We start from the raw sequence: 71,463 nt of genomic DNA, 5'->3' as shown, positions 1-71,463 counted from the left end.
TGCCGGTTAGTACGGATCTGGAGCCGTTATATTCATCCAACCAAATTAGGTGCAAGAATACAGAAATTAAATATTTATTATTATTATTATTATTAAATTATTATTAATAATGTTCATAGTTATATCAAATAATCTAGACAGGCACGCCCAGCACATGCATTTTGACGTCATTAACGATGGAATCGAGACTATACATAAATAATTTGTCAGTTTCAAAAGTTGTTTGAGTTGATAGAGTAAGTAAAAATTCGATCTTATAACTAATATTTTTTTGGGTGAGTTGTATATAATTTGCTTGTCACGATTTACATTAGTAACGTGGTTTGTAAACTATTATATTAATCTGATGATTACCAACGATTGCAACTTCTCACGTTATTAAAAAAATTCTAAAAAATAAAATAAACATGATGAACTCAATCATGTGTGTCTCCGATTATTTAGTTAACCTGCCGCTAGATAGATAGACGAATAATTAAGGTGATTTAATAAGCCATGCGTGAAATAATTGCACTAACTTATCAATATTCCAAAGTCAAAGTGTCACGCTTTGTATTTAAAGTATACAATAATTCACAAGTCCGCATCATGACTTCTCGTTTTTAAGTTTTTATTTTTCCTTCAAAGTCAAATTTGAATGCAATATCAGCTGTATTTGGTCATTTTCTCCTTCAATAATTTTATTTTTATTTTAAAAAAAACATTCATTCGAGAATTCTAATCATCTTTTTCTACGTATTTAATTTTTCTTTATATAAGCATTAGAAGTCAATTATTTGACAATCAAGTCGATTTTATATTAAAGTTTTAATGCGAAGAGATTTATATAACTCTTGATTATTTCAAAGTTACGAGAATTAACTGACTTTTATTCTAAAATTGGTTTTTGTTTAAAAAAATGTTGAATTTTTGAAATTGGATATTCCGAGCGAATATTATGAAAATTATCTATTCGACATCGATCACGAGCTCTATGTTCCAGGCCCCGCCTACTCCACATAAGAAGCATCTACTTGTGGAATCTAACTTGGCTAATCGGATTTTTTTTTTTTATTTCTTATATATTGATTATTTATCTATTTAATTATTAAAAGATCATAATTGTTGAGATGCAATAATTCTCTTTGCTAGCAGAACGATCGAACCATAACACTTGGGTTGTTGTGCGATTTAAAAGATTTGAGTTACACCATTATCACAAGATATAATTTTTGATAAAACAACAAGCGTTCAGTCCTACAATTATATCATAGTCAAGAAAGGAGATTGTTGGGGGAGTTACACTGTTATCACCAGTTAGTCAATTATATCTATTGGTAAAACGAAAAACCATAAAAAAATTTAATCGAGCAGCCATCCCCGTATTTTGTTAAAATTTTAGAGAAAAACAATACCCCTAGCTAAAAAATCCATTGGATCTAACGTTGGTTCCAAAAACACTCATATCCGACATATCGTGTCTCATTTGAATGGAATGATTTAATTTAGAAATACTTAAAAAAAATTAAAGTTACATCCATCTCGTGGTTATATGAAATTCATCACCTTATTATCGAAAAATATATATAGTCGAGTGAACATAGAATGCATTTGAAATTAATGTGAATTTCATCAAATATTTAATTTAAAAATCAATTAAATTAAGCTTATAATATCTCAATTGGCAACAATATATATCAGTTCAATCGATGCTACAACGAAAATATTAACTATATATTTCGTAAATCAAATGACTCACGTATATTAACCTAGAACGAACCACATGAAAAAAATATATATACACGTGTGACCCGTAAACTAACCACCTCTCATAACAGAGGAAAAACAAGCAGAGAGAAACAAAGAAATAATATTATTATATACTTAATTTGCTACTATATCCCTAAAAGGAAGTATAATGTTTAATTTAATATTATAAAGTTAAAATACCATACCCCATTTTTGTGTTAAAAAAAGCTCCACTCGTGGCAAGTTGCCCTGCACCATCGAATACGTGCCACTTTGAAGTGCTGGATTGCACCCAGCTGCAATATTTGGAGAATACGAATACTTTGAATAAGTAACTTTGATGGATAATTTTTGTCAATGTCAAAGTGGGACAAGTCACCCCCCTCTGATTTAGTGTGTGCATCGTCAAATTCAACATGCCAATTAGAGGGGAACTGAGGATGGGGAAAGAGACCGAACCTAAACTTGTTTTTCGTTTTATTATAACTCGGGTCGGACCATGGGAGGCATTTGTTATCATTGGATTTCGAACCAAGAATTTTTTTTTTGCGACCAACCATAACTTTGAGGCAAACATTGTTGCTTTATTCCTTCAGATAAATAACTTGCATTGCAGGCTTTAATGCACAACTTGACGAAAATGCACAACTTGTTCCTCACATGCATTATCCATCTTCAAAAGGGGGAAAAATAATTATCCCTTGCATGTCAAAAAATACTAAATATTAATAATCCATTCTATCATCCGGACACATGTTAATAATATTAATCTTATGTGTACTTATAATTAGAGTCACGCAATTATTACATTAATGCGAGAGACCTTAGATATAAACAATGTTTGATTCGTGGGATGATATTGAAGATACTTTACGAAAATAAAATTATTTAGAAAAACAAAATTTTAATTTTTTGAAGCCGCCGGCACTAAAAATAAGAGGTCTTTGGCTAAAAAAAAATGCTAATAAATAGTCGTCAGCTTAAAAAACACTGTGAATTATATCTAAATTATAAGAAAATTTCACGAATATATGCATTATCTTAAAACATGCATCTTGATCAATGAAAGAGTTTATTATTAAATTGGATTTAATTGACGCTTACATTTGCTTTTTCTCCTTTAATACAATAATTTATTAATTTGATTTGGAGGAGCTCATTCAATTCTCGTGGTGGAGTTTCCATGATTCATGCTTCTTTTTGCCGTGAAAGAATTAAACAAAGGCATGCAGGGCGGTGGAATATGGCTTGTTTTATACCCACAATCATTATATTTCTTTAATTGAATTTATATTAAAAAAAAATGTACGATATTTTTCTTTATTTTACCTAATAATTATTCTAACCCATGTCATATTAATAAAAAAATAAAAATATTCGTCTTTTTTTTAGTGAGAACGGAACCTAACAATCCAAAGTCGAATTAAACAACTAAGCTTTCAGCGTCAAAGTCCAATTGCCTTGTGGTGCCGGAAGCATTTTGTCAAGTATTTGACGTGCTTTGCTTGTAATTTGTAGCATATTATCGGAATAAAATGTAATATTCATTTACTTTTAAATTTTAGTCGAGGACAATAATTTTTGGGTTAGGAGAGCAATCGAAACAAGATATTTCAGTTGTTATACAATTTAAAGATTTGAGTCACATTATTACCAGCAGTAATAATTTTTATAAAGTGATAATCGTTTGATCTATTTCATTACTATTAATAATAATAATAATAATTATTATTATTATTATTATTAAGTAGGGGCGATTTCTTCCATTTAATTACATCCCTTGGGAAAGAAAGAATCTTATAATTTAGAGGGTGTTTGGGAGAGCTTTTAAGCTCTTAAAAATAGCTTTTAAGCTGTTTTAGAGCTTAAAAGCTCTCCAGATCTGTTTGGTAAATTTTTTTAGAAACAGCTTATAAGCTGTCAAAATAAGCTGTTTGACAACTTATAAGCTCTTTTTAAAAAAGTAAGGGGGAAGGTACTTTTTTCAAAAAGATCTTATTTTAACATTTTATCTCTCTAAAATATCCTTAAATATTTTAATAAATCTTCATCATATCCTCCACCAATTAAATATTAAAGATTATTTTTAAAAAAATATTCCAAATCACATAAATTTTTCTAAAATAAAATATTATAACAATTTTATTTTTTAATATATGTTTATTCTAAAACTATTTTCATATATGTATAACTCGAAACATTATTTTCATATAATTATGTCTTTTTTGGTAATTTCGACGATAAAAAGATCTTATAATACCAAACACATCAACATCTTTAAGTTATTTAAAATAAGTTTATCCAAACATTTTAACAGCTTATTTTTAAAATAAGTTCTAACAGCTTATAAGCTCGTAAAACAGCTTTTAAGCTCTAGGAGCTTATAAGCTCTTTTTAATAAGTTTAGCCAAACACCCTCTTAATATACATAACTTCAACGCTTTGACGATATTTGCATTTTACTTATTTCGTTATTGAGTATATAGCACATGATTAATTGATAACACTGAACTGATAATAGCTTAATATTTTTAGAAATCAAATCGATTAAATACGTTTTCATAATTTGTCATAATTATAAACATATGTGATAAACACACTACGATAATGAGAGTAACTATTTCACTTTAAAAAGGTTAAAAATTTCCTGTCAATATATATATATATTTCACTTAAAAATATTTAAAACATACCGAAGATAAATACTATTGATAGGTTACACCTACAAATTCAACTGGGCCTGAGCCCAATCATGAAGGTCCACTCCGAATATTTTTAAGGCCCAAGCTTATTTAAATATTATATATATTTAATTCAAGCAGGCCCTGAATTCTACAAAGGCCCATAAGAGGCTTAAGCCCGTGAAACTCTCCGAATATCTATAAATAGCTCAAGTCACTTCATTATTAAGGTACACACTTTCTTAAGCAATATATCGCTCTACTCTCGATTATTATTCCTTGAGTAATAACTGACTTGAGCGTCGGAGTGCCTTCGCCGGGAACCCTCCCGACTCCTCTGACTTTGTTTTGTGACGTAGGAACAACCCACTGAAGATCTCCATCGGGAACATACAAGGACTTACTGATACTCCGGACTTTGCGAAAGCAACGTGTCACATACAAGTGATTTTTGGCTACATCAGCTTGGCGCCGTCCGTGGGAACTGTTCATTACGTCATTGAGAACACATATTACTTCAAAAATGTCTCAAGGAAATATTAACAATGGAAACGCACCGCAGAGTATTACTCTCACCCGTGAAGACTTGACCGCGCTAATGGAAAACACAGCCGCACTCGCAGCAAAAGATGCAGTTGCTCAGTACCTAGAAACTCGCAAGCGCAAAAGCAGCAAGAAAAAGGCTCAGACTGAAGGCTCGTCATCTCTTGATCCTAATAACGGAGACCCAAATAAAGATAAATCTAAAGTGAATGATAAAGATCAAGGGGGGACCAAGAAAAATACTACTCAGAAAGACGGCGAAGCAAGTGTTCACACAGTTCATGACATTTCTGGCGAAAACAAGATCACTAATCCAGCTCGGAAGGATGGATCTCGCACACATGTAACTGGAGAGAATATTTCCGCAATTTTGCCGTCACGCCGAAGCCCCTTCACTGATGACATATTATCTGAAGCATTACCAAAGGGAGTCAAAATCCCCAGCTTACCTGAGTTCGATGGAACGAGTGACCCCCAAGACCATATTGACAAATTCTACGCGAAAGCGGATTTGTATGATATCACAGATGCTGCATACTGCAAAATTTTCCGAACAACATTATCAGGAAGAGCGCTCACATGGTTCAACAAGTTACCCTCCGGATCTATTGCCAATTTGGAGCAACTTACTGACTGCTTCATCCAGCAATTCTCAATTAACAAAAAATACCCAAAAACAGCAGCATATTTGTTCACAGTCATTCAAAAAGAAGGAGAATGTCTGAGGGACTATGTTCGGCGATTTACTCATGCGGTGCACGAAGTCTTACATGTGAACCATGATTTGTTAGCCGGAATAATGCAGCAAAACTTGCGTCATCGGAAGTTCAAGGAATCAATAGCGGGAAGGCCGCCCAAAAACCTAGAGGAATTACTGGAAAGAGCTGAGAAATACATTCGGGTTGAAGAATCTATTGAACCACACTACCTGAATAAAAGAAAGAGAGAAGAAGATAAACCAGATATTAGAAAGCGAGACGAGAAGCGAACAGCACAGAGCCCCCGTCTCCAGAATACACCCCTCAATGCACGTCTGACCGATATACTGGTAGTGGCTGAAAAACAAGGATTGTTGCGTCCCCCTCGCCCAATGCAGAATAACCCAAAGCGCCTACGTTCGGAAAAGTATTGTCATTTTCATAAAGATAAAGGCCATACTACAGAAGATTGCTTCAGTTTGCGAGCAGAAATTGAAAAACTCATAAAGCGCGGACATTTGGGAAATTTCGTGGACAAGTCCCGCGGTGAAAAACGAGATGACAGGCGTCAGGACGAACAACAAAAACATGACTACCAAAAGCGCCATGACGGAATTGGGAAACAGCATGAACGAGCGGATGAAAATTTGCCCTCGGGAGGGGTAATCGCCGTAATCACTGGGGGGCCTGCTTGTGGCGACTCGAACAATGCAAGAAAAGCTCTTCTGCGAGCAGCAAAAGGAACCAACAATTTATCCAGCCCCACATCCTTGTCAATATGTGAAGTTGAAACCATCCAAGATGGATTATCATTCAGTGACAAAGATCTGGAGAACCCTCGGGGTACCCATAATGATGCTTTAATCATCTCAGCCACAATCTCCAATTTTTGGGTAAAGAAAATTCTAGTGGATTCTGGAAGTTCGGCTGACATAATTTTTCATAATGCATTCGTAAAGTTGGGTATTAGTAATGCACAGTTAACTCCAGTCAACACTCCACTAGTCGGATTTTCCGGAGAAATAGTTGAAGCTTTGGGAGAGGTAACGCTTCCTCTATCCTTGGGTTCTTACCCCAAGCGGTCTACTAAAATGGTGAAATTCCTTGTGGTAAAAGCTTCATCTGCGTACAATGTGATATTGGGACGACCAAGTCTCGATATATTCCAAGCCATCGGATCGACATATCATATGAAGCTGAAGTTTCCGACTCCGGGAGGAGTAGGAGAAGCCCTTGGTGATCATCGTCTAGCTAGAGAGTGTCATGTAGTGACTCTGCGGGGTTCGTCAGAAAATCGGAAAAGACAAGTCTCTAGTGAGGAAAAACCATCAAAAACCCGGAAAACTTTTGCGTGAAAATGGAATACATTTGGTGGATGAAGAAGCTGAGAGCAAAGAGAGAATAAAAGCAACCGAAACTCTGAAACATGTGGCAATCATTCCAACTGATCCCAAGAAAACCCTAAAGATCGGGACCGAATTACCTCCTGAACTGGAAGAGAAGTTGAAAAATTTTCTTGGGCGCAATTTGGACGTGTTTGCTTGGGGTGATGAGCATCTGCCAGGAATACCTCATGAATATGCGCTTCATCACCTCCATGTTGATCCGAAAATGAGACCGGTGAAGCAAAAGAAAAGAGCATTTGGTCCAGAGAAAAATCGGCATATAGCCGCGGAAGTGGAGAAACTCTTAGTGGCAAAGTACATCAGGCCAGTTTCATACCCAGATTGGCTTGCAAATGTGGTTTTAGTACCAAAACCTGGAGGAAAGTGGCGTTTGTGTATAGATTTCACTGATCTCAACAAAGCATGCCCCAAAGATCCATTTCCACTCCCTCGAATTGACTTGTTAGTCGATTCGACAGCAGGATGCGAGCTGCTCACTTTTCTTGATGCATATCAAGGATACAATCAGATCGGCCTAGCGCCAGAGGACCAGGAAAAAGCAAGTTTCATCACCGATAGGGGAATTTATTGTTATGATGTAATGCCGTTTGGTTTGAAAAATGCTGGAGCTACCTATCAGCGTCTGGTAAATACCATGTTCGAACACTTGATCGGGCGAAACATGGAAGTTTATATAGATGACATGCTCGTCAAGAGTATTCAAGCATCTAATCATTTGGAAGATCTTGAGGAATGTTTCAGTATACTCAGAAAATACAGGATGAAACTTAATCCGGATAAATGCACTTTTGGTGTACGAGGAGGCAAATTTCTCGGTTATATGGTGTCAGAACGAGGAATAGAGGCCAACCCGGAAAAAATCAAAGCAATTTTAAACATGAATCCTCCGAAGAGTGTAAAAGGCATCCAAGAGTTGACAGGACGTTTGGCCGCCCTCAACCGATTTATCTCAAGATCTGCAGACAAGGGTTTACCATTTTTCAAAATGTTAAGGAGTGGGAAAGGTTTTCAATGGACAGAAGAGTGTCAGCAAGCATTTGACGAGTTGAAAGTACATCTGACCTCTCCGCCGTTGTTGGTAAAACCAAACGAAGGTGACACCCTGTTAATTTATCTGGCAATATCTGCGGAGGCGGTAAGTGCAGTATTGGTTTCTGAAGTAGGACGTGAGCACAAACCAGTTTATTATATCAGTCGAACTTTACACGGAGCAGAATTAAGATATACAAAGATCGAGAAACTGGCACTGGCTTTGGTAATTGCAGCGAGAAAATTACGTCCTTACTTTCACTCTCATCCAATAATTGTACTCACCAATCATCCTCTCAAACAAATTATCTCGAGTCCTGAAGCATCAGGAAGAATGGTTAAGTGGGCTGTTGAACTCAGCCAATATGGAATTGAATATCGCCCGCGTCCAGCGATTAAAGCACAAATTCTGGCTGATTTTCTAGTAGAAATGACAGTAACTCAAGAAGAGAGTTCCACCCAAACATGGATGGTTTATGTCGACGGGTCATCAACCTCTACAGGAAGCGGTGCAGGTATAGTTGTGGAGAGCCCACAGGGAGATAAATTTCAATATGCCGTCAAATTTCGATTCCCTGCAACGAATAATGAGGCAGAATATGAAGCTTTCATCATGGGAATTAAATTGGCCCTGTCAGTCGGAGCAAAGAGACTGACGATACACAGTGACTCCCAACTTATCGTCAGTCAGGTTAAGGGAAATTATGAAGCGAAGGAAGATAAAATGTTTGAATACCTCACTCAAGTAAACGAGCTTCTTTCGCGTTTAGACAGCTATGATATAAAGCAGATACCTAGAGGGGAAAATGAGTCAGCAGACCGCCTTGCCAAGTTAGCAAGCTCCTTGGCCAACATTGATAATAGGAAAATTACATTCCTAACTTATGGCAAGGAAGAAACTGATGGAAGTGATGTTACAGTCTTCTGTGCTGACAGCAAAGAGCCTAGTTGGAAAGATGAAATAATCGACTATTTAAAGCAAGAGAAACTACCTGCTAACCAAGTTGAAGCTCGAAAACTTAGAGTGAGAGCTGCTCGGTTCACGATCATTGACGGAGAACTGTACAAAAGAGGTTTCTCTTCACCTTACCTAAAGTGTCTAACGCCAGCTAAGGGAAACTATGTGCTCCGTGAAATTCATGAAGGAATATGTGGAAATCATTTAGCTGGCAGAGCTCTCGCGGGGAAAGCATTGCGCCAAGGGTACTTTTGGCCAACGATGAAGCAAGATGCTATGGAGTTAGCAAAACATTGTCATGCATGTCAAGAGCATGCTAACTTCCATCACCAGCCGGCTACAACCTTACAGCCCCTGGAAAGTCCTCTACCTTTTGCTCAATGGGGAATGGATTTGGTAGGTCCTTTTCCTCCTGCTACCGGACAAAGAAAATTTCTGATAGTAGCTGTGGATTATTTCACCAAATGGGTCGAAGCTGAACCATTGGCCAAAATATCCGAGAGAGATGTAATCAATTTCTTATGGAAGAATATAATATGCAGATTTGGCATTCCTCAAACCTTGGTTTCAGATAATGGAACTCAATTCTCTGGAGCGAAGATAAAAGACTGGTGCAGAGGACTCTCTATCAGGCAGTTCTTCACTTCTGTAGGGAATCCTCAAGCAAATGGGCAAACCGAGGTCACCAACCGGACCATTCTACAGCACCTCAAAACACGCCTAGGCAATGCCAAAGGAAAATGGGTGGATGAGTTGCCAAGTGTTCTATGGGCATATCGAACCACTCCACGCTCTTCAACTGGAGAATCTCCTTTCAACTTGGCCTACGGAGCGGAAGCTGTGGCTCCTGCCGAAATCGGAGAGCAATCATGGCGAGTGAAACAGTACACTCCATCTGGAAATGACCAAGCCCTCCGAATTTCATTGGACTTGGTGGATGAACTGAGAGATGGAGCTTCAACACGAGCCGAGAGATATCGAGCTTGTATGACTAAAGCATACAATGACAGAGTCAAACCAAGATCTTTCCAAGTAGGAGATCTTGTATTGAGAAAATCTGACATCTTAAAGTCTATGGGCAAGCTGGATCCGAAATGGGAAGGCCCCTACAAAGTAATTGAAATTGTGAAGATGGGAACATATCGCCTCAAACATTCAGATGGAAGAATACTTCTCAGGCCTTGGAACGTGGCCAACCTGAAGAAGTTTTATGCATAGACTGCAACTCTCGTCAATAATAGGCTAAATTTATCTTATGTTTTCATATTACAATTTTGTGATACATTGTTCAACTAATTTGATTATTGTTTTTATATAAACAGATTACTTTGTCGAAAGCATATCATATCTCCTCTCCTATACTAACGCTTACTTACGACATAAACGTCATAGACCCTAGCAATCATAAAAAATTCCCAACAGTAAGAGGCTTGGCCAGCCCCTTGGGACATTTGAACTTATGACGCTGTAAGAGGTCAGGACTACATAATAACATTATAAGTCCCGGGATACCTCACCACGCACCAAGTGGGTTTAGGAATTCCCCATGAGACAAAATCTTGGGAGATTGATCCCCTCCCAAGTACTCCATTGTTAAAGCGATAGTATTTTATTCATCAAACAAGTATGCAATAGCAACTTCAAAATGCAAAAGAGATATGATAATCGACAAATACTTACTTACTCAAAAAGAACAAAAAAAAAGTCTATGACTTTGACTCTGTCACAAAAAAAATTTTGCCCGAAAGTGGCAAGAAATAATAAAGCTAAACTGTTCCACGGTTTAGTCTCCATATAGCTCTGATACACACCGTCATTATTGGTTGTATAAGCTAAAAATTCGAACGCAAAGCTTCGATCATCTCCTCATCACCTAGACCTCCCAGTAAATCTCCTAAGGGAGGATCCGAGTCATCGTCAACTCGGGCAATACTAGGCTCCGGAATTTGGGGGTGAATCATCATAATAATTTCCTCTGGAACTAGTTGAGTTTTCCGTAGTTCTTTGCGGCAATCCACTACAACTTCATCATGAATAACGATCGCCCGCTGAATCACTTCATCTCTAAAATCTGTGGACTCTCGATAGCATTCAATTGCTTTTTCTCCGGTACTTCGCAAGAGATTCTTGCCTATTGACGAATTGAGAAAAGTTTCACCGGTCTCCGATTCATGGGAATATTTTCCCCTAAGTAGCTCCATATCCTTGCACATTGCATCATACTTTTTGGATTTCTCTTCAAGCTCCTTTTGCGATTTGAGAAAATCATCTCGGGCCTTAGCACCTTCCTCGCCGAGTCTTTTGCACTCTCCCCTTAATGACGCCAGCTCGTCATCAAATTTTCTCCCGGAATTTCGAGACCTCTCTTCTCGAAATTGAAAAGTTTGGGCAAGCGATAAAATCTGCAAAGACCCATAGATAAGGAGTATTGTTTACTACATAAAAATCATAACAAATATCAAACGTATAATAATATACCTGGAAGGCAGACGAGGCAAGAGACCGAGTTAATACTTCGGTAGGCTGAGGCAATAGATGCAACCTGTCATGATCTCCAATGAGATTAGCTCCGGTTCTCCAACCAATCTCTGGATCCTTCAAATCCCAAAAAGAACCAGCATTATTCTTGTGATTCACACCCTCCAAGAACAAGTGACGACCCTCATGAGTATCGGGAGGAACTGTTCGTTCATCCTCACGTCTTCTTTTTGGATTTATTCTACCATTAGCATTCTCCCTAGTACGGGTATCACGATCAGCATCATTTCTTCTACCACCATTCCTTCGGTCACGAGTGTCAGTATTTTTAGATGGAGGACCAGAACAATTGACACGGTCGGATGGCCCGGGAGAATTCCTCCTCCTTGGAATCCCTTGGGAATTGTGATTACCTCGATCCATTGGTGACTCTTTTCTCGATGTTTTTGACGGAGTTTTCTCGTTTTTCTCTATGCAAGCGCGAACCTCCGCCAAACTTAATTTGTCACCTACAAACAAACACAAAGAGAAGAGTGACAATGATCAGTAAATTTAATAAATTTTAAATTACCACGAGTAGAAGAATCCAAAGAAGACGCAAAATACAGTCATCAAAATTCAATTTGAACAAAGCATTACCGGCAGGAATCAAACTTTTTGGGTCAACCAACTCCTGGAAGAGGCCTAAGGAACGACATTTAAGTTGCAATTCACGGTGGATTTTGCTAAATATAATTTTCCTATGGCCCGGACTCCAAACTATGGGAACCTCCCAACCATAATCCCATACATAAACAAAATTTTTTCTCCAATCATTTTTTGGAGATGGACAACGAGATAAAAACTTACAATCTCCCCGAGGTAGAAAATAAGTATAGGAACCCGGCATGGAGCGACGCACCGAGAAAAGCGCATAGAATAAGTCTATAGTCGGTGACATTTTAATTTCACTCATTCTACGTAGAAAACACGTAAAGAGAAGAATCGCACTTGGTGTTAATTGACTTAAACCCACCCCGAGACTATCTACAATTTCTATCAAAAGGGCATGAGGAGGGAGCGAGAAACCAAAATTAAAGTACTCCAGATATACAGTAAAATATCCCGGAGGCGGTTCGTGGCAAAGATCTCCATTTTTGGGAATCTTAAGGATATTTTTAGAGGATAAGTCAAATTTTTTACTTGGACTTAAAATCTCCGACTCGTCCAAAAGACGCTCGCTCACTCCTCCCGGAGACTCTTCAGAACCACTATTATCGCAAGAATTCGGTTTTCTATCAATTTTTAAGCAAGGTGGTCTCGTCGTATCACGAGATACCACTGTGTTCAAATCACTCAAAGAATATAAACATTCGTCAATTTCATTGTCATCGCCAGATTCAGTTGGCGAGGAGGGATAAATTTCTCGGTTAGCAACCAACACCGAAAATACTTTACCCCGTGGAGGATGCCCTGAAATGATTTTTTTTTAGAAAAAATATATATATATAATAAAAATATATATTTTACCAAAAAATAATATTAATTAAATAATAATAAAGCAAGTAGTAGCGTCGATTACGTGGTAGTAGATTGTATATGTTTATTAATATGATTTGTATATATATATATATATATATATATATATATATATGGAATACATAAGCATAGAAATTACTTATTATTATTTTATTTTTAGGAATATTATATATATACCTATACGTATAGATATGTAACATGTGCATATTTATATACGATTGTATATGTGTGTATCCATCACAGACCGAGGTTCAACAACTTTACCCACCGTCCTCGGCTGGCCGCCGCGCAGCCTCCTTCTCCGGCGAGTTTCTCCGCCGCGCAGCCTCCTTCTCCGGCGAGTTTTCCGCCGCGCAGCCTCCTTCTCCGCGCATCCTTGGACAGCTCCGTCTCTCGCGGCCACGACATAGCTTCATCGAGCCAGACCAGAAAGTTTCTGCACTTCCCGTGTCTGGAGGTCGACGGCCATAGCCGGCTCACCACGTATCCATTCACGTCTGGCAGTCAAGCCCAGAATTTGGCTCTGTTCCTCGCCGGAAAAGCAGCCATGACTGGAACTCGATTGTGTAAACTCCATCACCACCGTCTCCAGCGAATTTTCCGTCGCTGCGTAGCCGTTTTCTTCATCATCGCTTGCCGCAACTCATCTTCGACGGCAACCTTCTTCCCGTCGAGCCAGATTTGGAAGGCATGGAAGCTCCTCCATGGCTGGACATCGACGGAAGCCCTCGATGGATCAACACGCAGCCATGGGTGGGATTCCACTTCGCGAACTCCGGAACCCTCCTGAGCAAAACCGCCACTTCGTTAACCACCGCCGGTCCGCCACCTGCATCTCCTCGGCAGCACCATTGCACCACCATCGCCTCTCCTGTATGTTGCCGCCCACTCGTCGTCTCGACGAAGAAGATGATAACCCATAGCCAGAGATGGAGTATCACACATATACGTGGAATATTGATACACATATACACATATATTCGATATATACATACGCACACAAAATCTGTTCAAAAAAAAAAAAAAAAAAAAACAAGAGGATTTTAAGGCCAACACGTGTAGGCACATTGATGGTTACCTGCCATGTGGATTTTTTTTTTTGTCCTTTGCTTATTTTCAATTGAACGTGACGAAACGTGCTGCAATCACAAATCAGAAAAATCAAATTGCGTTAGTAATTATGGTGAAACCATATTGCGGTGCTGAATTTATAATGACAGTAGTTGGTAGAGTCCTACTTGGTTTCTACTATTAATATTTTAGCAGAATTTTAATTCTATCCAATTACATGGGGATTATTATTATTCTACCAGAATTTTAATTCCACTACATCACAGTCCTGATAGGATTTCTCCATCATGGTTTCTCCATCCATGACCGGGCAGGTCGATGCCCGTAATTTTCGCATTGGCAAAAAATATTCGTTCTCGGCAATTAAATTTCTGACAATACTCCGATAAAAATTCTACTCTCGGACCTCCCACACACGCGACATGCCCGAGAGTGGGGGGCCTATGATAGGTTACACCTACAAATTCAACTGGGCCTGAGCCCAATCATGAAGGTCCACTCCGAATATTTTTAAGGCCCAAGCTTATTTAAATATTATATATATTTAATTCAAGCAGGCCCTGAATTCTACAAAGGCCCATAAGAGGCTTAAGCCCGTGAAACTCTCCGAATATCTATAAATAGCTCAAGTCACTTCATTATTAAGGTACACACTTTCTTAAGCAATATATCGCTCTACTCTCGATTATTATTCCTTGAGTAATAACTGACTTGAGCGTCGGAGTGCCTTCGCCGGGAACCCTCCCGGCTCCTCTGACTTTGTTTTGTGACGTAGGAACAACCCACTGAAGATCTCCATCGGGAACATACAAGGACTTACTGATACTCCGGACTTTGCGGAAGCAACGTGTCACATACAAGTGATTTTTGGCTACATCAACTATAAACATTTTGGTGTGAAGATAATCTTATGTAGAGTTTTTTATATCATGTAGAAAACCATTGATTTTATTTTTATTTTTAGTACATTCGACTTTTTGTGATGAAAGATTTATTTAAATTTAACCTAACTAACCTAGCTCAAATATATTTTTATTTTCTGTACATTCAACCGCTTTAGATGAAATATTTAACTTTAACCTAACTAACCTAGCTAAAGATCTCGTACTGTTTAGGAGATTTGAACTCAAGATCACTTGAAATCAAGATCACTAGAGACGTGGAGTTTCAGATTAGGAAAATGTTATGTGTACAAATGAGATTATAAATTTGATCACAAAGTGCAATTAGAAAAAATCTTTCAAAAATGTATTTAAAATAATTTTGTAATTACAAATGCAATTTGTAACTTAATTTATAATCCAATTTGTACATGTGGCTAGCATGATCCCTTCACGTTAATTATATATTGTAAACATAGTTAATGATAATAAGTAAAATGTTTTTTTTAAAAAAATATGAATAAACTTTTTGTTCAAAATGATTAAAGAAGTTGTACGATTAGTAGCTCGAGAGATAAAGAGATAAGGAAATTTAACCAATAATACGAGAGGTTTATATTTGAAGGGATAACTTGACGTAACTAAAAATTCGGGAGATTTTGATTTTAAAAAATAAATAAATAAAAATTCCGGAGATAAAAATGGATTTTTTTTTTAACGAAAACAGTCAACAATATCAGGATGAAAGAATAAATATTCTTTCCTAAAAAAAAAAAAAAGTCATGATTTACAATCGTCAATAACCAAATAGGCAAAGTATCGCCATTTAACCATTCTAAACCCAAATTTGCACTAAAAGCTCGACGCCCTAGAGAATGCGCTGCTCCATTCACCGCTCAGTCGCATGTGCTTAAGTGATAGGAAAATTGAGCAGGTTTCACGGGTTGTTATCGTTTATATATATATATTTGACTCAAATCATGAAAAAATATTATTTTTTATATTAAAATATTATTATTCATTATAAATATAGATTGAGTCGACCCTGTCTCATACGCGACATAATCTTTATGATACACAATACTTAATACTTAACATAAGTATAAACATTTATATATTTATGTTATTTTCCTTTTATGTTTATACAATGTGTGTAATGTGTATATTGACGATTAGTTTTAATTAAAGATTTAAAGTGAGCTTTTCTTCTTTCTGTTTTTTTTTTCTTTTTCAAATATTATATATTTTTATTTTTCCCCCAAATCTAAAATTATGTTATTTTTCTAAACAATATTTAAAATCTACAGATTAAATTTTAAAATCCATATATTTAAAAAATTATTTTATCTCATTTTTACTAAGACGATTTTACAAGGCAATTTTGTGAGACGAGGATCTTATTTGTTTTGATCCATTAAAAATTATTACTTTTATAACAAAAACAATATTTTTCATCGTACACATAAACTAAATCGATCTATCTCATGAAAGATCATGACTTTATGGATCAAACATGCATATGGTTGTTGTTGAGCATCCATGTTTTTTAGAAGTTCCAATATATTAAGATATTGTAAAGTGAAACTAGTGGCCATATATATATTTTATATATTTAAGTTACTAAGAAGTTTATACAGTAGAAGTCAAGTGTGTGTGGTTTTGGTAACATCCGTCATCCAGCGTATCGTGCTAAAATCGTTGTCTCTAAAAACAAATTTTGATTTTCCAATAAAAAGAGTTCGAGGCCATTTTCAATTTTCTTGCTTTGTCTATATATTCATTGCCTCTCGCCATTTGTTTAGATCACGGTACTCTTGCCAGTCCCCATTTCTCTTCCCCTCTGTTCTCCAAAAATCTCAACGACCCCAAGATTCAGATTTTAGGTACACGGACATCACTCATAAATCACTCGCTGTTAACTTTCAATTCGTGGGAGTTTTACGACAATGAATTAAAGGGCCATCCTTTTTCAAACGCAATCTTTTGCATGTGAATTGATTTTAAAACTTTCATGAAGCTGCTGTTTTCTCTCACTTTCTAATCCATATATGGTTCCTGTTTTCTGGGTCCTGATAAGGATTCTGTGGGCTTGTTCCATTGATTCAAGGTTGTGATTTTGGACACACTTTTGTTGCAGGGTTATTGAGAATTAAGATTTCAGACAGGGAGTTTAAGGATCAATGGCAAGAAATTTGGAGAAGATGGCTTCAATTGATGCCCAATTGAGGCTTTTGGTTCCTGGAAAAGTTTCGGAGGATGATAAACTTGTTGAGTATGATGCCTTGCTTTTGGATCGGTTTCTTGATATTCTTCAGGATTTGCATGGAGAGGATCTGAGAGAAACGGTATGAATTACTGTGATTATTGTCTTGTGGGATTGAGGCATTCATTTTTCTGGAGTTTAACGAGTATATGTTTAGATGTTGTTGTTAAAAATTAAATCTTGATGTTAGGATTAAGCACTAATGTCGTTGCTCAGTCTGAATTTTGGTGCATACTGCATACCCAACTCGAGATTCATGTGCTGCAAATATTATAATGTCCAAGCGTGGGTAAAGATTGAGTTCCAGGCTTTCCTAAAAAGCACAAGTATTGACATCCTTTAATATACTAACTTGCAACTTATCGATTCCTCAATCGGGACACTACCACTGTATTGAATCCTCCTGGAAGAGTTTGCTGATAAAAACTGAATTTTTGCACTAATTCTTGTGCCAATGTAATTATAATGTCTCTTGTAGAAATTGGGTTTCAATTGTACTCAAAGATGCCCATGTTGGTTGATCACAGGATGCTTCGTTACTCCAACTCCACCCTCACTGAGTAAAAGTGACTAATAGTGTTTGAACTGAGTAGAAACATAAATCTTTTACATCATTATTTGAATTTTATCGAATTTATGATTTATCTGTTACTGTTTTTTGATGGAAAGAAGAAGTAGTATGTTTAATTTCCATAATTATTTCAGGTGCAAGAATGTTATGAACTTTCTGCGGAGTATGAAGGCAAGCGTGATCCTAAAAAGTTGGAAGAACTTGGGAGTGTATTGACGAGTTTGGATCCTGGTGATTCAATTGTTATTGCAAAGGCTTTTTCTCATATGCTTAGCTTGGCCAACTTGGCTGAGGAGGTTCAAATTGCATATCGTCGAAGGAACAAGCTGAAAAAAGGAGATTATACGGATGAGAGCTCGGCGACTACTGAATCAGACATTGAAGAGACTCTCAAAAGACTTGTTGTTGATTTGAAGAAGTCTCCTCAAGAAGTTTTTGATGAATTGAAGAATCAAACTGTGGATCTGGTTTTCACTGCTCATCCAACTCAATCTGTCCGAAGATCATTGCTTCAGAAACATGGAAGGTCAGTTCTCTACTTACTGTGTGTTTTTTAACTGAATAGGTAGCTAAGTTTGGTCTTACTTTTTTGCCAAATTGTTCTCTTCCTTGCTTATGTGTTGACTTTCACTCGGCCAGGATTCGGAATTGCTTAGCTCAGTTGTATGCCAAAGATATTACACCTGATGATAAACAGGAGCTCGATGAGGCTTTACAGAGGGAGGTACGTATTGATTCTTTTTAACCCATATTTATACAGTGATATGTGCCGCGTATATTTCCGGATTCTTAATTTGTGATAACTGATAAAGCCCTTTCATTTGAATTCCTACGTTTTGCCTTGATGGACTTAATCTTGTTATAGTTAACCATCCACTCAAGTTAGTACAGATGAATTTACTGCATTTCCATCTTAGGTTCTGGGGTGATTGATATTGATGAATCAGAGGAAATGATTACTCGTTTCATAAAAATTTATTATATATTATAACGATTTGCGGTGCTTCGAATGTTTGGTGCAAATAACTAAATTACCTTACAAAAGGCTGGAAAAAGTGGAATTTTCCCCACAAAATTTAGTTCGTATTCTCTTCCGAGGGAACATATCCTCTCTGAACAAATCAACTGGTTGTCATTGTGTTTGTAGAATTCAAATATGTAATTTTATCTGTTGAATTATCCTAGTACATGCCTTGCTTATTTTTTTGCCTTTGTTTTATGACTTTATCTCATGTCTGCCCATAGATCCAAGCAGCTTTCCGAACTGATGAAATCCGAAGGACTGCCCCTACTCCCCAAGACGAAATGAGAGCAGGGATGAGTTACTTCCATGAAACAATCTGGAAAGGGGTCCCCAAGTTTCTGCGCCGTGTTGATACAGCACTTAAGAATATAGGAATTAATGAGCGTGTTCCATACAACGCCCCTCTAATCCAGTTTTCTTCTTGGATGGGTGGAGACCGTGATGGTATATCTTTACTTCCCTAATATTTAGATCCATTTATATACTCAATCACAAAAAGTTTATTTATTAGTATTGGAATACATTTATCATTGGTATCATTTTTCAGAGTACATTTTCTATATTCTTTATTTTCTAGGATTACAGTGGTTATTTGATATATATCGCAGGCAATCCAAGGGTAACGCCTGAGGTAACGAGGGATGTTTGCTTATTGGCCAGGATGATGGCTGCTAACTTGTACTATTCCCAGATAGAGGATTTAATGTTTGAGGTACATACACTGCAAATATGTTTAAAACTATCGGTCTTTTTTTTTAAGTTGACAATCAAGCCGTACAATGTATATGTGGCTCATACTCAAAACTTCACTGTTTTTTATAGTTGTCAATGTGGCGATGCAATGATGAACTTCGTGTTCGAGCAGAGGAACTCCACAGATCTTCACGGCGAGATACAAAACATTTCATAGGTAATGGAAAATGCTTGTTCTGTATAGTTTGTTCAATATACGTCTTATTAATAAGAATTGCACCAGAGCTCAATGAAGTGGCTACTGCTAAATTTCTATATCTGCAAATGAATATGAGATCTTTGTTTATGCATTCTGCATAATTAATTGTATCTGTAATCGCTCATTGATGTGTTCCAATGTATCGTTCTCAGAGTTTTGGAAAACAATTCCACCTAACGAGCCTTATCGGGTCATTCTTGGGGATGTGAGGGATAGGCTCTATCAGACACGTGAGCGTTCTCGCCATCTATTAGCTCAGGGAACATCTGATATCCCAGAGGAGGCAACCTACACCAATGTGGAGCAGGTATTTTTTTTGCAATTCCCATGATCATCTCAAAGCAAGATTCGCACAAACCGGGCACTCTTGACTTTAGTTATCTCCTTATGTTGAATAAGTTTATTTTTACGTAGTTTTTGGAGCCCCTTGAGGTGTGCTATCGATCTCTTTGTGCTTGTGGGGACCGGCCAATAGCCGATGGGTCCCTTTTAGATTTTCTGAGGCAAGTTTCCACCTTTGGGCTGTCTCTTGTGAGACTTGACATAAGGCAAGAGTCAGACAGGCATACTGACGTTTTAGACGCCATTACCAAGCACTTGGATATTGGATCATATAAAGAGTGGTCTGAAGAACGTAAACAAGAATGGCTCCTATCTGAACTCAGGGGCAAGCGGCCCCTCTTTGGACTCGATCTTCCGAAAACTGAAGAGATTTCTGATGTTTTGAACACATTCCATGTTTTGGCTGAACTCCCATCTGACTGCTTTGGTGCATACATCATTTCGATGGCTACTGCCCCGTCTGATGTGTTAGCAGTCGAGCTTTTACAGCGTGAATGCCATGTGAAGCAGCCGTTGAGAGTCGTTCCACTTTTTGAGAAATTAGCTGATCTAGAGGCGGCTCCTGCTGCTGTTGCACGCCTTTTCTCGATTGATTGGTACAAGAAACGGATCAACGGTAAGCAAGAAGTCATGATTGGGTATTCAGACTCTGGAAAAGATGCTGGTCGACTATCTGCTGCCTGGCAATTGTACAAGGCTCAGGAGGAACTTATAAAAGTTGCGAAAGAATTTGGGGTGAAACTGACGATGTTCCATGGTCGAGGAGGTACCGTTGGACGAGGAGGTGGCCCGACTCATCTTGCTATATTATCTCAGCCACCAGACACCATACATGGTTCTCTCCGTGTTACAGTTCAAGGAGAAGTTATTGAACAGTCGTTTGGAGAGGAGCACTTGTGCTTCAGAACGCTTCAACGTTTTACCGCAGCTACGCTAGAACATGGAATGCATCCCCCAGTTGCCCCCAAACCCGAATGGCGTGCACTTTTGGATGAAATCACTGTTGTTGCTACCGAGGAGTATCGGTCAATCGTCTTCAAAGAACCACGATTTGTCGAATATTTTCGCCTTGTAAGTGAACTACCACATTGAATAATATTTATTCCTTGTCTAGTTGTTTGACTTCTGTATTCATGCAAAAAACGTTTTAGGCCACACCGGAATTGGAGTATGGTCGAATGAACATTGGGAGTCGTCCATCCAAGCGTAAACCCAGTGGAGGCATTGAATCTCTAAGAGCCATCCCATGGATCTTTGCCTGGACACAGACCAGATTTCATCTCCCTGTTTGGCTAGGTGTTGGAGCAGCATTCAAATATGCCTTGCAGAAGGATATTAAAAACCTGAAAATGCTGCAGGAAATGTATAACAAGTGGCCATTCTTTAGAGTCACGATTGATCTTATGGAAATGGTTTTCGCCAAGGGCGACCCGGGTATCGCTGCATTATTCGACAAACTCCTCGTTTCAGAAGATTTGTTGTCATTCGGTGAGCGTTTGAGGGCCAACTACGAGGAGACGAAGACTCTTCTTCTCCAGGTAATGACCTTTTTCTATTCAAGGTTTCATAAAAATTGAGCTTGAATACGATGAAACAAAACCATATTCTTTTCACAGATTGCTGGACACAAGGATCTCTTAGAAGGTGACCCGTACCTGAAACAACGACTCCGATTACGTGACTCGTACATTACAACATTAAACGTGAGCCAAGCTTACACTCTGAAAAGAATTCGGGACCCCAACTACCATGTGAAGCTGAGGCCCCATATCTCGAGAGAGTACATGGAATCCAAATCGGCTAACGACCTCGTGAACTTGAATCCAACGAGCGACTATGCCCCCGGACTGGAAGACACACTCATTTTGACCATGAAGGGTATCGCTGCTGGACTGCAGAACACTGGTTAGTTCGTCCGAGCTCCCATTTTTTGTTCGAGCTCAACACTTGTACCCTCAACCAATTCATCGTGGAGGCTGTGATCTTCGAGTCTTGGAAAATTTGAACGCACCTATGCTCTAAGATCATGCTATATAAATCTTGATGTCATTGCTGTGCTAAATGTTGGCCCTTTGATCAAATTTTAATAATCAGCGTCGTGTACTTTTGACTTGCTATGGTTTAATAATGGTGAATTGGTATCCATTTTATTTAGTTCCAGTTTTCTTTTTCAGTATGGTCTCATTTTTTCCCCAAGAATTGCAATCATCATTTATCAATGTTAATTACTATGTAATAACAACAATTTCAAATAAGATAAAAATGTTTTTTGTAATGAAATAAAAACTCAACAGTCAGACAGTAAAATGAAAATGTAAATTAATTTAGTTTTTCAAGTTTGGATTGAATTAAAACTCAAACTTATCGATTACTTATACAACTGTACAATGTCCCAAATTTGAGACATATCTCGAGTCTGTTCCAAAACTAAATTCGTTATATAAGTCTGATGTAAATAAGTGCTCAAACTTTGATGAAGTTCATTAAACATAAAATCAAGCAATACAGGTGAATAGGAAATACACACCTATCAAATTTTTTTTTTATTTTAAAAATAACAGCTTAAATGAATTTGTTAAAATGTTAATAAATATTAAATACCGAATAAAATATAGTAGAAAACTGTGATTATGATTTATAAATATGGCCAAGATGAAAAAGATTTTGAGTATTTGAAAGTGTGGAGAAAATGATGACCAACATAAGAATTTTTTTGAGAGTACCAACAAAAGAATTAAGGTGAAAGTTAACTTAGTTTTTTTTTTTTCCAAACACCAATAACGTAGGTTGAAATATAAAATGACCATTATTTTATGTGTCATTATCAATAAAAATAGAGATTTATAAGAATTATGTTGTACGGTTGGAGGGTTTTCTCCTATCATTTTCTCACCACATTATTGTATGGGATGTGGTTTAAGAATGTTTCTAAACCATGACATAGATCGATCGATAGCATCTCTAACCACCATCCCATAATTTTATGGAATAATTGAGCTTATTGTTAAAATTAGCGGTTCGCCATGTTAGTCCTCAATTACTTAAATAACTCAATTTTCATTAACTCATTAACTTATAGCTACCATTAAGAATATGAAGGTCTGAATGCGCGTAAATAGCTTCAGAGAGAATCCAGCTACTTAAGGCATTCTATTCGACGCTGAGAACATCCTCGAAGAGCGGGATATTTCGTGGCATTTTGAATTGACTATCTTACCGTCTAACCGTTGATATTCCGAATCTTTACTGAGAATTCAATTTCACCGAGTCCATATTAAAGACAGCGGGACAGTCGTTACACCATGCTCATTGCTCGATTCAATTTGGTTCGGTCGGTTAGACTTATTTTTGAGGGGAAAAAATGATAATCCCTAATTCCCAATGTGATTTTTAAAAAATTATAAAATAAAATATACATGATGTAATCGGATCCAAAATGAAGCGGGTTATAGAATCAAAATGAGGACCCGACTGATTTCAGGTTCCCAAGCCCAAAACTAGGCAGACTGGCAGAGCAAGAGCAAAGAGAAAAAGCAAAAGCGAAGGCATCAAAATTGGAAAATCTGAAGGAGAAATTTGTACACTGAGAAACGGTGAAAGGAAATGGCTCAAACAACAAGGCAGCGGCGACCATCGCCGATGGATCTGCATACAACGTCCTCTCCTCGTCCGTATTCGAGACTCGACAAGCCGGAAAAATCGGGCGGCGACCCCGGATTCAAGTGGTTTTTGCCTTTGGTGTCGCTTGGATTGCTACGCTACATGAGCGCCACATCGAACATCTTGCACGATTGCGACGAGGTCTTTAATTACTGGGAGCCACTTCATTTCCTCCTCTACAAGTCTGGCTTTCAAACATGGGAATACAGGTTCTGTAGTTTTTTTTGTTTAGTAATCTATTAAAGCTCTGATTTTGATGTGTGGGAAGATGATGTAAAGTTCCGCGGCGAGCGATGGTTTAGTTATGGAATGAGTGCAAGATAAATCGATCAATTGCAGCTGGCTGTATTTAGTTTCTAATGTAGGCTAGTTCTAGATATGTCTAAGAATCTTGAAAATCCAGAAGTAATTGTAGTTCAGACTAGAGAGTTTATAAACAGATACGACATTGCTTTTGGATCGATGCCTCGCCATTTGTGCTCCCTATTGGTTCAATTAGTTTGTATTTCCTCTTGAGTTTGTTATTTCTTGTTATTATATGGTTATCATGGCATTAGACTTGGATAATACATCAGTCTCACTTGACAAGCCATACCATTTATATGCAAGTGGAACACACATGCAAAGAAAACAGTTAACATTGTTTGCATGCTCTGTGTATACTCTTACAGCTGGTATTCAGTAATATTTGCGGCTAAACTGGCCTTGAGTTCAAATTTTAGCTCCAGATTTTTGGAGTACTATTTAGTGCTTGCAAGGGATTTTTCTGATATAGTAGCTTCTGATTCGTAAAATACTGTTTTCCGATATTAATATCGGGTGTCTGTCTACTGCAGCTCCCAGTTTGCGCTGCGGTCCTATTTGTATTTAGTTTTCCACAACTTAATTGGTTGGCCTGCTTCGCTGTGGTTTGGTGAAGAAAAAGTAAGTGTGTGCTTGTCTTTAGCTGTTCATTCTTTCAGCTGAAAAAAAAAATCAATTTTCTCAAAAAAAGATCATTTTGCTGAACAAGTAATTAAAATTTCAGGTTAGAGTCTTCTATGCTATTAGGATTTTTCTTGGTCTGCTCTCTGTTATTGCAGATGCTGCCCTCGTTGTAGCCCTTTCCCGGAAGTATGGGAAACGTCTGGCTTCATACACACTTGCAATGCTGTGCTTAGCCAGTGGCTGTTTCTTTGCAAGCACTAGTAAGTAGATCTTTTCTAATCAAATATTTTAAATTCTCTAGAGAATGGCTGTTGACAATTGTGCATGCCCCTTTATATAGGAGTCGTAGTTTGGAATAGGAGTCGCTCTTACTTACAGTTTAGATATGCATGCAGATATGGGGGCAGTTCTGGGGGGATCTCATAGTATTCCCCTTTTAAAGCATTGAAATTTGTTGCTTGGACTTCACGTGCAGGTTTCCTGCCAAGTTCGTTCTCTATGTATGCCATGTCTCTATCATCAGCACTTTTTCTTTTTGAGAAGCCAACAGCTGCTGTTGCTATTGCTGCGGGTGGAGTTATTCTTGGCTGGCCATTCTCAATCTTGGCCTTTCTTCCAGTTACAATTTATTCTCTCTATAGAAGGCTTAGTTATGCATTTGTGTCTGGTGTAGTGACTTCAGTTACTCTTTTGGTGAGTTAATTATCAACCACTGGAGCATCTGAAATTTTGAGATTTTTTATTTTCTGCCTGCATCAAATATGGCTCGTATCCCATACTTGTGTTTTTTTTTTCCAAGTTTTGTATGACTGCATATTGTGTAACACATATTTCAACAATGTTCCAGGCATTATCTCTGTTGGTCGACTACCACCACTACAAAAAGTGGACCTCTTCCGTTCTCAATCTGTTAATATATAATGTCATAGGTGGTGGGGAGAGTCATTTGTACGGTACTGAAGGGTCAACATTTTACCTGAGGAATGGTTTTAATAACTTTAATTTGTGTTTCATTCTCGCTTTGCTTTTCATTGCAATTCTTCCCATTGCAAAGAAGAAGTATGCTCCAGAGTTGCTTGTGATCATCTCGCCTATCTATATTTGGCTTGGTTTCATGTCTTTACAGCCACACAAGGAGGAAAGGTAAACTTTATTCTTCATCCCTCCCTCCCGAGTCCTGAAGATCTTGTTTCAAACTTTTTATTCATATATAGCCTTTTCTAGGATTCGCATGCTAATGCCAACACCTGTAGATCTTTTTTTTTAAAATTCACAAATGGTGATTAAATAAATGCAGTGTTTTTTTTTAGGTATTTGGAAAAAACTTGATAAAATTTTCTGTTGCCAATGTATCTTTTCTGATGTTTTGTAAAGACAAACTGTCCTTTCTAAGTTTTTTATTTGATTCAATTTGGTAGACATGTTAGTTTTTGGAAAATTTTCTGGATCAACCCAGATATGACTCATATGAGGGTCATGCATCTGGTTTCTCAATATTATTATTAAACTTGGAAAAATCCTTAAATCTCATACGCCAGTAATAACCTCTTGGAAATCTTCTGATTTACTCAGTCAGAGTTAAAATGTAGATGAAAATGGCTGCTGACTTTTATTATTATCCTCCGATGTTGCAGATTCCTATATCCTATATATCCACTTATTTGTGTTGCTGCTTCAGCTGTCATTGAGAGCTTCCCCGATTTTTTCCGTGATAAGTACAATCCCCATGATAATTCTCTACTCGTTATGGTAAATTACATATTCGTACACAAATCTCTGGTAGATTCAATAGTTGATGCTGCTTGGAACTTACTTTTGCTTTGTCTCTGCAGATTGCTAAGACCCTGCGCCCTCTGGTTCTTGGACTCATTTTATGTTTCTCCCATGCTAGGACATTTTCCATTATTAATGGTTATTCAGCTCCTTTGGAGATCTATAAGCATTTGGAACACCATGATAATGCAGGGGAAGGTAAGAAGCAGTTATGTGCAGGATTCTTTAATGCTGGTCCTAAATGGTGATTCTTGTCCAATATCATATTATTCTGTCTACAAGGATCAGTTTGTACGGATTTTGAAAGTGATTATGTGGTTCATTGTTTATATGTGTGCTAAGAGAGATGGAATGAACTTTTAAATGGTTAACTCTACTGCCGTCTCCTTTTCTTTTCTTGCCTTTATATTTATTTTATTGTCGAAGTTTGGGTTAATCTGTTTTTCCAACGTATGCATTGGCAAGACATCCATGTGATGATGTCCCGTCACCTGCTTTCAAGGATCATTGAAAAAAAATTGATTGTGTGTAAGGTACCAATTTTTTTTTTCTTTTGTGCTTTATGTGTGTCCAGTTAGTTGAACGTGAGTATCGGATTATGCGTAAGAACAATTAAAAATGCGAGTTCTCAACCTTGTATTTTGGGTGTTAAAAGTTTTATAAGGTTCTATACAGCTGGTCCAGGCCCAGTGTGTGTATGTATTGTACGGATTGGGCTCATCCTAAAATGGTATCCAGAAATGAACTTTATGATCCACACCCGCTTCTTGCTTTGTATGTGCTTTTAAGGTTCTGTCCTCTGTGTCGGAAGTGAGTGGCATCGATTCCCATCTTCTTTTCTTGTTCCTGATTACGTGGGAGAAGTGCGGTGGATTGATGATGGGTTCAGAGGTCTTCTCCCCTTTCCATTCAACTCAACATTGGGTGGAACATCTGCAGCTCCGCCATATTTCAACAACAAGAACCAGGCATCTCATCAACAATATGTAATTCAGTTCTACGTAGTTGATTTTTAACTACTTTGTCATGTTCATTTTGCTTCGTATTCGTTTTACTCGTGATGACTTTCTTCCCTCCCTCGTTCTACCAATATTCTTGCAGCTCCAAGATTTAGATAAATGCACTTTCCTCGTGGAACTACAGCTTCAAAGACCTCATGCTTACCGAGGGAGTGACTTGGATACATGGGAGGTAAATTTTGTGTCCCGTCTCTCTCTCTCTCTCACTTTAAACACTTGTCAATCTTCTTGAACTTTATCCGCAGGTGGTTGCAGCGTTACCTTATCTAGACCGGGAGTTGTCACCTCCCAAGTACCGGTCATTCTTTGTTCCATACCTTTGGCAGCAGAAGAATGTATTTGGCCTTTACAAACTCCTCAAGAGAATACCAAAATCATAGCGTGGCCCAGCTTGTCGCAACTCTTTGCAGGCATATGTGATTTTGTGTTGATGACTTGATGTTTACCATGGAAGCAGCCAAGTCAATGGGCACTTTGCAAGTCGAGGGCTGTACTCGGTCTAAACTTTAACAGATAAGCATACTTGTTTGTGTCTGACGTTTTAGAATAACGGGACTAAATGTACAACTTTGTTAAGAGTTACAGGATTAGATTTGGCGACACTCGTAGTACCAAACTAAATTTGAAGGCCTCAGTTTTTTGATTCTTCTGTTTGCTTTGTGATGCTTCATATACCAATGATATGTAATTTGACATAGTACATTGACACCATATTTTCAAATTGATCCAGAACCGCTAATTTAAAAAGAGTCGAGACCTTAGGTATTGATTAGTATAAAAACTTTATATAAACATTTTTCTTCATTTTCAATGAACATCGTGCAGGAGACGTGTTTGCCTGCAACTGTAGAAATATTCACAGGCTATATTTATGTATCTCAAATTTTTCATAATCAAAGACATGTTTCACTCTATAAAATTAAATGCAGTTCTCTCCATCTTTGTCTATATATATTCAGGCATCACATTAATTTCACCTTGCATATATAACATAAAATGTCTGATCTTCTGCAGAGATGGGCATTTACTTGCGTACGCCAGTTTAAAAACATTAATGCCTCGAAAAGTTATATTTTACTGAAAAAAGTATTAAGCAATCTCCTGTGTCAACCACCGTATTTTGTGGAAATTGGCCGTCCATTGGTCAAAGGAAAATTCCCCCATTTTACTCATGAGTTGCTTGGGATACTTTAGCTTAACCCTTGTGACTGCTGCCAAATTTCAAACAATATTACATTTTGGGGGACATTGGTTATAACCGGATCTCGAAATCTTATAAGGCCATTTTCAACTCATATCCTCTAAATTTCATCATCTATCCTCTAAAATAGAGATTCGTGATCTTTATTTTCAAAAAACTTCTCCAACCCATATCCTCTAAATATTACCAAATACTCCATTTTCTATTTTATTCTTTTAAAACTTATATATTTATATAATAAAATAATTACATAATATGTTTTTCAACTATATTAATTGGATATGGTTAAAATTAAAATCGTGTAATATATTAATAATTATGTATTATAATGTTAAACATATTTAAAAAATGAAAAATTTCCATTTAATGTTATTTAAAAATAATAAAATTACAATTAATTTATTGAAAAATTATTAAAAATAAATAAATTTTAACTAAACTAAAAAAATGAAACACTGAAATTAATTTTAAAAATAAAATGGATCAAATTAAAATAATAAAAATTAGACCAATTAACCAACTAATATTTAATATAAAAACTGAAAATAATATAAAATAATTTAAAATAGGGACTAAAAAATAAATTCATCAATTCAAATGTCTTAAAAATAAATTTGGAGGATGACATTTTCGTAAATATGTCATCCTCCAAATCCTTACTCTATTTGAACAGTGATCCTCCAAATATGGAGGATCACTGTAGCATCTTCCAAAATGGAGGATGCAAATAGAGGATGGTTGGAGGCCAAACGATCCTCCATTTTGGAGAAATTTTCCAAAATGAAGGATGGTTGGAGATGCTCTAACAAATTTGAAATTTTGGTACCAGATCAGAGCGTTTTAAATCCTACGTTGGCTTTACTAAAAAGTCCTAAGCAAATTGCATGCCAAATGCACAAGAAATTGGGCAACTTCTTGAAGATGTGATTTTATTTTTATTATTATTTTTTGCACCCACTTCCTACTTCCTAGACTTTAATTTATAACCAATATATGTGTGGGGACTGTTTGAAAGGTGCCAAGTGAGGCATTAATTGCCAACATGTGATTTTCTTTTCCTTCAACATTTTTTTTCTATTTATTTGTTGGATGCTTTTTTTAGTGGATATTTATTGGATGCTTACATGTGATTTTTTAAAAAAAAAAATTAGGGAAGCTTACATGTGATTTTTGGCAGAGGAGAAAAAAGCTAACTTTCATCAAAGGTCCTCATACTCAGCAAGCCGCATTGCATCTTATGCGCACTAAATTTCATTTTTTTGACGGGAAAATAAGATGAATTTTCAGAAAAATATGGAGCACTATTTCCTGTGCAACACCAATTTGCAAGGGCACTTAATTTTTGTTTTTGTTTTTGTTTTTCTAAAGGTAAAAGGAAGCAATTTAGAGAATTTTAGAAACCATAAATTATTGGTTCAAAAAAAAAAATCTCAACTCATCATGATGCACGTTCACATGATCCATGAGAAATTAATGCCAACATTCACCGGAAGTCATCATAAATAGGCGCAATCAATTGACAAAATTAAGTCATCTATAAGGTACAAAATTAGGTCATATACAAGGTACAAAACTAAGTTAAAAGGAACAAGAAGGAAACTGTTTATCAGCATGTCATTAGGCATAAAAACTATCGCGAGATCATTAATTTTATGATACAGATTTTCTATTCATATGACTCATGAAAAAATATAATTTTTTGTGCCAAAAATATTACATTTCAATTTACATAGGACAAATCGATCTTGCTCACAAATAAATATCCACGTGATCGTCTCATAAAAATCCTACTCGTCTTCAAGATCAACACCGGCGCAAAGAAAGATGAAAATTTTAAGCAATTCTAGTAACAAAAACGCAGAGGAAAAAAGATGCATTAATAACAACTATATTTCGCCCTTCTTCGGGAGCAACTCAATGTTTTGCCCACCAAGGCATCCAATTCCTTGATGTTTTTGTGTGTCATATCTAATTACCGCGTCTAAAAGCCACCTTGACATGCCCACTCAACCCAGTTACACATATTTCTGTTACACTTGATGCTACATTCTCTGTTATATTGATGTCGATTAAGTATCAACCAGTTGTCTTATTATGCGACATGATGCATATTCAACCAGCCAGCATTTAGTTCACACAAGGAACATAAAATCGAAGCACGGTAATTACACCGAATGCTGCGTAAGATTTGAGACACTCTCACTCTTTTCTTCTCTCCATTCTTGACTATTTCCAGATAAAGATCCAATGCAAATTGATTTCACATATTTATCACCACTATTTTCTTGAAATAACATGTATATCATAGTAGCTGGTCTGCTGGAAAACAGTAGGAACAGGTTTGAAAAGAAGTTTTAAATGATCACAGATGGATAAATGTAAGGAAGACAGAATCAGATGAATGAATGAATGAATAAAAGACCAAAAGGGACCTCACTTATGACTCATAATGCTCTGGCAATGACCAGAAATGGCTCCATCGGGAATCTTCTTGTGGTATTAGCGCCTGAGCAGCCTTGTATGATGCAACGAGTCACAATTTATAACTCCCCATGGTTTTAAGGTGCAAGAAGGATTTGTGACAAGCGTATAGGAGCATTAGGCATCCATTATCTAAATACTATAATGTCTGACCGAGGATTCCAAGATTTCTGGACTTGGGCAGACCATTTCCTTCACCCGGATGCCCTTTCTGTAAATCTTGATTGTGGGTACGATTCTAACATTCTCGGCATTGGCGATTGCAGGGTTATCTTCGATATCCACCTAAGTTTAAGATAAACAGACAATTTTAAGGTATTTACACGTGCATTTAAAGACCAATACTCTAAGACCGGATCAAGAAAGAGGCATAACTTTCTTACCTTGAGGAAATTAATGGAGGGATAGCGGATGCATAATGTGTCCAAGAATGGTGAGATATGTTTGCATTGAACATTAGAACAAACTCCAAAATGGACTACAGATGCACCTGTCATTTTCTATTTATGATCATTAACTCGCTACAAAGAATACTCTATTAATATTAAGATGAATGAAAAAATGGCACACCTACCAGATGAAGAAATTTCTGCTCGGAACTGCTCAAGCCCTGAAACGGACTCGACTTCTCCGCCAAATTTCATGTTATAAACATCTTCACCACGTGATTTCTTTAATGCAACTTGCACATGAAACAATGATTCGGCAACTTCTTTGTCATCTGGGAGTTCCTTTCTTAATAGCTCGTAATCCCTCAAAGCTTCGTTCCAGTGCTCAAGCTGCTATATATATGACATTTGACCACTTTAAAAGTTGCAACACAGTAAAGTATGGAAATAGGTTTGGTAATGATAAGTTATTCAACCTTGCTATTTGAGGCAGCTCTTCGTAAGAGAGCTTTGGTATAATTGGGTTGAATACGTAGAGCTTGGTTACAGTCATCTACCGACTGTTCCCACTGGCCAAGCTTAAACCAACAAGCTGCTCGGTTACAGTATAGAACAGGATTCAAAGGATCAAGTCTGAGACCTTCTCCATAAGCAGAGCATGCTTCAGTGAACCTTTCTGATTTGAATAGATCATTCCCACGAACACGAGCTCGTCCCACCAACCTTACATTATCATGTAGAATCGAGATTTCAGCACTCTGAGGATCAATTTGTCGTGCTTGCTCGATGGTAGTAAGTGCACTATCAAACCTGCAAACTTTCACACTTCCAGTCATAGTTTGAACCTACACTCAATCTACCTGAGGGAATACGAAAAATTCTAAGCTCACCTTCCTCGTGCCAACTCAATTTGGGTTCTAACAAAAAAAAGGTATGCCTCAAAAGGCATTCCAAATATCTTACACTGGAACTGCGAAATAGTCCGCAATTCAGATTTGGAAATATTTGGAAGAGCAAAAAAGGCATCATCTAATTGGTGAAGCTTCAAGAGTGACTCTGCTCTACATGCACAAAGCTGCAAATCCAAACATAACCAGTTCAACTGAGGTAAAAGCCTACTAAGGGCTAGAATAAATAATTGCGGGACGTAAAGAAATTTATCAAACCTGAGGTGAAGCATCAGCGCCAGAAGCAATGGCAGCATCGACTTCTCTCAGCGTGCTTCTCCAGTCGCCAACTCTCCGATAATCCGTGCACTTTACTAAATGCTTCTCTACTGACTGCAACTTCTGTACCTCTACAGAATCCGCCTGATGCCCAGGAATACAGAGGTGCTTCTGGGCATTCTCAACCTGTCCTAAACTGTCATGCTCGGAGGAATTAGGTAGTTTTCTAGTCTAGAGTTAAATGAAAGGGAAAAAACAAAATTTGGACAACCTTCAACAAAAGTTAAAAAGCAGAAACTACCAAACCAAATGGAGATAGAATTCATTGCAAAAACCAAGGAATTTAGTCTTTCAACAACAGGCTGATCATAATCATGATAATGCTTGTAAAACTACATGAACCAACAAATTAAATCAGATCGTTACACCGTGGACAAGAGTAATGAACTGATTCCGGGCAATTTTGATGCCCCGTCAGTTTCTTATTACTTTAGACTGCAAAACCTCCAGATATAGCCAATATAGTCGATTCTAATGGCAAAATTCGAAATGCAAAAGCGAAGAAACAAAAAAAACCGCTGCATCCAAGTAATTGACCGGGGAAGGACTTGGCACGACGGGGAACTAAGAGAAAATACAATACCGACATTATCCACTTAAAAAGACAAGAAGGAATCCACATTGTAGAGGCGGAAGATACACAAAAACCATTCATTCGCTGAATAGTAGATCAATCTTTGCCAGAATCCACTCACTAAAATTAAATGAATTGGCATTTCAAAAAACTAAATAGAAGTCAATCTATTTTCCGGAAATTATTGGCAAGAATAAGCATCAAAATTTGAAGTTTTTCACGCACAACCCAACAAGAATAACTCTTTATCCACAAACTCACCTAAGAAGCAAGGATCCTAAGCGGTGATGCGCCCGTGCGTACTCTGGATCTAACCTAATGGCCTCTTCACATTCCCTAACAGCCTCGGCCAACCGATTTAGCCCCATCAGAGCTGCAGCCCGATTGCAATGATACGCTGCATTCCTCGGAGACATAGCAATGGCCTTCTCATAAAGGTTCAAAGCCTCTGCAAATTGACCCTTCTTGTAATTCTCATTGCCCATCCTCTTCACCTCCTCTGGATCATTACTATTGCAAACTCCCATTTTCTTACCCGAATCTCTTGTGGGTCCACTGTCAACGGCAGATTTTGACGCAATACCACCCCGCATTATACTGCCGTGGCCATAATTCCCTGCACCAGACCTCAACACATCGGTTTTCGTTGGACGGCTCACCATGCCGGCTTTCAAACTCCGGCCAGGTGGGCAGATGTTCCCGGTGGGAACTACATTACCGGCGGGAGAACTGACGGACCCTGTACCAGTATAAACAACCGAGTGCGATCCACTGGAATGCGAACGCCTATGGCCCGGCTTAGCGTTTCGGGCCGTTGACGGAGAACTCACGACAGAGAGCTCGCCTGAGTAGCTTTTGGGGTTGGAATCAAGCTTCTTCGGAATATTCAGGTTAGGCCCGGCGGACATTCGGCCGGAGACCGATCCTGACGAACTGGAACTACTGCTCGTGGTGGTGGTGGTGGTGGTCGCGGTGGAGGTGGCCGACACCCGTCCACCAGTTCGGCTCCTGAACGGCGAGAAGGAGGAACCCAGATCGAGCTCACGGAAATCCGGCTTGTTAAGTTCAACCCCATTATCTTCTTCCCCGCAACTCAAAGAACTCCTCAGGCGATCCGACAGCGTCTCCGGACCAAGCTCCGACGTTGTTTTCTTGGACTGCGACATTTCCACTCGCACCCCTCTCTATCTACAACAAAAAAATATGCACCACGTATCTCCGAAAGCAATGAAACCGTATATGAGCAATGTAAAACAGTTAACATAAAAGAAAGAAGTTATAAAAGAGAGAAGGAGATGGGGATCTCGTGATATCAAACAAAGAATGAATGCGAATGCATGAAGAAGAAGAAGAAGAAGAAGAAGAAGAAAAACGGAGAAGAGAAGGAAAGAGAACAAAGGAAGATGAAGAAGAGGTATTTATGTATAATGAAAATGGTGTTTTGTTTTCATGGCTTCTCAAATCTCACCTGCTTCTTCACGAGACACCTCTCTTTCTCTCTCTACATTTACTCTTTTTTTTCCCTTTAATTATTAATTATTTATTTAATTTATTCTTTCTTTCTCTCTAAATTACCATTACTCTCTTCATTCCCTGAATTGTTACAATTATTATTATTATTAGATTTTGATTTTTATTACTATAATATAATGCAAATAATATTTATAAAATATCATAATTTTTATGATTTTGTTCAAATAAAATATCACTTTTACTTTAATCATCGCCTTATGTTCAAACAAATAATAATATTATTATTAAACTCGTCTATTAAAGATTTTTAATGAAAATCAAATATTCAGATTTTGTGGATCGATGACTCCAAGCGTCACTCGTTCCAAAATCGTGTTGAAATGTTGGCTTTTTTTTTTCTTTATTTTGTGGTACAGAGATTTATAATTAATGATTCTTGCGTTTTATTTAAATAAGCTATTAGATATGCTTCCCATTTTTTTTATATAAAATATTGGGTTCCCAAAAATCTGACATTTTTATGATTCGGATGATATCTTAAAAATGCGTTTTTATGACTCTCTAGCGATTTTTGTTTTCTCGATAAACTCTAATTACTTCTTCCCAAAAAATAATAATAATAAATAAACTCTAATTACGTTTAATTATTTTTCCTATATATATATAATATAATATGAATATAAACGGTGACCACGTAGCGACGGCAGTGAATAGTATGGCGAAGGTCCAACATCGCCCAATAAATTGGCCCACAGAGGGAAAAAAAAATGCTTTTTTAAAGCATTTTAATTTAATATTATAGTGCATTTATGTGTATATAATATAAAAAAAAATGCTTTTATCTTTGTTATACGAAGAATTGTTTCTGTGTTTTCTTGTGAAAATAAAATAAAATAAAATGGGATTTGATATATTTATAACAAAACAGCTACTATAAATTTTTCTTGTTAATGTGGAATAATAAATATTTCAACTATTAGCCGATTTTGACAGCGGATCACCTTTTTTCATGTTACTACTGAGTCAGCCAACTTATCTGATTTACATATGAAAATTATTAAATTTATTTTGTATGAATTATTTATTTATTGTAATTATATATATATGATATATTATGATATAATGTGTGTGTATGTGTGTCCCCTTGGATTCCTCTGTGGCTTGGAGAACTTTTTATCTGTGTAAGCAGCTGACGTATGATATTTATAAGCTGGTCCAAGTTCCCAACGTTTCCCTAATTCTGTTTCCATTATTACCCCCACACATCCCCTATATTTACTAAAACGATATGGGTGTAAATTAATGGAATATTTCCAGACACACATGGTCATGGTTCCCACTCAAACTGGCAAACAATAGGCAACAAAATCATGATACACACATATAAAACATATATTTTATATATAATAATAAAATGTAATATATATAATTCTATATCAATATTATCAAAGAAAAACAAAAGTCAAGTTTCTTTCAAAATATAAAAAATCGATTTGGATTGTTATATTTTTTACTAGTAGTTGAAAAAAACTTCTACCTTTAATTTTTTTTTATTATTTTTTGAATCTGTTGAAAGTTCCATCAAAATGTTCCAAATTGTCTTACTCTTTAATTAAAATATTACTTTTGACATTGTAAATAAACAAACTTTTAGTTGATTGGATCTATTTGGATTTACAAGTAACATGGATACACTTGATCTAGAACTTATGTGATTATTTTTTATGACGTAAAAATCTACAATCGTTGTCTATTCGATGCATACTTAGTAACTTTTCAGACTAATACAATAGTACGCAAACAACACTAATCATATAAACTACATTGAATAAATCACGTGCGACGATAAAGATGTTGTTAAGCAAAATCGACCTGATCTTTTGTCAAAAACTCTTCAATTTAATTCTTTTTATCTTACAGTTAAAAATTAATAAGAATGTCATCAATAATTCATAAGATATAATTACATTATTTTTTCCACTATTACGAGAGAGACTGTAGTTTAAACTCTGATTATAATAGACTATAAAAAATCTCCTCTCCAATCGTAATCAATATGGAAAAAAATCTAAAAACTTCGAGTAATATATGTGATATAATAATAAGTCATAAGTTTTTTTAAAAAAATTGACACTGTCTTCGTTATTATTCTTTTAAAAAAAAAAGAAAAAGAAAAGTGAATAGGGATATTATGGGAATATAGAAAAGTTGGGGTGCGGACAGACAGAAGCAGCTGGCCATGTGCGGTGCCAGCTGGCCCATTCTCCATTTGGAATGGCGTCCAGCTAAGCCCATCTAGCCCTGAGCCCTCACCCAGCCAGATTCCTCTCGAATATTCCGGCTTCTTATTTTAATTAATTGTTGTTTAATTGTGATTAGGATCCTTCATCTACCATTCTTTTATCAATTAATTAATACTAATCAATCAATTATTTGTTTACTTATTATATACTTTAAATTTTCAAACAAACAGCTTTTTGCCTCCCAAATCCTAAAAACTAAAAACGTCATTATAAATAGAGTAAAATGTATATTGATACACGAACTATTGGTAAAATGTCATTTTCTCGATTTACGTACTTTTAATAACCCAAAATTTTTTCACTTCATTTAATAATTTATAAATTTATACTTTTATTCCCACTTGAATTAAATATTAATAAATAAATATTTATTTAATTATATTTTATATTTATTAAATATATTTTAGTCCTACATGCATATGATTTATTTATTGACTTTGTGGTTTTATTGATATATAATTTATATCAATTTTTTAAATGAATAATTATTTACATTAATAGAAAAAATATCATTTCATTATATATTATTTATATTTTAAAAATATAAATAATTTATTAATGAGTATTTTTAGTCCTACATGCATATGATTTATTTATTGAGTTTGTGGTTTTATTAATATATATATATATATAGGTCAATTTTACCCTTAATATGAATTAATATTATATTAATTAGTTTTAAAATATTATATTTATTAAAAATTAATATATATATATATATATATTAATTTTTAATAAATATAATATTTTAAAACTAATTAATATAATATTAATTCATATTAAGGGTAAAATTGACCTTTTATTTGGATCATGTACCAATTAAGTCATTTTCAATAGTTTATATACCAATATGACGTTTTACCAATAGTTCGTGTACCAAAATATATTTTACTCATTATAAATATATATTCCAATGTGTTTACACACAAATAAATGTATAGTGTTCTCTTACATTCCTTTTTCTTTCTCGATAATTTAATTTTGTCACACATTTCAATCGCTATCAATACTGGGGTAATGTATATTGTTTCGATCCTTTTTTTTCACATAAAATTTAATTAAGCTGTCGGTTTAAAAATATAGTCAATTTCGATCAACTTGATAGGAAGAATCACGGGCTTGTGAAAAAAACAAAGAAAAAAAAACCAACAACAAATGAGAAATATAAAAGTGAAGAAAATATTGGAATACCACAAATCTACCTATACGATAGATGAGATAAATGCGATTTTAGCACAAGGATAATATTATCAAACTACATTCAACAATTCAATTTTAATTTGATTTTGTGAACTCAATAGATTTTTAACCTCATATATTCAAATCAATTTTGAACAATTAAATTAGCATTGATGTGTTATCCTTTCCGATGGCCTAAACTCAGTCATATCTATAAATAGCATTACACTAATTACGACTTGACATATAATTAGTTTAAAAATTAAAGATTTGAGATGGTCAACGTTGACATATTAGTTGTACTAATAAGGAAATAAATATCTTTATTATATTATAAAACACACCATAAAATAATCGTCTTGGCATGGTATAATTTCGTAACACATTTGGTTAATCACTTAAATAAATACATAATGTCAAATAATTTGTGAGCAAAATATATATTATTTGAGATCTTTATTATTTAATATCAATAACAATCCATAACAAAATAGTTCAAAATTTTATACATATTACGTATATGTCATGCACACTATCCGTATATTATGCTATAATACGTGTGTTTGACCACTAATATACAAGTATACATGTTATGCATATATATATATATATATATATTTGTATGTATGTATGTATGTGGATTTAGCATTAATAATAACAATATAATAATAATTATAATATAAATATAAATATAGGCAAGAAAAAAGTAAACATAATACATGTCACTCCCGCAATGGGCCAATTAGGCAGCCCAAGGATCTGATATAGGTAGATAGATAGAGTGTAGGTAGACCAGTCTATCCATGCTCTACAGTTAGGAGAATAATGATCTGGCCCAATAATGATAACCTGCAACCAAAATTTATGAACGTATCAAATATAACAATTTCAACGCTAAAAAGATAACATAGATGAGATGAGTGTTCAAGAGCAGTCTATGTTATCTCATTTGGGCACTGTCCGAAGAAAAATTCAACGTTCAAATTTGTTTTGCATTTAAGATGGTCGCGCGAACATCTCAAATATAAAAAAAAATGGGTCTTTGAATCTAGCACATGAACAGTACTCAAATGCTAGCATAGACATTACTGTCAAATACATAAATATTGATAAGACGAATGCGAAAAACCCGTCAAAATTTCATCAAGAAGAAACGGTTGGATAATTTTGAATAAAATTTACGAATTTTATGTGTATTTTCATATAGTTTATAAAATTTATAACATTTATGAAAATCTCGGAGTTCCATTACTAGATCAAGAAAGAGAAATTGGATGGAGGAAAGAGGATGATATAGGTGGGATGTGAGGAGTAGCCAAAAATAGAATGTCTTGTGAGGGAAAGCTGGAAATGGACAAGGGTACAAGGACCCAAAAACGAACAAATAATAAGCTCTACATTTTCATTTCTGCCATCAAAAAATGCTTAGCTAGGCTCCATCATGGACAAGTTTTTCAAAAAAAAAATTTGAAATGACACTAGAAGGATATTATACTCAAAATACAATATATTTTATTTTAAAAAACAAAAACAAAAATTTATCGTACACCAAGGACAAAGCTAATGGTTGCAAGGATGGCCCAATTTTTTATACATTTTCAACGTTTTTATTCAAGTCTAGATGTTGATTCTATATTGTTAATAAATGAGATTTGGATCTAACTCAATTTAAAAAAAAAAAAAAAGGTTTGTCTAAGCTTATATATTAAACTCCTAGGCTATTTAGCCAACAGATGTGGGTCAAAGTAACACACCAACTCACCCTTGGGCGTGACAATTGGAGCGTGGAGACAATAACGGGTGACCCAACTATGGGAGGATGACTCAATTATGGGTAATGTGGCCCAACTATGGGAGGGTGACTCAATTATGGGCAGTTCAACACATAACGATGGAACCTGAGTCAGGATCGAAACCTGGTCTCTGATACCATCTTAAAAATCGAACTTGTCGGGAGAAAGAAACTCCATTCATGAATGATCTTTAGAGAAAGAAACTCCATTGAATGATCTTTAGGTTAATGAGAATCTATCTAAAATATTGACCAAATCATTAATATAATGGTCTATATTTCAACACATGTATAATTAATATTGAAGAGTTGAGATAACAAATCATTGAACTATTAGATCGACACTTAAATAATACCTTAATGTGGATTGAACTCTACCATGTTCTTTCAACAAGTTTCCTCGTGAATTTAGAAAATATTTTAATGCGCTTTCACAAATCAATATTGGAAAATATCTCTAATCATGTATTTTGATTAGCGATATACATATATGGTCATTTACACATACACACACAGACTTAAGGCAAAAAATGGAAAAATGGCTTGTATTCTCTATGTTGCATGCCATCAATAATGAAATCTCTTTTGCTCAAATAAGAATTAATAATATCGAAGGCTCCGTACAGGGATGTAAAAAAATTCACATGCCTCACAGAGAAGTAATATTATCACCACCTTTTGTATCTCTAAACCTTCAAAATCCACACCCCATCAAGAATTCTGTCTCCCATATGAAGAATCAGTGCCAAAAAATGGGTCTCTGTTTGAAAATCACCTGGGACAAGTGACAACAGAAACCGAGCCGCTGCATATAATAACTATCCATCCATAGTTACCGCAACACGAGCAATCACTCCAAAACAATGTTTTTGTTTTCTGAATTTGGTTGTCTGCAGTTTTAAGCTCGCTATTCATCATCATCCGATAGAGTAGAGCTCTTCGAACATATATCTTTACTGTGAAGTTCCAACATCTTCTTCTCAGGGTTGCAGAGTCCTAAAATTCACAAAACACAACAAAGATGAAAACAAAAACAATGTTTAGCAATCTAATTGAAATACAAGAATATAGGTACCCGAACACTTGGGAATGTCCCACACCGCGATAGATGAAGGTGTGCACTCCGCTGCACACAGTCTTCGATTATCCTCATGGCTGACATTCATAGCAAGCATCCAAGAACCAATGGTAACATCCTCATTGCTAAACATCCGGAAACTGTATATAATATAAACACATAATTTATGGCAGTTTATAGCTATGTTATAAGAATGACCGACACACTAAATAAGATGATCAGGATTACCAAGACATAATTTAAACGAAACAAATACCCTCAATGAAACACGGTTGTTAATGATTTAATCTACATTTGTTTCATGTTCATTGAAATAACCAAAGGCACAGACGAATGCTCGTCTGAATCAGTAAAAATGTCAGAAAAATATGAATAATTTCATGGTCAATTCAAATAGATATCTGAAAAATATAGATGCCAAAACAGTTAGGAAAGTAGCTAGCCTGTTATTTCTCAAGGCAACCAAGCTCGAGACGACATCCGCAGAAAGGGCATAGATTGGGCCGTAAGCATGAAGGAAATACTCCTTCCCCAGCAAATGAGAGAGAGGTTCGTACCTGTTCAAATCAACGTGACCCAATCACCCAGTTGTAACAATATGAAAGTAAAATCATTCTCCTTATCTTTACACAATAAATTGCTGATGGGAAAGTACATGGAGAGCAACAAATTATTGGGGAATATAAATTCTATTATCATGTGCATATGAAAAATATATGCATGAACACTGTGAGATCAGGGTTTTGGGAAGGGACAAAGTTGTAAATTCAAGAGACTCTACTTGATTCGCATCCACTTGGACGTAAATATTAACTGATAACAAGAATGTACTTGACAGCAATGGAAGGCATGGAAGAAAAATATGCGCAAATCCAATATTAACATCCAATATCCTCTTTGGATCTTCTACAACTCAACTGCCAAAATTAGAGTTCACAAAGATGCATTTCTTACTTGACACAAAAAGATTCTGGCTAATGGATCAGAGGTTGGGCAATGACGCAGTTCACCGTCATAGGTAGAAAACTTCGTTATGGTTGTGCATAATCGAGTTCAAATGTGTAACCGGACATATCATCATCATTATTTGGCCAATATTACCTAAAACATCTATATCTATATCATCATTATATATTATGGGAGAGCAACTTAGATATCATATTTGGTCTCTTTGGTATGGCTCATATTGTTTCCTCCAATGCAATTTCTTATACTTGGTATATTAATCTAATTTTCATTTTATTATGTTGGCATTTTTTAACCTTTATAGTTGCTAAGATGCACATAACTTTAATATCAATATAATACTTTAAAATTTGATATTTAACAATCCCAATGCTTCATTACATAATTGATTTTAGTCACATGAAAATTCAGTGCATTATAACTAGAAAGCAAGAATATTGTGGCACTAACCATTTTAGTTTTGGATCAGTGAAAACTGGACCTTTCTTCATGCAACCAAGGTATGTTTGTGAATGTGAACGATCTTTAGCCAGGAGCAAGGAAAGCCGGTCTGCTCATAAACAAGTTACAGCTGAACAAAGTCGAAAGTTTTCTAAACAAACACAAAATCCAACTGGTAAATCTTCTTACCCGGTCGTAAATATATATCATCGTCAGCTTTGACATAGAAATCAGAATCATAAAGAGCGTAGGCAGCTTTGAAAAATGCCAAGCTGCATAATAGGTAAAGGTAAGATTAACCGTAGAGAACAGCTTCAAAGTATCCATGGATAACAAACAGAACTAACGTTTTGTATGGGAGCTTACTGTACTCCTCCTCGATATCTAGCAGCAGGAAATCGTCATACTTTGCAATCTCCTTCTTAAGCTCTGACATCTTCGACGCATCACTGGTTCTACCAATTACAAATCTAAATGCCAATCCAGTGCTTTCTTCTAACCTATCATTCCATTCCAAGCAGTGAAAAACGTTTCAACTAATCCAGGTAGAAGACAAGTAACAACCAAACAACTAAAATAGTTACATGCAATTGCTGAATCAGGGTCATAGTTTCCCAATACTTGGTTCTGTAACAATGCACATTCACACCATCAGACGAACACAGAACATGTATAACAAGTCAAAGCAAAATACAACAATCAATCAAGAAGTTGCCACAAAAACAAGAAAGAGCACAAGAAAAGAAATTTTCCAAAAATGAATTAAAAATACAAAGTGATGGGCTTTTGGGCTCAACTGTCAATACATTATTAGCAGGCAACATACAAGAAGTTAATGCAAGCAAACCAAATGGGCAAAAAGAAGCAGAGGAAAAAGAATATCAGTGAATACCGTTTAAGCCCCTCGTGATCAGAAGGAAACCAAGTCTGACGCAATGCCCTTCGCCGGCCCGCGGATCCGAACCCGGTTTGAATCCCCACAAAGCCCATCACTTTGTGACGCTTGAGCCCCTCATCTGGACTGCCACCACCGGTCTTATCCCACCTCACAGACACTGACAAAGGTTTACCCAGTTTACAATCATAGCCCAGACCGAGCCGTGAAATCTGTATGAACCAGAAGACCAAGCCCGAAAGCCCGACAAGCAGACACAGCATCAGAGCCGTCGATCTGCGGCTGTAAGAAGACGGGCGGGCGTGGATTAACTTGGGCGACGATGGCATAATTCAGACAATGTTGTGTATAATCAGGGAACGGACCCGAATCACAGGATGTTTGAAAAATGGCCAAACTGAGACAAGAGTGCGTGGTGGTTTGTAGCTGTCGTAGGTTGTTTGTCCAGCACACTCCCACCTGTTTTGGTCTCTCCTCAACTAACATTAGCACATCGTACCTTATTTATAGAGCTAATCAATATCATGTAGAGCTCATTTTAAATATTTGATAATTGAATAATTACATCTTATTTTGTGATTAAAATTTTCGAATATTTGAATAAAATACGTTATCAAATCACATGCGATTAAAATTTTCGAATATTTGAATAGAATACGTTATTCAATCGAATGAAAAGTGTCGAAACGTTAGAGAAACAAATAAACAAATAATGTGATCGAAAGGAAGAGGATTTGAAAACAATTCGCGATATAGAAATAAGTATCGAGAGTACTTTGAGTACATATCATACAATCTTAAATATAATTTAAACGTACTATTTATTGAAATTTTTTTTATCAAATATTTTATGTCTCTTCTAATCTAAGTTCAGTTACTCAAATATAATTTATCGGATACTGGATATTGGATAGAACCTGAACAGCAGGAAAATGAAAAATAAATTGACAGCAGAAAGATAAATAAGAGAATCCATCTGTTCATTTGCACTCTAACTGGGATTTCATCCAATAGGTACACAGTTATATATTACATAGAGAATTCTCTAGTGGCAACAACGAGGTAATAAATACTATTCTTCATAGTTGCATATTTGCACTTGTCTTCTGGCGGGTCGAGCTGAGCAGAAACAAACTGCTCACTTGAAACAGGATGTCGAGAAACTGCACAGCGAACAGGAAACCATTCTGGTTTCAGACGAGATGTCAATAAATTTAATCTTCTATTCTGTTATAACAATGCATTGTTCTCCACGGGGACGGCGAACTGTTTCTGTCTTTCAGGATGCTCTGCATGGAAAATCACTTTAACTTGGCTACCCTGTGACGGGGAAACTGGTTGATCAGAGGAAGGATTAAAAACTTGGTCCCGAAAAAAGCCACAATCCTGCACATCGGCAAAATCTTTGGAGCATCCGTTTTGCAGAAGGCCAAAATGATGTTCTTCATTAGATAGCACCATGTGGAATGGAGTTTTTGTCGTGGAATTTGCTTCTTCAACAGATAAGTCGAAATTATATAGTTGTCCACTCTCTTGTTCATCTAGTTTTAACGCTTGATTTAGAAACACATAAGACTCGATCTCTTCAGCAGATCCCATGTTCTCAGGATCGCCGTACTTGGCAGTGTTTTCTTGTGCGAATGAATTACAATCTGGAATTGCAGGTTCTTGTTCATCGAATGAGAGCTTAGTGGGATACTTTTGAAGTATCCCATCACTTAGCACTTTGGTAGAATGCATGTCCGCTAGCTCACCATTGCAGATTCCTGTTTCTATATTGGTTTCAGGAACATACAAGCTACCATCAGAAAGATGATCATGCTCTGGGGTAAGTCCATCTCCTTCAAAATCTCCTAGTACAGTTGAATCCGAAGTTGATGCATCTTTCGGCCCTAATTCAGAAAGAAGATTGTTTCATACATTTAAGGGATGAATGGGACTGTGTATACTTCAAGAAAAAACAGAATGAACCAGTAGAGTAGCCAAATATGTCACACTGTGGGTACACACAACATTAGGGGAGTGTGAAGTTATATTTTTGTGCATGTAAAATATATATACGCAAGTTCGCAGGCAAATTTGAGAAGGAGCGGGGACAATTTGCAGCCAGCCCCCTTCCCCTTTCCTGCACTAAAAGACAACATTTCCACACAATGAACCAAAAGAAACTCACCATTTTTTTCGTTCAACCCATGGTTCTCATACAAAGGCTTCTTCAGCCATACAGCTCCAGGAAAAACCATCATGTTAATTTCACTAAGACTTCTTTTCTCATTCTCTTCCAAAGGTTGGAAACCAAACCCAACTGTCCACGTGTCCACTAAAGTGGGAATTGCAGATACAACAAGCATCTCAACTTTCAAAGATTTCAGCATCTAAATCCACAATTAAAGAACTAATTACATCGAAGCAATAGGGTAAAATAATCAACAATAAAACAAAAATTATTAAAAAAACGTACTATAAAAAAAGTAGAATGTATTCAAATTAATTATACTTGTAAAGCTTACTAAGTAAAGAAACAGATTCAAACTTTGCTTCCTCGACCATACATACATATGTACTCACATGGCAAGTCAGTACAGATTACTATCATATAGCATTAGAAAAAAGTGTCGAATACATTTTCATGAAACACTGTGAGAAAAAACATAACCATGAGAATAATATTTTGGGTCATGTGACACACACCTATAAATCATAATTGCAATTTGTAACATAACGTGAAATATTGATAAATCACCTCTTCAATAGACCTGATAAGGCGGCGACACATTCCTTGGCGACGATGTTTGTTACAGGTCGCAACTAGAGGCAACTCTGCAACTTTCACTCCATGGATTCTAAGTCAGGTCAAAAACTTGTATTAAAATAAGAATTGCCGTGAAAGTCGTAGCATAAAATATTTTACTTTGCAACAAATGCATGAAGGTAGACAATTCTGAAGACTTGCTATTGGGGAAAACCTAAAGAACCAACAAACATGAGGAATTAAATCTGTCACGTTAGTGGCATGCGTGACTCCCATAAATGGGAGAGGTCTTGGGTACAAAACCTGAAAACCCCACCCCTAATGTCAAAAAATCTGTCACGTTAGTTGGCTGATGTTCAGGATTGAGTTAGATTTCCAACAATATCAAATCAATTTCAATCAATTCACTAAATTTTTTTTTTTATCTACAACTAAATTAGGTTTGGAATCGTTTCGATTTATGCTCATCATCACAGGTTTTCAGAGGCCATGTTGTCAAAAATCAAGTTGCCATCATAAAAATTTTACCTGATGGATGCTACAGACAGGACAACATCATCTTTCTCCAAGATTACAGTATAAAAGCCACCATAGTTCAAACGTGCAAATTGTGATCTGAAAGAAGAAAATGATCATAACTTTCAGTGACATTATTTCCAACAATTCTCAGGTATATGACAAGGAAAACTGGAGGGATGCAGACATAAATCGTTTAGGAAAGTCACGGGTTGGTCTCAGTATCATCCAGAAGACGAGTAATAGTTCAGTGTGTTTGGAATAATAAAAGTCTGGAAAAAGTTTTAGTTCAAGGCTACAAGTATCACATCCTACATTTATATAGCGTATTAAAAAATGATTGGTGGTTATGCCATGAATAGAATGATAGAACAACAAAATATCTCAGTGAAAAATTCATACTACATCAACTCTTGGGTTCACAGGTAGCAAGGCAGGCACATTATTTATTTACCAAGCACAAAGCAATATTTTCGAAGTGAACATGCCCATGCATCTGAACGAAAAGCAAAAGGAATGCTGCTAGCTGAATGCACTGAGATGCGAAGGAAAAGACAATCTGATTTTACCGAGTAAGATCTTTTTTAAAAAACATCAGTATCATACTTGCCCTAAGATCCATATACAAGAAAAATTAGGTTTCTAGGCAGGTGATACGAGAGGGAGAAAAAGTAAAACCATAGTTTGGCTCAATAGCAGCGAATAAGCGCTTGCTCAATATTAATATTTACCCCCAATTGTATATTACTTGAGGTATCATGTCTATGCCTGTTTTTGCATCCACCATTGGAAGAAAGCATTCCTCTAAAATGGTGATAGCAACAGCCAACTTTGAATTGCATTCGGCCTTCATAGAAACAAGATGCTGTGCAGAATGATCTTTCATATCACCAGGAATGCACCGCAGAAGACTCCAAGAGAATCCATCAGAGAGAAGGTTCATCAACCCAATGCGGAACTGAAGACCTGAGTAGACCTGCATTGATCATCAAAACTTATTTTGCGAGCAATTACCAGCACAAGTTCCAAAACAAAGCGTCGAAGCTTCTTTCTCAAATGGAACTTCAAGGAAGAATCAGGGAAGGCATCAAACTGATAGAGAAAGTGCATTGAATTTGGCATCAAAGGGAGCTCACCGGAGAAAGTACATTGAATTTGACATTAAGGTAGCTGCCCATTTACTATGATTTCAAATTTGATTTCTAAATTTGACTACTTTAACATAACGGGTTCTGTCCATTTTCAGCGTTGAAGAAACAATCCGCAGCAAGGATTTTCAGGGATAGTAAGCATTCAAAAACTGAGATTCTTATATTTTAGTTTTCTGAATTGATTGTGATGTTTCAAAATAGTTATTCATTTATTTATCTCAAATTTATAGAGTAAATTCTATTTGACAAAGGTAGCGTTAGGGCCAAACTACCTTATTTTATGAACACGTGTTTATATTTAATCAAATATCATAATTTGTTTCCCAAAAGCCTCTTGGCTTGATGGCATGGCCTCTTCTATTTAAGAGAGAGGTGGAGGGTTCTAGCCTCCCCCACCCCCAAAATATATTGATTTTATATCACATGGGCAGTGTTTTCATAACCGGACCGGTGATCGAACCGGTCTATTTTAAAAAAATGATCCAACCGGTCAGACTGTTTTAACCGGACGGTCGAACCGGAAAACCGTTTATATAATATAATCTAATAAATAATATATTTTGAATTTTAAAAACTCAAAAATATATATATATAGACAAAAAATATATATATTTGTCATAGTTTGAAAGCTAAATAAATATGTAATATATTCAAAATGTCAATTATAGTTCTAAATTATTTAAATAATTAATTATTTAATTTTTTAAAAAATCAATAATTATTAAAATAATTTTTTAATGAAGTACAAATTCCAAATAATCATGTATATATATATAAAAATATTAAATTTAAAATTTTTTAAAATAAAAAATTCAAATTTAAAAAAAAAAATAAAAAAAATTCGAAAAACCGATTCAATCGGTTCAACCGGTTTTCCGGTTATTGACCGGTCCAACCGGTTCTTGACCGGTTTTGACCGGTTCTGACTGGTTGGACCGGTTTTCCGGTTCCTGGTGAAGTTCCGGACCGGACCGACGACCGGTTCCCGGTCGAACCGGCCGGTCCGGTCCGGTTTTAATAACACTACACATGGGGATAAGCTAACTCATTACTTATTAAGTAAATCTTGGAACTGAATGGAATTGATTAAAAATATCTTTAAAAAATCAAATAACACTAAAAAAAATTGACTAGATAAAGAATTTATTTGTATTTGTATTTTATTTTTGTATGTGTAGCTTAAAAGACAATTGATATTTCATATTTTGCTGAAGCATTTTTAACTAGTTAAATTTTACTATAGGTCTTATTAATTGTCTAAAAAAAATACAGAAGCTAATTCTAACAAACTAATAAATGATTTAAGAAATTTTGTTGTAAATTGAGCAATATCCCGAGCCCGAGGTTTGATTATTTTGAATATGTGGCAAGCCTTGCATATTAGGTACAGGCATGTGCTTAATTGTTTTTTATATGAAATTCTTGATCATTCAAGTTCTTGTTTTCTCTCTAATTTATAAATATTAGTTTCAATTTACTCAATTTAGTTAGCAAAACACCATTTTTCAACTTAATAATTTTGTCTCACTTAAGCTATTTAACATCCTAGTAATTGAATAATAGCTCATCCGGGGATAACTCGAATTCAATACTGATTATGTGCACTTATTAGTATCATTGCATTTGGGCAACCAAGAAGCAAAAGACCTAATAAAAAATGTGGATAAGTGGGTGCAATACATGTTACGTATGTACTAAATCATAATCAGATTATGATTATAAGAAGTATACCATATACCTTGCTACAGCTTTCCCTACAAAACCAGGTATCTGAGTCCAATCCAATTTCCTTGCCCTTCCCATCCATGCATGTTTCATGATCTGTTCGTGGGCATTAAATGATTAGACTATACGTTAACTGGCCAAAAATGAAACCTGGGGTTTACATGAGAGAGCAGCAGAAGAAGAATGCTAACAAGCTAGAATCAACACGACAAGCTGAAGCAAATTAATTTTATGCATCTCTTCCATGAAAGTTCAAAAGAGTACTAAGATGATCAAATATCAAGATCTTCATTGCAGAACATATTATGTAACAAAAATATTTAACAATCCAGATGGTCATTACATTTATGCTCACACTGGGAGCATTTCAGAGCCCTGTGCAATTTTGAAGGTTCTTTATCACTAACTGCATCACCACAAATTTGGCAACGACATTGTGGACAATACCAGCTTCCTTCAGGCAGCTCCTGAAAAAAAGAGATCATTCGCACATGAGTTTATCTTCATACAGTCAATCAGAGTACAAAATCAGGAGCCAAAGGTATCCCTCAGGTCATTGGTCGCCTGCTTACAGAAGACAGAAGCCAGAAGCCAACAGATTCTGGACATGCTTGCTCCTTATTAGGAAACAGACACGTGAATACCACTCCACTCAGTTTCAGGTTTTTGAATCTTTGAAAAGGTTCCGGAATGGTAGAAACCCCACAAGTTGATGAGTTATCACACGAAGAAAAAAGTAGCAGATAGTTTGCAGATGTATGTGTAAATCATTCTATTGCAGACGTATGCCAAGATGAATCATGTTACTTTGACCAGCAAAACGGCCAACATTGCATTTGCGAGAAAAACCCAAATTCACCGCATGTTTGGGAACTGAGTCCATAAATATGTACACCAGTGACCAAGCCAAAAACCAAAGGGAATCCGATCAATGTCCCATTTTGGTGCCAATATAAGATCATGCAAATTCATTCCAGGTCAGAAAATGTTCTCCTATCAAGATCATATATACTGCAGATTTTTTATGTTGGAAGAATAGTTTTGCATACAACAGCAAAAGCCTAACTGCTGACAACCAGAAGAAAGACTTATATTAAACTAGAAACATTTTTACATCAGAAGCACCTCAAAACTAAATTTCAAAGACAACTAAAAAAAATTTGACGAAGAATTTTAAAAATTCAGCTCCATTTCTATTCAACCATTCAGTCAAATCATCATCTACCACTTCATACCAAACATTCACAATTAAAATATAATGCACCCACACACATTTCTTATTAAAATTTTCAAAACAAACCTCATTTATTTCATATTCTTCATTCAATCATTTACACAAATTTACTTTATTACATTTCAACTTTAAAATTATTCTCCAAATACCATATTTTTTTTTCAAAATACTACATTCTCCTCTCAAATTTTCTAAACTCATAAAAAGTTGCACGAAATACAGCGATTTGGAGCCACAAAAATGTGATGACGATGCGAACAACTTTCTCTAGGATCATAATAAAATTGCTAACTTAATTTTTTTTCTTTTGTTCTTGTCTTCCCACCAATAGGAGGTTGTAATGGTTTCTGACACAAATGATATGAAACTTCTATTTCTTTTCAACATATTTTGGTAGATACAAAACAAAAGCAAAAATTGCACATAATTGCAAATATAAAGAGAAAAATAGAGAAGAGCCACGAGGTATGAACTAAATTACCAGTATTCAATATGCTACATAATAAAAATTACAATTCAACGAAATGCCTCCAGCAGAAGTTAACTAATGGAGGCGCCATGTCTTTACATGGACACGTCTCAATGAAGTCAGTCGCTTATAATCTCAACACTCTCTCAACAAAAAAAAATGTTTGTCTTTAAATTAGAAGCCAGACATATTTCTTTGAAATCCATTCAACTCAACATATCCACATAAACCTGTATAACATGCTATATCAGGCTGCATCAGTAACCAATTGCCATTTCAGAGTCCAGTATATTAAATCAACTTAACATGGAGCATAATTAGACATTTGAGACATTGCAGCCACGCACGTAAACAAACTACAGCAAGCAGAATAATTGATTGGTAATATGCATGAGAATATGGCCAAGATTTAAGGACAGTGCTTGGTTTGCCCACCAATGAAGTGGTAATTTAAGTTCACAACAAAGCTCATAATCTACAGCTGGTCTTGACACAAGACAGAAAAACACAACTAGAGTTTAATCAGGAAAAACAAACTGCTCTCTACCACGAATTCACGCAATTATGAAAGAATCCACACTCAAGTCCTGGAAAGTGATACACTGGCATAATCGCATTACTCAAAAATTTTGGTTGTTAAAATATCCATAGATAGTTGATTCTTCACAAAAGGGGAAAAATAGATGGCTTTCATCAAAGACAAACCTGTTCAAACAAGCATGTCTGATGAAATGCAGAGGGACAGTTATCACAACATATCAATTCACCGACATCGCCGCAACGACCACAACTATCATCATTTTGATCCACTTCATCAACTTGACCAGTTTGAGGAGTCCTTTGTCTTGACTTGTACTCAAGTGACCAGGCCTCAAGATGGCATAAGGTTAACGGCTTACCCGACTCCATAAAAAGATTCACACAAGGACAATTTAACTTGAAACCAGCATGACTCTTGAACTCAGAGATGGAAAGAAACTTATCGCAGCACCTGCATATAATACCATTCCTACTGATTAAACCATCTTTTATTATGGTGTCATTTTTCAGATTCCGGTACTGAATTATTTCATTTGGAGAAACAACACGAAGGTGAATTAACCAAGATAACACTGTTCTTGATTCAAAAGCGGACCATTTTCCTTCCACGGTAAGCTTTGAACCCTTGTTAAGGTTCCTTGGAAGCAACCTGCAGCTGCCTTTGGGAGTCTTGCGCTTTCTCAAACGTTTGGGTTTGCGTGAGGACCATTTCTTGGTGGGTCTCAGTGTTTTAGATTTTATAATGGCCGAAATTAAGAGATCGTCATCATTTAGACCACATGTTTTAGATTTCTTAGATCCACATATAGCTTCATTCATTTCACCTTCAGGGTAACGGGTTCTCACAACAAAATGATTTCCACTCAGTTTCATTTCAGATATCTTACGTGATTTCTTACGAGCCTTTTTAATATGGCCAAACCTACCTACTCCCTCAGGTTTATCTAGGTCAAAGCTTGGAGAACTTGTGATGCTATCTTCAAGGGGGAAAACTGTCTCAGGTCCTCCGAGTAATTCAGGTACATTTTCAATTGGAACATCAAACAGACGGATGTCAGGCGGATTACAAGTGTTATCATCTCCAAAATCTTGCCTGATACAAGGACTACAACCACTTGTCTCCAATCTCGAGATTTTTCGGTATTTAGCAGCAGGCTCAACATCTGGTGAAATCAATAAACTTCTTTTTGCTTTGATTGTAATTCCTTCTTTCAGCAAGCGAATTGTCTTGTCGATGAACACTACTTTTGCAAAAGGATCCAGAAGACACCATAAATGAGCCATGGCAGAAGTAGTTTCTGTAAGATTCGGTGACTCGTCAATCTCTTTAACGGTAACAGATAAGTCTGTCCACAACGCAGTCATATCAGTCCACTGCATGCAATCACTCCTCTGCATATAATCAGAGGCATCTGCCAACAAACTCTCACCACACAAGCACCAAGCCCTGTGAAATTCACGAAATGGTCTCCCCCCCGGAGACTTGTAAACATATTCTCCAACCCCATTGTATTTACTGTTCCTTTTTCGCCTCCCAATCACCCATCCTGCCGCCCTAAGCAAGCGATTGATGTGATACCGAAGAAGAGGACGGGGGTCGTTTTTAATGTCTGTCGGCATTGCAAACTCTTCTTCATCCAGTCTCAAAAAGCAGGAGTCTTTCCATTTTGGCTTAGATGGTCGATGAGTCTTCAACTTGTTAACAACAGAAACAGAAGGACGGATAACCAGGAGCTTGCTTGCATGGCTCTCTTCAGAAATAGGTGAAGCGACAGTTTTACTCGTGGTTTCCTTCCTATCATTTTGATCTAAGGTAGATAATCTATTGCCACAGTTAACCATATCCTTAATTTCACATTCTTTCTTCAGATTAACATTTTGCCTCAGCTGATAGCAACTAGATGTAACGCCTTGCTGAGATGATTCAACTAAACAATATCTTAAAGTGCGATAAGTGGAAACAGAACCCTGTTGGGACAAACCCGAAACAATTCCTCCCAGAGGAGCTGCTGCTATCAAGATGTCTTCCAAATCATGTTTCTCATCTGCCAAATGTCCAACTGATAACTTCACCTTGTGATTATTTTGCATAGAAGAACCTGAAACAATTCCTCCCGAAGGAACTGCTGTCATCAAGACGTCTTCTAAATCAGGTTTCTCATCTGGAAAATGTCCAGCTGATAGCTTCACCCTGTGATTACTTTGCATATATGATGTGAGGTCCTCTGAGAGACATTCTGTCAGAGGTTTCCTCATGAAATCCTCTTTTACAATATCTTCTTGACTGGTCAATGATGACTTACCACTATTTGAGCAAAGTGACACATCTGCTGGTTTGATGTAGTGACAGTCATAATTAACGGCATTGGTATTAACAAATCCCTTATTACTACTGCTGTCGCATGCAAAGAAAACCTCTCTAAAAATCCTATACTCATCCATGGATCCCTCAAAACTGTCATCATGCAAATCCTCAAACTGTTTGCAGAACAACGTTTTCGGTGATTCTGCCCCTACAACATCACCCATTTTTAACCTCGATATAAATTCTTGGAATAAATGAACTTCTCTCACTGCAAAAGGCGTTTTTGCAGCAAAATTAAAACGCAGTACTTCATGAAGTAATACTTGATAAAAATTGTGATCATACAGTGAAACCGAAAAAAAGGTATATGGAAACGTTGGAATATACAAATCATTAGAGTGTGACATGAGACAGCATGAAGGATGCTAAGAATGATGTAAAAGTATCTCATTAATATATTTGATTTATGATTATTTTCCATGGTTGGCATATCAAACCCAAAATTTTACAATTTCTAATTTAGAACAGAACAGAGAATATGTTGGCATACAGAACCAAGTCCAGTAACTGAAGCTAAAAATTTCTAGTACAAGAAAAAAAAATGATTTGGGGGACAATTTAAAGATCAAATATTTTTTCCCAGACATCATGAAGCACAATTGCCATGGAACATCGAGGAGCTATTACTGTTTAGCTGACAATAAAGGAAAATGCAGCCAAGGAGATATATGTGGTATATCTGGATAGCATGATTGCAATAAGGACAAGAATTCTCTCACGCTGTGCATAATCAAGGGACCAAACCCACTTGTAGCGTTGAAAAGGGAATGTGTAGATCAATGATTCACAAGAACAATATTTAAATAGACCTCCTCTCCATCTCTCTTAAATTTTGGGCCAAATTATGGTGAGAATGACTCTTTAATATTAAGTATGATCTTATATAGTAAAAAACTAAATTATACACGTGCATGAGGGAAAACAAGTCGCACATTCACGGCACCCAAGTTTGAATGCTTTTACTTGGGTTCGCATGAAAAATTAGAGAGGATTTAGATGGTCAGAATCTCATGCAACTATACCTTCTTAACCTTAAAATGTGCTGTCAGGAGTTTATGCACTCCTGCGAATAAATCATCATTTATTGGATCATTTGTAACAAATCCTAGTTCGCACCACTCGAAGGAGCACGATCCAGTTCCAAGTGTGTATAAAACGTAAATTGCCATAATAGAAAAACCTGCAAGTTCCGAAAACTGAGTCATATTCATTTAGTTACGCTATCTGAGAGCAATTAATGCCACGCATGCATCAGCGGATCATGCATGCGACTTGGCAAAATAATTAGATCACTAGAAAGATCAGATAGACCCATCAGATTTATCCAAACACCGTTTCCAAAACAATAAAAGGATAAAAACCAAAAGCTCAGCAGAAACAATCCACCTCGTAACCCCTACATTTCTGAATCAAAACCAACAAGAGAAACATAAAATTCAAATTTCTAAGCCGAAAATCCAGCTCGATTCAGATTACACTCGCGAAGGACAACAAATTATAACAGGAATACAAAGCTGACAAACACTGAAAAACAAGGAAATGAAAAGAAGACAAAAAATTCACCTCTACATTTGCATTAGCCGCACGAAAAAATTAGGGTTCATCCGCATCTGGAAACGAGAGAGAGGAGTTGCCATCAGACAATGCGGTCTGGTCTCTCTTCAATAACAAAACAAAACAAAGAAAAGCATAAATACAGAAGAGAAAAGGGTGAGCTTAGGGAAGAGCGAAACAGTGCTCCAAATCACAACAGATGTAAAGCATGAAATGAAACCAAATTCCAACTTCACTTACTCGCCATGTGCGCTTTGTGCAATCACCACTGTATATGTGCGTGCCATGGCATCATCTAACCGAAATATATATATAATATTATTTATTTATCTGGTTTTTTTTATGAAGATTTAAGAAAATTGTTGAAAAAATAAAATTTGTAAACACATTTCATATTACGTTTTTCAGTATTTATTTAACTGAGATTTATTAATTAAAAAACAACAAATTGCTGTTGAATGTAGAAACTGAAGGATGTATTAATTAATCGATTTTTAAGTTATTCAATTTCTATTTTCCTCCGTCACCAGCTCACTTTCTTTAAAATAACTTACCATTTTTAGCACTGTCATTATGGGCAATGTTGCGGTTCTGGAATTGGATATTGTGCTTTAATAATGGGTTTTTTTATTATAAAAAAAAAAAAAAACCAAAGAAGAAACTTAAATATAACGTTGGTTTTTCAAGATATATACTCAGAAAATGAATTTACGTACTTTGAATTATGGGTTTTTTTTTTTGTAGTTTTAAAGATGTGTATATAAATGATTTAATATTTTTTAACAAAGCTCGATCTTCATCATCTAGATCTTATTCAATACTCTCTCCGTCTTAAGTGCATAGTCCTACTTTTTATTTCACACGGATTAAGAAAAAATTATTGAGAAAGTAAATTTTATACAAACTTCCTATTTTATCCCTATTTAATGTATTAAAAAATGATTGCACAATTTTCAATGTGTAGTTAATAGAGGTATATTAGTAAATGAGTGTACAAAAAAATTACTAAATATGGTATATGACTATGTATTTGGGACAAACAAAAAAAGAAACGTGAACTATATAATTAAGACGGATGGAGTATTAATTATCGAGAGCTACTTTCCAATTTTGGGATTTCTTTTGAAGCTTGGCGGATTTTCCTTCTTCGTAATCAAAGTTAAATTGTTGTTGCAATTGTTTGATTTCCATAATTTTTTCTTTGAGTAAATTGATTTCCATTATTAAGATATCACGAACATGAAACAAGAATATTGTATAGCCTAGATCATTTGAATCCTCACTATCTGAGAAATATCTCACCATAATCCTAACTGGTCTGCACTATTACGCTATTGCAGAGTATTGTATGATGGTCTAGAACATATAGAATGCTATCATACAATTCAAGGATGTATTGTCCATGTGCCCCAGATGCATTTAAAAATTCTAAGCAGGTCTTCACATTTTATAAATGTTATTTAATATGCTATAATATTTTAGATTTCATTTATTTCAAAAGGTTGCTAGATTATGGTGAGACATTGCAGGTACGACTGGACCTCTTCTAATCACCTTCCTGATCCAAAACCTCCCTCGAATCGAGAATCAAGTGCCGGTTCGTGCCAAAAGGCTTGAGATGAGCTGCCTCAGAAGTCAGGTATTAGCAAAACCAGGGATTAACTTTGAAGTTCAACAGAATCAACCACCAGGTGCAATGTGATACCACATACAAGTAACAAAGTGATATCTCCACACAATTTTAAGTCTCACACATTCATTCACCTTGAAGCTTATTTTCTGCCCCACTATGCCAGTATAACAATTAAGAAAATCTTAGCAAGTTTGACATGAAAAACATATATCCGAATTCGACGACAAACTAGAACATCACACCCACCCACCCCTTTCAATGCCTATTGTCCGTGAAATTATCGTCATCATCTTAATATTATATAGAGTTGTTCCCCCTCCCAAGTGAACCTCGTCGGTGGCCTCCAACAATCACATCTTTAAGTCGAGTCATTGGACCAAGCATCATGCCCATTCTCTGAAAATGTGAGATAAAATACCGGAGTAAATAAGCAAAATAATAAAGTTATGCATATCAGGCAGCAAATAATCCAGAGCCTTGAAGACTACAGTTCAATCATCAGAGTATTATTAAACTAATTATAAAACCAAAAACATCAATACTTCAAAGATAAGGCCTCATAGTTTCAGTACAACGGATGTTCAGGTAAGGACAATGGATGAGGATGTAAAAGGAAATGAATACACTTAATCGTGGGAATCACAATAAATAGAAAAGTTGTTGTGATTAAAAAAAAGCTCCTAAACAACCCAGATTCACAGTTCTCCAATAAGACTTTAAAGTTGATGCAGATAGTAGGGTGGATATGATTAGTAAACCAACTGGTATGCTATCAAAGCTTCACGGGTTTACTTGAATCGGAGTTGTTTTACTGAAGAGAGTAGATAACAGGTAATATAAATGAACAGACAGTAAGATACAACGCACATGAATAAACACAAAACGAAGAAAATACAAACTGAATATGTCTCTGTACAAGTGGGGGACCAAGGGAGAAATTGAGGTTAAAACAATACCTCATGTTTAATACCAGACTGCCACTTGTGGTGCAAACTCTGCCATCTCTCTTGCTGCCACTGGTGACCAATAATTACAAGCCCCATAACAGCCGCAGCAATGCAGATAGACCAAATTGTATTTGCCTCTTTTGCATGGGCATACAAAGAAATAACTCGCCTTCTCCACCAAGTTTCACAAGGAAGGTTATAATCATCATAATTGTCTCCGTCAACAGGTTTTTCTAAACTACATAGGCTTGAATCTGATGCACTGTCAGCACCTTCAATCATATCATCCAACCTCCCTATCTCCTCAATCATATTAGAATCCACAAGGTCAGCTTCACTGTAAACTGAACTAAATGCTGCACTGCTGTAAATGATCTGCTCTGTGTCATAGGCTAACCTGCTACCTTTTTCATCAAATTTTGGAATTCCAGAAAATTCATCAGGCATCAATCCTTTGATACTCAAATTTTCTTCATCCTTTGTATAAGATTTACCCCCTTCCTCCACAATCAACTGAGAAACATCGTTTTTACCTCCCTCTTCATTTTGTATCTCGACACATTCAGGTTCCAAAGGCAGATTCTCATGCTGACTTGGAGGGAAAATGAAATGACCTGACATGAACATAGCAGTAGAAGTTTCAGCCTCATTCTCACTGTTTAACTTAACCTGGCTATTGTGGCCTGAATCATCCTCCTTCGAACCAGGAGCAGCACCATATGCAGATTCAGTGAGTGATACAACTTCCCACTCATTTCCTCTAGTAACAGGTTCCTCCCCCCTTTCTTCGTTATTCTCCATCCACGGAAGCTAAATTTCAAAATCACCAATTTATAAACATTTGGTGTAATAAAGTAGAGAAAAAAATATTAATTGGCGTATACATGTCTAATGCGTTGAGAGCATTAGTGCGTCTCATAGCAGAATTATGTAATCATTTTACATGGATGTTATAGCAAGTTCATTAAGGCAGAAGATACTCCAGTTTCAAGAAGACGGATTGTATATAAATTTAGTTGTGAGGATTTTTTCTACCAACAAGCCACCATGGCACACGCAATGCGTGTTCAGTAAATATATAATTTGGTAAAGACTCCAACTTGATAAAGGTGCCGGCAGAGGAAATTTGAGTTTGACAGATAAAAAAAATGGAAATGGAAGAGGAGGAAGGAGGTTAGAGAAAAAACCAATGAAAAAGTAGGAGGAAATGGGACATGAATAGAGTTTTTTGTCAGTTAGCAATTTTTATAAGCTACACACAGTTTTTGTCAGTAAGTCAGTTATCAGTTTTTATAATGAGAAAATTTTAAAAAATTACCATGACACCAAAAGCAGTTTTTATAAGCCACACACACTTAATAATATAGTAAGATAATAAGCTGAAGAATCAAGCGCAATTTCGTGAGTGCATCCAAAACATGGACAAGGTGCAAAACGTATTGAAGAATAAATGGCATGGCGTCAACTTCAAACTTAGAAATTTTGAAGTGCATGGCATGAGAAGGATGTAGAACTTTAACATTTGATGAAATGTTAAAGTTCATTCAACATTTCTAAAGGTCAGAAACATTGGGAAAAGAAACCCACTGCAGATAAACAAAAATAAAGTCATCAAATTTTCACTTCACACACAAGATATTCCAAGATGAAAAATATTTATACAATTAGAAACGGAAGCTGGAACAGTTCCTATGTGACCCAAACCTTAAACTATATGCATCGTGTACATTACTTAGTTGTAATTGAATGTATAGCGTACTTAAATGTTATTCTGGGTTTGACTTTTGTGAGTATGCTTGTTAGGGCTTTCGAATAAAATCCATTAAAACACCAAGCAACTAGTTGTTTTTATCAACTTTAAAATTATCTTAAATTTGCTTCAAACTCAATATTCTCACTGTATCACTCCATCACTCTCAATAAATATACAAGTCACATACTCACAAACACGTCTAAAAATTTTGAAATTATGTAGCTTAATCTAAAAAAAGCTAAACAAACTCCATTTAAATAACGGGAATCGTGTCAATCTCCACAAATTTTACAGTACACATTATAAGAAACTAACCATTGTTAAACCATTTGTGACACAACTAATCAATAACACAGACAAACACCACACAAGAGATTATCACAACAGTAGTTGTTTGATCGTGAAATTCATCTATCAACCAGTCAGCATAATCACATAGATTTCTATGTGAAAAATGAGACAGATGCAAACAAATGCAAGTCCAACTGAAAATGTTAACATCAGAACACCAGAGATAACATCAGCCAGCAACTTGGTAACCACAAACCCAATTAAAATGAAATTCAGCTCTGAAAATCATACGATCAGCAAAAATACAATTCAGCTCTCACTTCCGTATACAGTGAAAATTCATTAAAACCAGAAACCCTAACCATCCAGAGACGACTCATTCGCTATTCAACTGTAGTTCCCAAAGCCCACTATCATGCTACGGATTGAAATATCAACTACCACCAATCATATGATGGTATTAATTGCACGAGCATAGCATGATTCTGGACAAACCAGAATCGAGTCTCGAGAGTCCCAACCACGATGATTAAGAATCATAAACCCGCGTCGACTACAAACAAGTAACCGCAATCATAGATATTCCAATCTCAGTCGATCAACGTGAAAAGTCAAATTCTAATCCGATCGCCGATTTCATCGCGAGAGATAAAGAACAATTAATCAATCGACAAGTAAGAATACCTGCAGAAGTAAAGATAAGGATCGGATGCAAGGAGTAGAGCTCCAGCGAGAAAAATGATTGAGATGTGTCGGAAGTTGGGATAAAAGGGAAATAACATATATATAGCGAAGATTTGGTGGAGAAGATAGAGATACCGGGATAGCCGGTAGTTGGTCCCAATGTGTTCACCGGCTATGGGAGGTGAATGGCGTCCGTATGGCGGTGTGGGGTAGTGGTGCCCGGTTATTTCGGTAGCGTGCGTTGGGAGAAAGCATCAACAGTTACGGTTTGTAGCTGAGGAGCGAACATAGATAAGCGATCAAGCCCGTTTAGGTTCATCGTGCGGCCCGGCCCATGATGAAAAATTGGCGAATTAAAATAGAGCAATGCTATATGTACAATCAAATTTGTACATCAATTTGTACAACACCAAAAATTCAATACAAAATTTCATTTATCAAAATCTCATGATAAATTGAATATAAAATATCACGATATAATAGCACAATCTCACGATATATTGTTGTAAATATCGTTGTACACGATATATATTGTACTTCTAGAATTATTCATTAGATTATGGTTTCAATGATCCATTTTATGGGTCTAAACAAATCATATATTATAGGTTGTGACGGGCTAAATCAGCCCATTTGGTTTTTAAAAAAAATATCATTATGCTTTTGTGAACCGTTGCATCAGGACACATATCATGGGGTTTTTTAATCCCTTTTTCGGTTCCTTGGGGAAAATTTTTGGGTTACGAAAAAAAAAAATCATCTAAAAACAGTTTTTAAAGGAGCTTGTTATGGTAATACATGTTAAACCATTAACACATTGAAAAAGAGGAATGAAGAGCCAAAGGCGACTTGAAGTTATTGGAGATATTTCATGCACACAAAATTATGTGAGACAATCTTTACGGATCAATTTTGTTATACGAATATCTTATTTGGGTCTTATCTTTTTATTAAAAATATGAACATGATTGATTCACATTATGCATAAAAATTTGTGAGACCACCTCACAGGAAACCTACTCTGTTTTATTTTACAGTGGAATGTCAAATATGAGTAACGTATGCATGTGTGTGTGATAAAAATGATATTAAAACGACCGAAAACTCAAGAGATTTTTTTTATTATTTATATATGCCCTTACGTATATGCGTCAATACTAAAAATAGTTATAATTCATGAAATAAAATAAATAGTAATTTTATTGTACCTTAGCAATTTGAAACTCACGAAATAATTTAAGAAAAATCCATACAGAAGTATGCGGTATTTCAGAATGCGTAAATACATAGATTTTAAAGTTCTACCACAAGAAAATCATGATAAAGGTAGATAACACGTGCAAAAGTAGTTTACTACAATCCTCGAATAAAAGTCTCATAAAAGAAAATAATGCGGAAACATGAATACTGCAAAGGTCGCGAGTACGCTAGCTCGCCGCAGATGCTCAGAGATCCTCGCCGCCAGTCGGGACCACATCATCAGCTACGGTATCAAGCTCACCTGCACCATTTAGATCTAGTGAGCCTAGAGGCCCAGCATGCTCTATAATATACATAACAAGTACTACTAAATAAAACCACAGCAAGCACATGACACATATAAAAATAACCTGAGGATTTTAATGCATGCATGAATGTAAAATCATATGCGTAATAATAAATCATAACATAATCATATCATAATTACATAACATAAATATGGCATGTCATAATCGTAAAATCTTTGTTGTGGGTCATATAAGTGAATTGTAACCTAATTCGATTGATCAATCTAAATTCAACATACGTGGTGGCGGCCTGTGGGGTGTAACCCCTAACGCCCTATGCCACTTCACCCAACCTATATGGATCCATAGGCTCATAATCGTAAGTGGAAAGGTCATCGGACCCGGTATCCCGATCTCCAGTCCCGTGTTTGTCACAAATCACATCAATTATCCCAAAATTATTTTTCTTCACATTCCATCAATTTAACGTGAAACATATGCATGAATCGTGAATTAAAAAATATTATTTTTCCTTAAAAACATTGTCCGTAAATATATATTTAATTTCTTTCTATAAAGATAATATTTATATCAAAATATTACGTATACATCTATTAAATATATATTTACGGACTATTTGATTTGGCACGGCTGATTTGAGTTGCTGTCCCTTAGCTTAAAACTTAAAACTAGGTCTGGCCCATTTACATTTATTGAATTTCTCAAGCCCACGTTAATACCTTAAGCCCAAATGATTATTTAACTTAAGTCCTACTAAAATATTTTATAGGCCCAAATAAACTTAATTAAGTCCATTCATACTTCAGGTCCAAACATTTATCTGAACCCAAATAATAATTAAGCTCAGTCTAACAACTAAAGCCCAAATAATAACTAAATAATTAAGCTCAGTAATAAATTTAACTCTTTGGGCCCTATAGTAGACTTAAGCCCAGAACAAAAAAAACTTGGACCCTAAACCTATTAGACCCGACCCGGACCAACCTAAGACCTGAACCCGACTCGGACTTAACCCGGACGTGGCCCGCTAAGGCCAAGCCCAAAAACCCAGCCCCCCAATGATCGAGCCCAGCCCACCCATCTCACCTCACTCTCTCACAGCCCCAAGGTGCCCCTTCCGAGCAGCTCACTACGAGCCTCTAAAACTCCTAGCTCCAGCCACCCATGGCCGGAGTCCAGCCGGCAGGACCACCCCATGGTCCTGCCGGTTCAAAATCATCCAGCCATGGCCTACAAGGCTGGATCGTGGCTCACCAAATAGCAGCTCGTGCATCACTGCTACTACGCAGCGACCTTCCCAACAACCGGCCAGCCATCGGCCCTACCCACCCAGCCACTTCCAGCCTACTACCACATCAAGACGTGACCCTAAAGATCCAAAACCAGGCCACTACACCAAGGCCCTTAGCAACTCGAGCCACCAGAACCCAGCAGAAACAAACACGAGCCGTGACGCACATGACAGAAAAAAAAAACAAACAAAGAAAAGAGTGATGCATGAGTCTAAGATATTGGCCTCCAAATCACATCCAAATGCATAAACACATAATTTTCGACAGAAAATAAGGATTATACGATCCAATGGGTGAGAAAGGAAAGGAGGAACATGCCTTCTACGCTATTTGGGCGGGGAAGAAAGCGGCACGACGACGGGATGATCGTAATTATCCAAAAATCTTGATATTTATTCCAAGGATTTGTGAGGTGTGTAAGATTGAAAGGAGGCGACTAACACTCTGTGTTCTTCAGAATGTGGATGAGGGAAGTGAACGGGAGAGGTGGAGGATAATTGGGCCCTTAGGGCAATTCAACCCACTTAAAGATTTATTAGTAATGGGCTTAAAGTAGAGAATAAAAAAAAATATGGGTTTAAGAAGGTAAATAACAGTAGTCCATAAATTTTGGATAATAAAAATTAGAATTTTCGAAATAATGCAAGGGTCCAATTTAAAAGTACTCTAAAAGCGTATAAAATGGCCCAATAAGGTGAAAAAATGAACTTTTAAAATATATATATATATATATAATACCTAAAATTTTTACAAAATTAGCCTTAAAATATTTAGGCTCTTAAAATTCTATGACAAAAATTTAAATAAAAATTTTATCACGGTCGACCACTGCCCAGTCTACGCGCTAAAAAAAATGTTTTCTCAAAAATTCATAACACTTAAAATACCCAAGTTAAAATCCTAAATGAATTTAAAACATCTAATCATGATAAATAAAAGTCATTTAAACCTTTAATTATCCTAATTATGCATACGGTTAACACACGAAAAAATTATAGGCGTTACAATTCTCCCCCCTTAAAAGAAATTTCGTCCTCGAAATTGAGGTACGTACCGAAAAGATCCGGTTAACGCGTCCGCATATTGGTCTCAGCCTCCCGGGTGGCCTCCTCCTCAGAATGATTTAGCCACCGGACCTTGACCATGGGAATAACTCGCGTCCTCAGCCTCCGCTCCTCCCGCTCCAAAATCTGTTTCGGTCGCTCCTCGAACGACAAATCTGACGCCAGCTGTAGAGGCTCAAAATCCAGGATATGTGATGTGTTCGAGATATACTTTCGCAACATCGATACATGAAATATGTTGTGCACCCCTGCATGATTGGATGGTAGCGCTACACGATAAGCCAAAGTATCAATCCTCTCCAGGATCTCAAACGGACCAAGACATAACTATTCGAATTGACTGCGAATCTGCTCCAAAATATAACTCCGAATACCAAAATCCATCCTCGATATCATCAGGCTCACAATCCTATCTAGTGTCCGTCAAGCACTAAATTCTAATGGTGTTATCTATATCTATCAGTTACGAGCCAAAACAATGTCAAGACGACGTTCAGTATAAATCAACTCAAACAGTAACTTGCTGGGTGATAATCAAATCGGAATCGAATAGATATGGTTCAAAACGGTATCAAAATACAATATTCTGGAAGACGAATCTAAAAAAAAGGAACAATTCGCTTGCAGTTAAATACAAGGGGTGAGTACATCAAACTCATGGCTCCATGAACAAAAGATGCGAGCCAATCAATCAATGTCGATTCAGGTGATCACCCGTCAATAGGTTTGATGTCATGTCCATCATCAAGACAAGTCAAAATCAGGGCTGTCAGCGTGATCTCACACACGAGGAAATCCACATGCACTCATCAAAAAAGAAAAAGATATAGAATCTCAAGGCATAATCCGATGTCAACAAAAATAAAATTGAGATCATAATGGAATAGAATAAAAATTTTCACCCGAATCAATATCCATGTCCAGATTTGGAATCCAAGTTTCCAATAATGTGAATTTTTCGAGATTCATAATCGGAATACCAATTGAGGCTAGGTTGACTAAGCCTTCAATGATCAGTATCATGCGAATCAAGGAATGCACGAACCACCAAAATGATTACAATATTTTCAGAAAGAATCAATAAAACGATTCAAGTAACTGATTTTACACTATACCAAAAACACGTTCCCAATCCCTCACAAATACCACTAAGCTTTAATCAATGCTTAATTACTCGATTAGGATTATCACCAATTTCCAAAATTTCATATCTGCAGCAAACTAACTCATCTCTATTAAGTATCCTTATATCGAATAATTTGGCTCAACGATTTCTGAGAAAAAAAAAAATCTAAATTCCTCCATAAAAGTCAGTCAAATTCCTAAGATAATTCTCAAAACATTCTCTTCGTCCCAAAATAAGATCACATCCTGATATCAGCAAAAATCATTAGATCAGCTCTAACCACATACCCCTCAAACTCCAACCCCAATTCACTAACAACAGTGGTAGTAAAAAGGAACCTCACCAGAAGGCACTGTAATATTGTACTCTGTACTAGACACCTCGGGTCCGATACCTACCCACTAAAAGAAAGATTAGGAGATGAAAGAATGTGTCGCTCCAGAACTAACATTGCGAAAGTCGCAACCCCTCTAATACTTTTTTTTTCCTGCACGCAGAAAAGTCCCCAAACAGATATAGACTATACTATCAACAGTAAAAATCCAACCCAATTACCAACAAAATCCAACCTAAATATGCGAATCCACAAATTCAATAATTCCAACAAAACTTAAGCATGCAGTTCTAAATCACAAGTACAAACAATAGAGTAATCGCTCAAGTAAGCATTAACTAAACATCCCAATAGTAGCGAATAATCATAAATGAGAATTACCTGCGATAAAAGAAGTATCGGGGTCAGCCTCCTTAGTCTGCATAACAAACAGGCGCCCTGTCGTTTTTTTCCTCCTCGGACAGTTCTTCAAAATGTGACTAGGTTCTTGGCAATGATAGCACTTGCCGAAACCAACCAAACACTGGCAAAAAATGAGGTTTTTGACACTCCTCGCAGAAGAGCACCCTCCAACGCTAGGGGCGACTGCACCCTAATGTTGCCGTCTCTGCTAGCCCTGCGGCCTCTGCTGCTGCTGCTGCGGAGACTGTCCTCTAAATTGGCTAATCGAACTACTAATAACAAAGTCTCCAAACAAATATAATCTATTAAATCTATGTGCACACTTAGTTCCCAAATTTTGGTATCTCAAAAGTCATGTTTCTGCTGCACACTTTGATAAAAATAAAATATCTTATCCTTCCCGTGGGTCTACTACATCTCAATCAAGCCATTTATAAACTTTCGTTTCTAATCACAACTTAAGGCGAACTTTTCAATTTCATATGGTCCATTGTAACCCAAGTTTGATATTTTTAAGCATTTTGTAGTATCATAAGTAAAAATTTCCAACCACAATTTTATATTAACTCATAAATATAATCATAATGTTACTCTAATATTCATTTCCCAGACACCACAATTGAATTTATCACAACTTCACTAGTTGACCAAATTTGTGCAATCCACTCATCTATCCTCAAACATCTGCAAGACAACCTTTAAGTTCCCAAAATTTTCATTTAAACATAGTATTTAAAACGTAAACTCCTATGATAACTTAACTTAGCAAAACTTAACGACGCAACTCAAACACAATCATCCCAAATCCACTAAGTCCCTAGTCAAAACTAAACCCATCATCACTCTTCCTAGAGTTCAGAGTTATCAACGTACAAATCCTATACACTCAAGGCATTCAAGAGGACATTCAACCATAGCACTACATTCCATATAGCGTAAGTGCATACTCCAAACAGAAAAGAAAATATAATAATCCAATCCATAATGCCCATAGGTAAAATATCCTCAAAAATTCTATGATAACACAGAATCCCAATGTAGTAACCCGTATCCAGAATTAACGATTTACAAGTAATTAATAATACGATCATGTTAGATGTAATAAAACGTGATTAAGGGAGTCCCAGATGAATTAACAGAGTTCGAAAATGGATTCAGAACGCTCGATAATGGTAAGAGGGTTGTCGGGTTCGGAGGCTCCGTTGGTGAGTTCGGACAGTCCAAAGTCCAAGTTCGGACGGTCCGAAGAGTGGTTCGGACGCTCCGATCGTGCTTCCAACAATCTTCATGGATGACGTCATTATGCTGACGTAAGCAATGACGTAATATTGGGTTCGGACAATCCGAACGTGTTCGGAGGCTCCGAAGTCCAGTTCGGACGATCCGAACTCCGTCTATAAATAGGGGGTGCCGAGCTCACATTTGAGTGCACCAATTCCTCTCTTCTCTCTCGATTCCTTAGCCTTCCAGCTCAGATCTAGGGAATTCTAGGCGTCCCGTTGGGAATCCGGAAGTGGCATAGCAGTCCAGGCATTGTAGCGAAGTTGTGGCCTAGTTTTGAGGCACTCGACAGCAAAGGGCTAACGACGGACGAAAGTATAGATTTTGCTTCCTAAAAATATTTAGAAGTATGCTTTAGCTTAGTTAAGGCTTTTAGAGCGCTATAATGATGGTAGTATCATTTGGCAGTGTAGCGCGGATTATAGGCGTGGACCTAGGGCTGATAGCACTTGCCTAGTATTTGAGGTACGAAAATACTGTTCGAGATATCTTGACTGAGTATGCATATATTATGTGACTGCATGATTTATATGCCATTGATTTATGCTGCATTCATTTGCATATTGAGCTATCTCGTTCGAGATGTCTGTTAGTAGGGTTCTACCCTATCCTGTTAGTGGCTGGACTTCCATCGATTTGGGTCCGGCATATCCACTGGTATTTTGGTATGGGAGCCACCTCCAGCAGCGAAGACACAGCATGCTACATACCAGGGCCCGGTCTATCTTTGTTCTCTAATCCTTGACCTCGAGTTTTTAGGGAGTTCACTTTGCATGCATGTCTACTCATACTCTCGTGCTGAGCGTTTTATGCTCACGTCTCGTACTCTGTGTTTCTAGACACCCTATTCCATGGGGCAGGTTTGCGATTGGACGAGGCGAGTGGATCCAAGAGGGGCTAGACAGTGGTTGATCAGCTGGAGCTTCGTTTAGGTTTTTTTTCTGTTGTTTTGGATTTATACAGCTATTCGATTTGGTTGTATATTTTTGGATATTTACATATTTTTTTTCTTGGGATTGTATAAATGTTATGGTTTCCGCAGTTGAATTCTGATTTCTGTTTAATTAAGTTAATTGCATGCCTAAGTTCTGTTTAGTAAGTGATCCGGGTAAGGGTCACTACATTTAAAACAAAACTAATTGAATCCAAAACGAATTGGTTCCATTCGCCAATCAATCACTTAGTTTTCAATAAAGTAAAACTCTCATATTCACCTTACCCCTAGCGTCCTTGCTGGTTCCCTCGAATGCTGAGAGTGGTGGAGCTACTGGTGGAGATGAATCTAGATTACCCGCATCGCGAACTTCATGTCTCGGAGGCATACTAAAATTCCCATCAATCCCTCACGCAACCGTATTGCATAACTAAGCATTTAATTTAAGAAAACTCTTATAAAATAAATTTCAGTAAAGATTTAACTAACGGGTCTCATTCATAAACATATACTTAAAAAAATATTTAAAACTCACAGACTGACGATGCGACTTCTGAGCTCCACGTAGCAGGCTAGCTTACCCTCCAAAGACCTTGCTTTGATACCAAATTGAAACGACCGAAAACTCAAGGGATTTTTTTTTATTTATATATGCCCTTACGTATATGCGTCAATAAATAGTTATAATTCATGAAATAAAATAAATAGTAATTTTATTGTACCTTAGCAATTTGAAACTCACGAAATAATTTAAGAAATTGCTAAGGTATAATAAAATCACGAAATAATTTAAGAAAAATCCATACACAAGTATGCGGTATTTCAGAATGCGTAAATACGTAGATTTTAAAGTTCTACCACAAGAAAATCATGATAAAGATAGATAACACGTGCAAAAGTAGTTTATTACAACCCTCGAATAAAAGTCTCATAAAAGAAAATAATGCGGAAACATGAATACTGCAAAGGTCGCGGGTACGCTAGCTCGCCGCAGATACTCAGAGGTCCTCGCCGCCAGTCGGGACCACATCATCAGCTACGGTATCAAGCTCACCTGCACCATTTAGATCTAGTGATCTAGAGGCCCAGCATGCTCTATAATATACATAACAAGTACTATTAAATAAAACCACATGCAAACACATGACACATATAAAAATAACCTGAGGATTTTAATGCATGCATGAATATAAAATCATATGCGTAATAATAAATCATAACATAATCATATCATAATTACATAACATAAATATGGCATGTCATAATCATAAAATCTTTATTGTGGGTCATATCAGTGAAGTGTAACCTAATTCGATTGATCAATCTAAATGCATCGTACGTGGTGGCGGCCTGTGGGGTGTAACCCCTAACGCCCTATGCCACTTCACCCAACCTTTGGGGATCCATAGGCTCATAATCGTAAGTAAAAAGGTCATCGGGCCCGGTATCCCTATCTCCAGTCTCGTGTTTGTCACAAATCACATCAATTATCCCAAAATTATTTTTCTTCACATGCCATCAATTTAACGTAAAACATATGCATGAATCGTGAAATAAAAAATATTATTTTTCCTTAAAAACATTGTCCGTAAATATATATTTAATTTCCTTTTATAAATATAATATTTATATCAAAATATTACGTATACATCTATTAAATATATATTTACGGACTATTTGATTTGGCACGGCTGGTTTGAGTTGCTGCCCCTTAGCTTAAAACTTAAAACTAGGTCTGGCTCATTTACATTTATTGAATTTCTCAAGCCCACGTTAATACCTTAAGCCCAAGTGATTATTTAACTTAAGTCCTACTAAAATATTTTCTAGGCCCAAATAAACTTACTTAAGCTCATTCATACTTCAGGTCCAAACATTTATCTGAACCCAAATAATAATTAAGCTCACTCTAACAACTAAAGCTCAAATAATAACTAAATAATTAAGCCCATTAATAAATTTAACTCTTTGGGCCCTATAGTAGACTTAAGCCCAGAACAAAAAAAACTTGGACCCTAAACCTATTAGACCCGACCCGGACCAACCTAAGACCCGAACCCGACTCGGACTTAACCCGGACGTGGCCCGCTAAGGTCAAGCCCAAAAACCCAGCCCCCCAATGATCGAGCCCAGCCCACCCATCTCACCTCACTCTCTCACGGCCCCAAGGCGCCCCTTCCAAGCAGCTCACTACGAGCCTCTAAAACTCCTAGCTTCGGCCACCCGTGACCGGAGTCCAGCCGGCAAGACCACCCCATGGTCCTGCCGGTTCAAAATCATCCAGCCACGACCTGAGCCATGGCCTACAAGGCTGGACCGTGGCTCACCAAATAGCAGCTCGCGCATCACTGCTACTGCGCAGCGACCTTCCCAACAACCGGCCAGGCA

General features: G+C 36.4%; 6 protein-coding genes across 9 annotated transcripts; 2 read left to right on the top strand and 4 right to left on the bottom strand.

Annotated features, from left to right (window-relative positions):
• The first annotated feature begins 16,698 nt into the window (after positions 1-16,698).
• Positions 16,699-22,316, top strand: LOC140860186 (phosphoenolpyruvate carboxylase). The gene is made up of 11 exons (XM_073263042.1): positions 16,699-16,874; positions 17,129-17,336; positions 17,960-18,351; positions 18,465-18,549; positions 19,071-19,293; positions 19,458-19,561; positions 19,672-19,759; positions 19,954-20,108; positions 20,216-21,214; positions 21,295-21,681; positions 21,760-22,316. The coding sequence occupies exons 2-11, from the start codon at positions 17,172-17,174 to the stop codon at positions 22,051-22,053; spliced, it is 2,892 nt and encodes a 963-aa protein (XP_073119143.1). The 5' UTR covers positions 16,699-16,874; positions 17,129-17,171; the 3' UTR covers positions 22,054-22,316.
• A 1,298-nt stretch (positions 22,317-23,614) lies between these two features.
• Positions 23,615-28,165, top strand: LOC140863544 (alpha-1,2-mannosyltransferase ALG9). The gene is made up of 10 exons (XM_073267048.1): positions 23,615-24,012; positions 24,640-24,727; positions 24,831-24,990; positions 25,206-25,423; positions 25,578-25,873; positions 26,365-26,479; positions 26,563-26,701; positions 27,293-27,489; positions 27,605-27,694; positions 27,768-28,165. The coding sequence occupies exons 1-10, from the start codon at positions 23,747-23,749 to the stop codon at positions 27,900-27,902; spliced, it is 1,704 nt and encodes a 567-aa protein (XP_073123149.1). The 5' UTR covers positions 23,615-23,746; the 3' UTR covers positions 27,903-28,165.
• Positions 28,166-31,003: 2,838 nt separating this feature from the next.
• LOC140862862 (TPR repeat-containing thioredoxin TTL1-like) lies at positions 31,004-34,879 on the bottom strand. Of its 3 annotated transcripts, none has more exons than XM_073265899.1 (7): positions 33,655-34,879; positions 32,760-32,955; positions 32,484-32,668; positions 32,070-32,403; positions 31,779-31,986; positions 31,588-31,694; positions 31,004-31,489 (listed from the first exon to the last, which is right to left on the bottom strand). In XM_073265899.1, exons 1-7 carry the CDS (start codon positions 34,557-34,559, stop codon positions 31,337-31,339), a joined length of 2,088 nt encoding a protein of 695 aa, XP_073122000.1. In that variant the 5' UTR covers positions 34,560-34,879; the 3' UTR covers positions 31,004-31,336. The 3 variants fall into 3 exon arrangements, 2 of the variants coding, with proteins under 2 accessions (XP_073122000.1, XP_073122001.1); XM_073265900.1 differs by having other exon boundaries at positions 31,779-31,983; XR_012143805.1 differs by having other exon boundaries at positions 31,352-31,489; positions 31,588-31,704.
• Positions 34,880-40,620: 5,741 nt separating this feature from the next.
• On the bottom strand, positions 40,621-44,001 carry LOC140865182 (probable beta-1,3-galactosyltransferase 13). The gene is made up of 7 exons (XM_073269733.1): positions 43,518-44,001; positions 42,973-43,125; positions 42,815-42,897; positions 42,635-42,734; positions 41,662-41,775; positions 41,216-41,358; positions 40,621-41,136 (listed from the first exon to the last, which is right to left on the bottom strand). Exons 1-7 carry the CDS (start codon positions 43,847-43,849, stop codon positions 41,048-41,050), a joined length of 1,014 nt encoding a protein of 337 aa, XP_073125834.1. The 5' UTR covers positions 43,850-44,001; the 3' UTR covers positions 40,621-41,047.
• A 478-nt stretch (positions 44,002-44,479) lies between these two features.
• LOC140860343 (increased DNA methylation 1) lies at positions 44,480-55,429 on the bottom strand. The gene is made up of 9 exons (XM_073263317.1): positions 55,295-55,429; positions 52,073-54,480; positions 50,008-50,131; positions 49,678-49,760; positions 47,520-47,764; positions 46,801-46,887; positions 46,264-46,363; positions 45,694-45,895; positions 44,480-45,412 (listed from the first exon to the last, which is right to left on the bottom strand). The coding sequence occupies exons 2-9, from the start codon at positions 54,434-54,436 to the stop codon at positions 44,751-44,753; spliced, it is 3,867 nt and encodes a 1,288-aa protein (XP_073119418.1). The 5' UTR covers positions 54,437-54,480; positions 55,295-55,429; the 3' UTR covers positions 44,480-44,750.
• A 2,125-nt stretch (positions 55,430-57,554) lies between these two features.
• Positions 57,555-61,299, bottom strand: LOC140863638 (ATG8-interacting protein 1-like). Of its 2 annotated transcripts, XM_073267208.1 has the most exons (4): positions 61,135-61,299; positions 60,946-61,003; positions 58,416-59,216; positions 57,555-57,855 (listed from the first exon to the last, which is right to left on the bottom strand). In XM_073267208.1, exons 1-4 carry the CDS (start codon positions 61,230-61,232, stop codon positions 57,757-57,759), a joined length of 1,056 nt encoding a protein of 351 aa, XP_073123309.1. In that variant the 5' UTR covers positions 61,233-61,299; the 3' UTR covers positions 57,555-57,756. The 2 variants fall into 2 exon arrangements, with proteins under 2 accessions (XP_073123309.1, XP_073123310.1); XM_073267209.1 differs by lacking the exon at positions 60,946-61,003 and having other exon boundaries at positions 61,135-61,294.
• Between the last annotated feature and the right edge of the window lie 10,164 nt (positions 61,300-71,463).

Source organism: Henckelia pumila, chromosome 4, assembly GCF_033568475.1.
Source record: "Henckelia pumila isolate YLH828 chromosome 4, ASM3356847v2, whole genome shotgun sequence".
NCBI lineage: Eukaryota > Viridiplantae > Streptophyta > Magnoliopsida > Lamiales > Gesneriaceae > Henckelia > Henckelia pumila.
Note: the sequence above shows the minus strand (reverse complement) of the source record. Positions and strands in the feature narration are given on the sequence as shown.

Coding starts and splice junctions, on each gene's coding strand:
- LOC140860343 (XM_073263317.1), bottom strand. CDS start 54,436: ATGGGTGATGTTGTAGGGGCAGAATCACCGAAAACGTTGTTCTGCAAA. Junction 45,896..46,263: donor TTATCAGGTCTATTGAAGAG/GTGATTTATCAA, acceptor TTGTGGATTTAG/ATGCTGAAATCTTTGAAAGT. Junction 45,413..45,693: donor TGGGTTGAACGAAAAAAATG/GTGAGTTTCTTT, acceptor TTTCTGAATTAG/GGCCGAAAGATGCATCAACT.
- LOC140863638 (XM_073267208.1), bottom strand. CDS start 61,232: ATGTTATTTCCCTTTTATCCCAACTTCCGACACATCTCAATCATTTTT. Junction 61,004..61,134: donor CCTTATCTTTACTTCTGCAG/GTATTCTTACTT, acceptor ACTTGTTTGTAG/TCGACGCGGGTTTATGATTC. Junction 57,856..58,415: donor AGTCTGGTATTAAACATGAG/GTATTGTTTTAA, acceptor TCACATTTTCAG/AGAATGGGCATGATGCTTGG.
- LOC140865182 (XM_073269733.1), bottom strand. CDS start 43,849: ATGCCATCGTCGCCCAAGTTAATCCACGCCCGCCCGTCTTCTTACAGC. Junction 42,735..42,814: donor TGATATATATTTACGACCGG/GTAAGAAGATTT, acceptor GTTTATGAGCAG/ACCGGCTTTCCTTGCTCCTG. Junction 41,137..41,215: donor GGACATTCCCAAGTGTTCGG/GTACCTATATTC, acceptor TGTGAATTTTAG/GACTCTGCAACCCTGAGAAG.
- LOC140860186 (XM_073263042.1), top strand. CDS start 17,172: ATGGCAAGAAATTTGGAGAAGATGGCTTCAATTGATGCCCAATTGAGG. Junction 18,352..18,464: donor TTGCTTCAGAAACATGGAAG/GTCAGTTCTCTA, acceptor TCACTCGGCCAG/GATTCGGAATTGCTTAGCTC. Junction 20,109..20,215: donor CCTACACCAATGTGGAGCAG/GTATTTTTTTTG, acceptor ATTTTTACGTAG/TTTTTGGAGCCCCTTGAGGT.
- LOC140862862 (XM_073265899.1), bottom strand. CDS start 34,559: ATGTCGCAGTCCAAGAAAACAACGTCGGAGCTTGGTCCGGAGACGCTG. Junction 32,956..33,654: donor TTAGGATCCTTGCTTCTTAG/GTGAGTTTGTGG, acceptor CGAGCATGACAG/TTTAGGACAGGTTGAGAATG. Junction 31,987..32,069: donor GAGCTGCCTCAAATAGCAAG/GTTGAATAACTT, acceptor TCATATATATAG/CAGCTTGAGCACTGGAACGA.
- LOC140863544 (XM_073267048.1), top strand. CDS start 23,747: ATGGCTCAAACAACAAGGCAGCGGCGACCATCGCCGATGGATCTGCAT. Junction 25,424..25,577: donor TGACTTCAGTTACTCTTTTG/GTGAGTTAATTA, acceptor ACAATGTTCCAG/GCATTATCTCTGTTGGTCGA. Junction 25,874..26,364: donor CAGCCACACAAGGAGGAAAG/GTAAACTTTATT, acceptor CCGATGTTGCAG/ATTCCTATATCCTATATATC.